Here is a 72089-nt window from a genome sequence, read left to right on the forward strand (position 1 = left end):
TTTACTATCACATCAAATTTTTGAGATATGATAGCAAAAATACTTTATTTTTGCCAAAAGTGAAAGATTTGGCGTTGCGTTTAGCCTACTGTACTAGGCTACCAACATATGCAGTACTACAGCGAAAGGTCAGTGTTAGGCAGGCCAAAACAGCTTAAATAAGGTTACTGAACAAGCATCGCCAAAGGCCTGCCTAAATCTTTGTGGTTTCATGTAAAACATTGAGGGGGTCAGTTATACTTTTAGACGACGACGACTGCATGGTTAATAATGTTGCTTAGAAAACAAATTTGTATCAAAATTGTAGTTTGTGGGTGTATTTCAGCTACTCATGCACCACGAGGCCTGGATATAGCGCAACGTCAAATTTTCCACTTTTGACAAAAGTAACAATTTGTTGTTATCATATCTCACAAACCTGACGTGATAGGCAAAATTTGAGGTCAGATTCGGATTCAGCACCCCAAAATTATTCTAAATCAGTTTTCAAAGTTCATGCCACGAAAATCGTGTAGACCAGTGTAAAAATTGAAGCATACATGTTATTTTGGGTTCCAGGTCTTTACAACTTAAACAGAAAAATAGACTTAAAAGCGCTCTGACTAGGCCTACAACTTGCATAAACTCACTTAGTAGTAGCAGTGAGGTAGTGCATTTTTTCAAGCCCCATCCAATGATCACCATCTACATTTCCAAATCCAACTTGATACTCTCTCCAACTTCTTGTAAAATTAGTTTCACCTTTTATTCTGAAAACGTTCAAAAACACATGAGGCATATTTGTAATTGTAAACTGTAATTGTAAACATATTCTAAATGTTACACCGACGAAAGACTACTTTCATGTAAGAAGTGACCTAATTCCCATTGTGGTTGGTCTGTGCAACCACTTCCAATATCAACAGTGTCGCATTTATATGATGGAGATGTTGTTGGGTCCTGCCCATGTTTCGTGGTCGTTGGTTTCGAAGAGAATACGACGGTTGCACACACGCAAACTGAAGTTGCAGGCCATTGGTAAAGTCGGCCAAAGGGTGCTTTTTGGATTCCCTATTGCTCTTCCTTGTTTAGATTAGGGAAGACAAGTAGGTGTAATATTGTAGCCTATAGCCTAATATTAAATACGATTCACATAAAAAAATTAAAAAAAAGACGGTTGTGAAACGCCTTGACATGAGATAGGCTACAAAGTAAATCAACCATAGGCAGGGGCGCCGGAAGCGGGGAGGCAGGGGGGTGGCCGCCCCCCTGCCCTCAATTTTTCTGCAGATGGAGGGGCAGGGGGGCAATGGTGCCCTTTTAAATTCATGTAAGCTACTGCACATTTTGCAATATAACAGTTTCTGCTATTCGCTTTTAGCCCAATTATAATCTTTCATTTTTGTCTCAAAATAATATATACGGCACAAAACTTTGCAACACAGTAACTTACAGGCCTTAAAACTCGTTTTTTTTTCGGCAGCCATCGTGGCCTACCGGGAGCTCCTTCTCGGCGGCCAAATCTGCGTGCTTGGAGGCCAAAATACAAAATAAAAATAACGATAGCACAAGTAAATAGAATTAAACTTAAAACAATGCAAAAATAATCACTTAGCGTTGTTGAAGTCTGGGCCTGAGCGACGTCCTACAATAGAATCGTTGCACCACGCAATAACTGCTTTATCGGGATTGTAATCCAGTAGCTTACTGCGAGACCATCTAACGACACTCGCACGAGTGTCTCCAATGTGGCTGATTTTAAAGAAGTTTGCCACTCCCCTAGAATTCTGTTTAGCAACGAAGAATAACGTTCGACATGTGTTGACGATGACGGCAAGGTAATAAAATAAGTATTTCAATGATGTGAAGGACATTACTAAAAGAAGCATAATTTTTGCAAAATATGATCAAAAAATGTTTTCCCCTCGGATGTCAACTAACCTAGTTCTCCTTCCTAACTAACCTAGTTCTCCTTTTTAATGTCTGACAACATCGAACCGACATAAAAACGACAATATTGCCAGCCGATGTAAATTAGCACTTCGGATTAAGACTTTGTTAAAATTAACGTCGGGAATTACAAACAAGACTTACAGCGCTGGTGATCGCAGATGGGTATATTCCATCAATAACAAATATTCCCGCACAATGCAACAGTGGCGATTATGACGCGCTGACCTAATTTTGCGTCACTCTTTGATAGCCTACTACATATTTTCGACAGTTAATCCACGATCATTCTATTGCAAAATTATATAATTGGCTAGAAGAGACCGGCGGCCAAACTTGGCCGATTGAGAAGGTAGCACCGACGGTCATTCAAGCACTACTTAGCGGCCATGGCCGCAGGCTGCTTTAAGGCTTGACAGTAGGTTACATCATTATAACATAGCATGATGCCCTTCTTTGTATACCGGACACTTGTAGGCTATCATTAGCGTACTCAATACATAGTGAGCTGCAGTAGCGTATTTAGGGGGGAGGATAAGGGGCGATGGCCTCCCCCTAATGATCAGGTTAAAAAATGCAAATTTAAAAAAAAGGTTGTATCGCAATAATTGCTTGGATGATTCATCCTAGCGCGGGGGGCGGGGGTATACTTTTTGCAATGTAATTTGTCAACAGTTTTTCTTCCTTTTCTTGACAATTGCATGGCACAAATTCACGAGAGATGCAATGAGCACTGCTCTCTAGCTTTTAAAGTCAGCACATTTCTGCCTTCATTGATTAATGAAGCTGAGGACTGCACATTCGACGAGATTTTCGACTTCTACCATGAAATGCTGGATGTTGAATCAAGCAATTGCTTTGCAGCTACTATTGAATTGCGAAGATGGAGAGCGAATTGGCTTGCAGTTTCTGTGGATAAACGACCTGCGACTCTTGTGGATGCGTGTCAAGCGGCTGAATAACTCGGCACTTATCCGATTATCCATAAATTACTTCGAATCTTTGCTACTCTTCCAGTTACAACTGCCTCCAATGAGCGATGTTTCAGTTCACTAAAGTACCTAAAAAATTATTACCGCACGACCATGACCGAGCCACGTTTGGATGGTCTAGCTCAGATGTATTTAAACAAGGATATTGTACTCGAGTATGATGCAGTCATTGATATATTTGCCAAGCGCAGCCATCGCATTAAACTGTAAATTGTCATTGCGCATCGCCGAGAATGTTCTAAAGGTATTCAAGGTCGGAAGGACTAACTTATTGTTTATATTCTGAAATGTTTGATATCTTTTGTTGGTTCATTGATTGGAACAGTAACTTACCTCTGCGGATACGCTCTTGATTTTGGACCCCCTCCCCCTTTATCTGACGGTTTCAGATAACCTCCCCCCCCGTTCTGACCCATCATATGACATTTTGGTACACCCCACGTCTATTTAAAGGGTCAAATAAGTGTAATTTTAACCCAAGTAGAAACAATTTGAACCAATTAACAGCCATTTTCATCAAATTTGAGCTTTTTGTGTAGGCTACTACCGTTGACTACCCCGTGTGTACTACCCCCAGACGAGACCTCCATTAGCCTCCAGCCGCAGAGTTAGCCGCTACGCGGCTGACTGACAAAATGTCTTGGCCTCCCCCTAACAAATTTTCTAAATACGCCACTGGTGAGCTGATAGATTAGCATTCCCAGTCAAAAATCGTTCCGGCGCCCCTGACCATAGGCTATTATTACAGTATAATTATTAGTATTATATGCGATCTACGTTAGCTAATTGTCTATTCAAAAAAACATTCTCTGTAGGCTATGCTTTCAAACTTTATATCAAGTAGTCTAAACTTTAAATGGCCGAGTAAATCCTATCTTTTACGAAATCAGCTGACTCCCAGAATTAGAATTTAGGCTTTTACTTTATATCTATGGAAAGTTAAAACGTTTGAATGCTTTCAGACTAGTCATATAATATTTCATTCAATTGAAAGCAGCCTTTTGTTAAAATGTAGCCTACCTTTTTTGCAGAGTCGTCCAGCCTCCGCCATTAGTGTCCATGTCACAATGAACACGCCACACACCTCGTTTTCGCGGGCGGATCTGATACACTCCGCTTCTCCTTTCACCTCGTAAATAAATTTCCGCGCAGTCATATGGAATGTCTGAATTAATAACAAAAACGCTATTTCTTGGCAAGCAAAACAAACATGAAAAGGCACTGAATTGGTATGGCTTACGATGGCCCTAATAAATTGGCATACGATCACGAAACAGTTACAAAAAATAAAAATAAAAATCCATTTACCGAGTCTTTCAAGGTGACTTGTTAATCGTGTTTAAGATAGGCTATCACATGATTTAAGGTTTACAATAAACAGTGATGTTGTTAGTCAATTTGAGTTTACCTGCAACTGAGGATAGGCTATCTAAAATGCATTTATTTAAAGGAGACAAATGATTTAGCCTACTATTTTACTCAACGACAGCCTTTCAGAAAAAAAATTGAAGAAATTCAATTTGAAGCGAAAACAAAATAATGAGATTTTACACAGGATTTTACAAAGCAAAAATTTTATTTTAAAAAGCTACTAGCCTACTTTTTAGGCTACAATATAGTCCCTTACATAGTAACTCAGTAGCCTGTTAGACTATTTTTTCCAAGATATGGACTTTGCATGATTTGCTTAGTTATATTTTTTAAACGTTTGCAAGTGTGGTTTTTTATTCTTCAGACATTTCAATAAACAAAACTTATCGACTTAACTTACCTGCTTTGGAATAAATTGTTGCTGTTCTCTGGAGTTTATATTTTTGTAAAGAACCGTTTGCTGCGCTTGAAAGTTCAAGTAAAACATCTGAGTTCAATTGCCGTGTTATAACAAGCATAGATTTATCAGCAGTTTGATTTTCGTCTTTCAAACTCTTTCCCATCACAGAACGATTTGAAAGTGTTATGGAGGTTTCCACTTTCACAGCTGTTAAATCGAATTTAGGACCCGTTTTGTTTAAAGATGTAATGTCACTGCCCCTCTTCATGACAACACTTCTCTGATAGTTTTCAAGTGTTTCTCTCAGTGATCCGGATCCTTCGTCCTCTTGCTGTGTCGTCGACGTGTTGATGATGTAAGAATCCGGTAACGTTATATCATGTATGCTTGAAAGGTGTGTAGTCATAACAACAGGAGTTGCTGTTGTTTCAAACTCTTTAAAATGCAAATAATCTCTTTTAAATTCGTCTGATTTGCTTGACAATTTTTTCCCTTTTTTCCTTTGTTCCAAGTAGCCTTTAAGTAATGCGTTTACCAACGGAGGGGTTTCTATTTGAGTAATTATTTTTCCACTTTCTGTCAAAACAACATAGGCTACGATTAGTCTATTTTACTTTTAGCCTACTATGAAAAAAAGCACAATAATAAAGCAGATATATTTTATCGAAGAAGCTCATATTTTCATTGACATATTGTGTATCAGTTTGGTTTTGAATCTTTGTTTTCAGACTGACAAAGCCTTGATAGGTTATTCATGGTAGTTTTGCATACTTGTAGAGGCTTTTTACGCAGGGCCGGTTACCGAGATTGACAGGGTGAAGTTTTTTCGATTTTTGAAGTGTTGTTGCCGGGAATTATTTCTATTATTAGGTGCCGCTGAATGAAGAGTAGTCCTTAGAATGGGTTTCTCAAGCGCACACCCTGAAAGTCGAACCAGCCCCCCTTGATCTTGAAGCTTCTTCGTTTACAAAGTCACGAGCTCACCAACTGAGCTATAGTGGCGGACCCTATAAACAATCTTTATTCTATAATGTTCTGGTCTTTCGTTCGTTAAACTTAAACGTAGGCTAATATTTCCTTCTATAGGGTACAAACGTCTGATTTGAATACTCGCATGGTGTTCCAATCAAATCAGCGCTTTGTCCTCTTCACTCCAATTCCGTTCTTGCGTTCTTTTCTCAGTCTAAATTGCTTGGCGCTTAACATCATTTTAGGTTGGTCTACACCAGCTCAGTGACCGAGTAATCGCAGTGGGCACTAGCGCTGGTAGATCTGAGATCGATTTCAGGTCAGGTCAAACCGAAGACTTTAAAAACGGTACCGATTGTGTTCTTTCTTGCATGAAGCAATGATAATAAGTCGGGTAGTAATGTGATGACATTGCAGACCTGACATCTTAAAGATTCCTAAAAATTTGAATTCGTGAACCCCCCCCCGGTACCTCTCATCAGGAAGCCGTCTCATCATTACGAAGTGCTCTATTCCGCGCTTACGATAGACGTGCCTGATGAATGTCAATTGCTTTTTTATAATAGTTCTAATGAGAACACCAGGGTACACACAGTCACAGAGCGTCTCCACACTTCTTCATTAGTGATCTTATCAATCCAGTAAACTTCCATAATTTCAGCACTGTTAATCTTCTTTTCTATCTTCGGACGTATAGTCCAGGATTCACAGCAGCCATAGTAGAACTAACTAAACGGACACCTGAAAAATTTTTATTCTAGTGTTTAGAGAGATTGAATTTGATTTCAGGATCTTGGCCATTTTAATGAAAGCTTGTTTGGATTGTGCAATTCTTGATGTGACATCGCCCAAGCATCGACCATTCGAAGCAACTATGAAGCCCAGATAGATGAAACTAGGCTACTTACTTGTGAGACGCATACAGGTGTAACATGTTACTTCCTTTGCTAAAATTGCATACAGAAGGTTTTCTCTGTGTTCTATCGACCTCTCAGCAAGTTTCCTAATTAAAAATGTCAAGTTTCTAGTTTCTTTGTCTTTTACGAATCCGCATTGCACATCTGAGCTTTCGAGACTAATGCATCTGCGTAGTCGATGGAATAAAAGAGTAAAAAAAATTATGACATGACTAATTAAACTGATTGTGGGATGTAGATCGCAATCAATTGCCCCTGGATTCTTTGGTAGTGCGATGACGACCGATTTTAAAAGGTCCTCCGGAATCTTTCCGCTGTCATAAATCTCATTCGCGATTTCAGTTGTTTGTTGTTGTTCAGAGCCTTGAGGGTTTCTGTATGTAGCTACAGCGGTAAGGTCCTAAAGCTTTCTTCAGGTGGACTTTCTTTATAGAATGACGTATTTCACTCTCTAGAATCGGTGGACCATCCATATTTTTCAATAAGCTGATTTGCTTTCACGAGCATCGTCGAACAAGTACCTGATATATTCGGCCCATCTTTCCAAAATTTCATCCTTCTCCAGCAAGATGTTGCCGTTCTTGGCTCTGACTCTGATGCATCCTATGCAAAAACGCACAGAGTTCTTTTACATCTTCACTTAGACGTGAGCAATGGATGGTCTACGCTCAATCTTGTTACGCTTGGTTCCACTATTGTTCTTTCAGTTTTTTCAACGAGTTTTCATTTCCTTAGTCAGTCAGTTGAATTTTTTTAGATCTTTCTTCAACTCTCTTTTCTCATCCATGAGTTTTAAAATTTTATCGAACTTCAGCAGTTGTAGAGCGACAACAAATAAAACCATAACATTATTACTATTAGGTGAGTTTACTACTGTAATGTAGTCAACTACAATATTTCACTTCGATTTTCTTTTGCCTGTCTTTGTCTTATTCTGTCTATTGTTAAATACAACACTATAGTAGGCCTACAATACATAGCCTACTTTTAATACTACAAGAATTGCTTAATACCAAGCAAAATCCAAACAAAGGAAATTAATTAAATGTTACTAATCAATTTTATAAACCTCTACAGCCAGTTTCACCCTAAAAGAGGATCATCAAGAACAGACTTTGACAACTAGAATTTTTGTAGTCTTTCGAAATTAGATTAGAATTATACTTAGAGTAATTTAAGCTTTTTCAAATTAGACTAGGATTAGAATTAGAGCTACCTAAGTTTTCATAAATTAGAGTAGAATTTAAACTAGATCAGAATTAGTTGGACGCAGTTGTCACATATCTTTTTTTGGTTGGATAAAAACGCCAATGTGGCAACTCAGGATCAAAGTGTCATTCCACCACCACAGCGCCAAAACCACTTATGTCATAATATACATTGTAACCAGAGATGTACGTATACGCCGCAAATTCTACGCCGCATACTTGCGGCATAGACTTTTTGTTTGCGCTAACGCTTGCGGCCACATTTTTTTGGATAGTTGTCGCTTGAGGCTACGCCGTAAAGTTTTCGCGGTTTTTTAGCGCATAGCGTCAACGCATACTTTTTAATGTCTTAGTTGTTGTTTGCATTTTTTTATCAAACTTTCCAAATTTTGAATAAGTTGAAAGAATGTTTTCAATGGGCAAAGACATATTGAAACCAAAACGCAGAAAAATGTCAGATGAACACTTTCAGATGCTTGTGTTTCTTTGTGGAAATTCAATATAAAACTTGTTTGTTTCGAGTGGTATATACCTTGTGAATGTTTGGCACCTAGCAAACAATATGAGTTTACGCTAGTGTATGCGCTGACGCTGACACCGCCAAGTTTTTTTACTAGTTACGTTGACGCATACGGCGTATGGTTTTTCGAACGTTTGCGTTTACGCTGACGGCGTCAATATTATTTGTATGCGCGTACATCACTGATTGTAACGTCAGTGAATTGATAAATTTAATCAAATTTTTCATGACTTTGCTGCTCAAGGGATGGAATGACACTTTGATCTTAATGGTTTTATTGCATTTTTTTGTATAATATTGATAAGAGTGCAGTATCCTTCCATTTGCCAAAAAAATACTGTTGGATAAACTAAAAATTTTAGCAAAACTGGAGATTGGATAAGAACTACAATTAGAGCAAACAAGTTTTTACCGAATTAGATTAGAATTACCGACATTTCGCTCTAATTTATCGAATTACACAACTATAATTATCTAGTTGTCCAAATTCGATCAGAAGGCCTTCATTCAAATAGAAGAAAGTAATAACTATATTTGATTAATTTGCAACACTATAGTTTATATTTTTGCAAACTCACGGTTCTTGTCTAAATAGCAATTTAAGTCAAGCAAAAATCTATTGTATGCCTAGTGCCCACTGTAGGCTATGTTAAAATAAAGCGTAACAAATGCAAATACCACCGTAAATTGATTGTCTGTGGTCAACGGTCAACAGTCGACCTTCTTTATCACCGTCTTTCACCATGACAGCTTCATCCTGTTAACAGATGAACTGCGTTTGAAAACAAATTATCTCAGAACGCATCGAATGGGCACCATATGAAGCCGCTTTCATTGTTGATACGTGTTTCTTCAAACAGGGGTTCCCAACCTTTTTGCGATCTCGTACCACTTGGACGCTCTGTACTGCCAAGCGTACCATTTCTTGCAGAACAACTAATTTGATCGAATCATATTTTATTCAGAAGAATAATATTGGCCTACTAAAATAACACTAAAGCACCACAACTAAATTTAATGAGATTTTTTGTTTTTTGTTCACTGTCCACCAATTGGTCAATGCGCGATGTAAATTTGCTAACAGCGCATCGAAAGTCATTTCCTGGTTTCAATTTTTTGACTTGATGCTCATCATCATTACTGAAAATCCCTGCTCGCATTCGCACGTGGAAGGGAAAATCAGTAGCTGTGGGAAGCTAGCGTTGAATCTGAAGAGGCCATACTTAGACAGAAGTTTATTGGAGAACATTCCTTGTAACTGTTATTGAACATTTTATTCCGATTTATGTTTAGCTTACAACTAGCATTAACCTATTCAACGCTATTTGTAGCTTAAAAGCTATAAAACAGTAGATGATATCTATCAAGAGCAATCATTTGACATAATTAACGCCCACTTTCCCCACATCATTGTACGGTTTTCAAAGCAACTGTGCTCCATGTTGACAATTGACATGACCTGTATTTTGAAGATCGTAATGATACGAAACAACAAGAATAGTTACGTAACAACAAGAATAGGCTTTGGGGAAAAAAATTAGTAAACAAAACCAGATAAACAAAATATAAACTTGTAAAATTCAAGTTTTTGTGAAAAAAACGGAAGCTATTAACCGCGTACCACCTGAAAAACTTTCGCGTACCACTAGTGGTACGCGCACCACAGGTTGGGAACCCCTGCTTCAAACCAATAGGGATCGCGATACTTCAAACAATCTGTTGGCCTACTGTGGTGTTAATATTATAATGGTGATAATTCTGTTTAATGGAGTACGGTACCCATAGAATCAGTAGAAATAACTGATAATTCCACCGGTTCTGTAAATACTGTAACGTTTCAAAAAAACTTCAGTATTATAGGCTATGATTTGTTTGCAGTTCGAATGGATATTGCAAAAGTTCTACTGTAAACAGTGTAAAGTAATCAATGATGTGAATTATTGCTTTAATTAAGCTAAACAGACGTTTTAAAATATTTGCAAAAATTAAGAACATAATTATGGTTACTTGTTGAGCAACAGCGAATAGTTTTGTGACATCAGACCTGGGAAACTTCATTTTGCTTGTGTTCAAAAGCTTCTGCAAGAATACAGTGTTACAACAAGCGTGCTTCAAAAATTATTATACGACATGTAGTCTTTATACATCTGGTCGCGTATAATTTTTCACACACAGTAGCGTATTCTACAAATTCATGAAAAATTAGTCATGACTTAAAAACAAACATGTGCTTTTTAGTTTTTATATCTTTTGAGAAAAGCAAATATCTTATCCCGTAACAAGTGACCGATTCTGAATGAAGAGACGACAAGAGTTCAACTCTCGGGGTGTACACTTAAGCAACTCACTCAAAGGACTGTTTTCCTTTCAACGGTACATGTAGTGGATAAAATAGTTCACATACAACAAGAATATAACTAGTGGAAACTTCACTCTGCCAGTCTTGGCAACAGAGCCTGCGTCAATGGTTCAAAGCTTGTACAAGTTTGCGAAACTTCGATTAAGCTTCCAGTTAGGCTTTCTCGCAACGAAGATAAAATTAAGAGAAAATATTCATACAACAATTTCAATGGAAACATTCAACAACTCGGGAACTGCAGTTTTAAATGTGCATGTGATGGGCTAGAATTAGTCCTACATTACGTTTCAGGTCCCATGTGCCATCAGGACTCGTGCCACCATTTCCCCACTTTCGGTTTCGTAATTTATTTGTGTCTGCCTTATTCTCTCTTTTACAAAGAGAGAATTGTTGAATGCCAGAGAAAAAAAGGCAAGTCACGTTTGTAACATTAAATTTAAGCGATTATTGATGCTTAACAATCACCTCGACTTTTGATGGCGAAGAACTAGCAGGTGTAAGCTCATCATTTTCTGTAATAGCCGCCGCTGTAAATATGCAAGAAGATTGAAGTTGATAAGCTGCATAACTTTCATAGCCACAGTCACACCATTTCCAATCAGCATAACTACATTGGAATAGAAAGTTCGAATGTAATTTCAATCATTGCAAGAATAAACCTGATGTCATCATCAAGAGCTGCTTCTTTTGTCATAGTTTCAAGAAACTTGAGCAAACGTTGCGACACCATCAATTTAAGTATTTTTATAACAGACTTTTCATAGTAGCTCTGCCTCTCTAACTTGTTACAATGACATTTAATGAATTTTATACATGCTTGCAAACAATACTATTTTGTTGAATAACGATAAACGAACGTAAGCCCAGAGTTCATTTTTCTTCTGCACAAAAGTAGTGGCCTACAATAACGCGCTATGCGAGTTATCTTTAGATAAGCGATATTATGTCAATCACTTATCTAAGCCATTGACTATGACCAAGATTTTTAATTGTCATGAAATGGTATCTACTGTATGACAAAAGTGGGGACGTGCTGCTTGACCATTGTTCACACCACGCCGCGTGGCACCACTGTTTGCTAGGGCTTCCACCAGAGGCTGCCAGAAGGTCTTGTGCAGCGCATACAAATGGCTTTCTTGATTTTAACCGCTGCTTTGGTGAATATCTCAGCGTGGTTGCGTGTAGCAGATGGCCGGGGTTTAGGGCTTTTCGGCTCAGGGAAAGAACAGCACGTTGGCGCCGTAGTGCAGCTGGCTCAATGTTTGCAAGGACAGGCAAACAGTCAGTTGGAGTTGGGCGGAGGCAACCTGTGACAGTTCGCAGACAGTTGTTGATTGGCACATCGACAAAGTCAGTATGGGCACTTCTGCACCAAGTAGCAGCACAGTATTCAGCAGGGGCGTAGACTAAGGCTAAACCACTTGTTCTCAGCACTGAGGGGCTAGCACCCCACCTTGTACCAGCAAGACGTTTCATGAGAGCAGTACGAGCTGTCACTTTTCCGCGTAAGTGTTCTAGGTGTTTGCGGTATGTAAGGGACCGATCAAGTCGAACTCCAAGGTATGTGGGACGTGGGTGTGGCTTCGAAAGGAAGTGTTCGGCCGTTATTTTGGATGTTACTTTTCCTGTTTAAGTTAGATGGCCTACTGATGATAATATAATAATATAAAAAGTGAAATTAATGCAAGTAAAGTGGAGACGCTTAGGCCTACTAGTTGAATCATTTCGTATTTCAAATGGGCTGAGGCAAGATAGTGTTCTCAGCCCACATCTGTTTTCAATATGTTGATGATTTATAAATTCAGTTAAATAAAGTCAATGCTGGATTTACAGTTGGTCATAATTTTCTGCATCATAGTATTTTTGCTAATAAAATTCACTGCTTTTCGCCGAGCCTAGATGATCTGAAAAACCTTATAAACGTGTATGAAAATTTTGCTGACAAGCATAAAGTGATGTTTAATGCTGCAAAATCTGCTCACGTGCTTTTCTTTCCTCGCAATTTTAAGTTACTATCTCCACCTAAACTCATGATTTCGAATAAACTTGTTGCTTTTAAAGATACTGTAATGTTAAATATCTGGGTGTTACTGCTGTTCAGATCAACTCGACATTGAAAGATAACAATCACATAAACAGACAAACAAGGCATCTTTATTGCGTTGGAAATAAGTTAAGAGCTAATTTTTCAAGTGCTCAATTTCTAGCAAAAAGTTGTTATTTCAGGCGCATTGTATTTATTTTTATGTATGCCAACTTTGGTGTATGCCTAATATCTCTCTTGCCTCCATCAATTATTTGCGTGTTGCATGGCTTACCTCGTTAGTCGTTATGCTAGTGCCCGCACCATTCCAATTAAGCATAATATTTTAATCTTTGATGCAGTACTTCGCAAATCTCACTACAATTGTTGTAGGCCTACTTTAATGGTGCCATTTGCAGCTTTCTCAATGACAATTCTCCGCAACAGCATTGTGTGTTAACTGCGTTATTGTGATTATTGTATATTGTTTTGTTTTTGCCTGTTTAGTAGTAAATATGGACCTATTGATCTGATGCAAATAAGTAAATAAATAATAGTATTCTTTCGCATGAGAGGTTGGTTTTAGGACTACATTTCATTGGGGTCAAATGTCCGGGCATTCTTCGAACAGCCACAATAATAGTATTAAAATTAGTATACATATGAAAAAGTTAGATGATAAGAACGTGTTTTTATGAACCGTTGTAGCCTATCCTTCGCAGATATGAGTTGCTCACAGCGCTTTACTAAGCAGATAATTGACAGTGGTAAGGTTTTGTGCTGAATTATAGTTTTACTTTTGGAACAATTTTAGCGTTTAAAATTTTTGTTTTTTATTGTACAAAGTCTATCATGTGAAAATGAACTACCACGAAATGATCGCTAAAGTTTACTGATACGCTATCGAAGATTTAAAACCATCCATACCTTGGTGTGGGTCGTTTGCTGATAGAAGATATTCACTGTCTACTATTCTTGCTAGAAGTTCGGCTTCTAAAGCAAATAACTTTTCAGAAAGAAGGTAATAGAGTTTCAGTACTTGCTGAGTTGCGTCCTTTTTTTTTGATCTTTTTATTGAACTAGATTCATCTGTTAAAACATCTTCAAAAGTTGATCCTTCATCCACAATGTTGGAGTCCAATGCCAAGGTAGGTGAAGCTTTGTAAAATGCACCAACATGGTTTACCAAGGTTGTGACTAAGCTATGTCTTTTATTGGCCAGAGCTTCTGGTGGGTAAAAATGTTGTCTTTGCTGGTTAAGAGCATCTTTAGATTCCTCGTTTTTATTCAGAAAAGTTGATAGCAAATGTTCTTGTTGTTGGTAGTGGTCGCTTAAAATTTCAGAAGCAAATTTTCTTGCTAAACTTTTTTGTTTAGTTCCTTGAAAATGTTCTTCTTTGGTTTTAATTGCATTTATCAATGCAGTCAGTCGTCGGTGCGTTAACATAAAATTTGGCTTGTTGTCATTCAAAAGTAACGTCTGTTCGGATTTCAATTCTTCTACCTGCTTAGATAGTTTGTCTAATTTCTTTGAAAGAATCTCTGATTGGATGTTTGTACACAATAAGTCATTGTTATTGTGTAATAAATCACCAACAATGTTTATTGGAGGAAACTGAACATTATAACTACAACTTCCATCAGATTTGCATTGTTTAATAAGATGTATCTTGTACACTGGAGCACCGACTTCAGAGGGATTTATAGGTGATGTAGTTGACTTCCTCCCAGAGATGGTGGACGTGAAAGTAGTATTTCGAATGTGGTTAAGTATCTCAAGCTCTTCAGAGTGTTTAAATACTGACACAAGAACAACACAACATAGAATTTGATGAGTCTTCAAACTGTGTTTCATTGTGCGTGTTGCACAACGTTTAAAATTTAAACGTTTGCCCTGCAATTAAATGAACTTGATTGATACTAACCGTCCTTGAGAAACAAATTTATTTTACGAATTGTAAAATAATACAAAAAACCAGTAATAAAATGATAAACTAATGTAATAAGACGTGTTGGTGCGTTTGAAATTTAACGTATACTCTACCATTAAATAAACCTGATTTATAGTAATCGTTCTGAAAAATAATTCTGAGCTTTTAATTCAATCAGCCCAATAAAAGAATATACATAATTGACCTTCATACTTTACTTTCAGATAATCAGCTATACTCAGCCTCATACATTGCAGACTAATGTTTAGGAGGACGGCTAATTTCTGGAAGTTCTTCGTTATAAACTTTAAATTATGTTTTTGTGATCATTAAAAAATAACGTTAAACAAACATAGGCCTACCCTTGTTTTATCATTTTAAAGTTTGTTCTACAGTATTTTAGGCGAGAGATGAAGGCGTCGGCTCGTCGAGTGCTCGTGGGACAAAAGCTTGTGCGGATAATAAAAGATGCGATCCAGTGGAAGGAAACCAAGAAAGTGATCTTTGTGTTCGCCTTCAGACCATGTAGCCGAGGCGTCAATTGCTTTTGCTTATTAAATGATGGATTATAATGAAATCTCGAAACGTTCAATGTTGTTCATGTTGATTTGAAATTATTTAACGTTCACACGAAGAAAGTTGTTGAAATAAAATCCTCCCAGGCAAAATTAAATCATAAGCACGCAAAAAAACATCACCTGATCATTACGTTCTCTACTATACAGTGCATCTAGCCTTTGCCCAGCATTCAAAAACGAGAGAAATCAAAAACGTATCGGGAAGTGCAACTTACGCCATTTTGCTTCTAAGAGTAGGGTGTATTTTGCAAACGTGTTGCTAGATTACTGAATATTTTTGGACAAAAGGCTATTTTCAATCTAGCTAAAACAATCAGCCAATGGTTTCCAGTCAAACCTCGACCAAAATTTGCAACAACTGTTCAAGTTATCCCAATTTCTAAAGTGATCTATTGTCAACTTATCAATCAGGTGTAAGCAAGGTTGCTGAAAAAATAACTAACCAAAGTATTGGTGTTGATAATTTTACAACAATTGTCTCTTTAGAAATAACAACTCAAAAGACTACATTAGTGTAATAAACATAACACTCATTAGCCTGCTTGAATCATCCAGTAATGCCATCTTTAGATAAGCTGATGATGTTGCACAACAGCAGCTTATTTGATTAATTTATCATTTTTCAGGTAGTAACCTAATTGCTTTGAACACTTTAAAATTTTCAACACTACTGCAATAATAAAATGATAAATTAAAGTTTTGATCCTTTTTGGAACCTGGTGTTTGCAAACTTTGGAATTTATTTAACAAACAATACAGTAAAACCGTAAAAAAGATTCCCAAAGTTGTTGGTCAACCTGGAGCAAGCCAAGTTTGCCAAGTAACGTCTAGAGAAAGAGGAGTGCTCGTGACCCAAGTTGGCATCATCGGTACCAGTGGAGTAGCATTGCTGCCAATTTGGGTATTTCCAAGAGTAAAGCAAAGCCCGGAACGGATGCTTTGCGGACTTTCAAGTGGACCTATGGCTTAAGTTCATAAATCAGGCTGGATGACATCCGAAAAGTTTATTCACGTTCTGGAGTTTTTTTGTCAAATTTACCTGGTGCTCCAAAGAAAACAAGGTATTGCTCATCATGGACAACCAATCAACCATGAGTGGCATTTAAGCTTCAAAGGAGTTGAATATCCAAAAATAATGGGATTGTCCTACTAACACTGTCACCCCACACGTCCAACAAACTTCAACCACTGGATAAAACAATATTTGGCCAGTTACAGTAAATCCTTTGTCAGTCAACGGATTGATGACTGGATGATTGTCCACCCAGGTCAAGAAATTTCAATATATGATCTTCCAAAAATAGCCTTGTAACCATGGGATCGAGCCGCGACACTAGTGAATATTAAATCTAGCTTTCTACCCACCGAACTTTGTCCTTTTGACCAAAACATATTTTCGGACGACGACTTCTAGTGTTATTTTGTCTCCTACCGTCCTGAACCTGAATTTGAAAATCGACCTTCAGAAGCAACCGACAATTTGATGCTTGATGAACGCAGGGATTGAACGTGTGGCAGTTAAAATAGAGGCTTTCACCGGGCCCTGTCAAGAAGAACAGGAGTTTGATATAAACCCAAGTAGTGAAGATCTCCCACCACCGTCGAGTAGTGAGGATCTCCCTCGACCGTCCAAGGCCTCTTGTTCAATTCAAGTTACGCCTGAATGCATAAGACCATATCTTAAATCAGGGGCACAAAAGCAAACTTCAAGAAAAGGAAGAAAAAGAGGGTGATCTTTTATTGCTACCTACACACCTGGGAAACATAAATTGGAAGAGCCGGAAAAACAAAAACAAGCAAAAAAGTTACCGACCCAAACAACAAACCAAAAAAGAGGCGGCCAAAACGAAAACTTTTGATCGAGAGTTCTTCTAGTGATGAATCGTTAACCTCTGAAATATGCATTTAAGTGATGACATGTCTAGTAAAAATGAGTGTGGATCACCTATTCCAAACGAAAAAACCACAAGTGGGGTCTTTTGTAGACTACTGGTAAAATATGATTCAAAGAGGAATAAACTTTTACGTCGCTAAAGTGGTCGATTTCGAAGTATCTGACAATGAAGGAGAGGAACAAGAGCCTGATATAAAACTTTATAGAAAGAACTCCAAAAGTCGTGATTCATTTGTTGAATCACAAGTCGAAGATATCCACGCTGTGGAAAGTACAAGGGTTGTCATGGTGTTGCCAAACCCTGTACGAATCGGAGGATCTAAACGGAAAATGGCCGCCCAAAGATTTCCTATTAACCTTTCATGCTATAACATGTGTTAATATTTCTAATGTTAACTGATGCTGTTGATAATTTGTTGGGTTTTCATTCTGTAATAACTCATAACTGTCAGATAAACTCAAAACGTCTACGTAAAATTGCTGTCCGAGATGACCCCAGGTATGTCCGAAATTACCCCGGTAGCCTACCAGGGTGACTTCGGACATTTGAAGACCGTAGAGATAATGCTTTTTATAAGCATTTCCGGTTTGTTGAAACAAATTATACTCCTACCCTTTTTTGGCAAAGCTTTACCGTTTATAACAAAATAACATTTACGAACTTGCTGTGTAATTAAAAACAATATGGGCTGTTTCCAAAAATCGTCCAAGCTATCCCCGCTCTCCTCTACACGAGAAGAAGGTTATTCGGTTGCTGTTATGCTCTGTTTCTATGTTGTTTGTGATTTAATTCTTCCATTCTTACTGGTTGAGACAAGATCGTCTTGCCGTAATTGCGTGACATACTTACCGAAAAAAGTTTTCCTCTTTAAAATAAAGATGAAATAGTTTCATGTAATTTTCTCTGGAGACTATAGTTCACAAAAAATACCATAACCTACCGATTACATGCTCATTTCTTCTATGAACTGTTGTCGTGCCTGCTGACCGATGCTTGAAATGCAAGACTTGATGCATTTTCTTCTTGTTTTATTTGTGGAAAAGCAAATAATGAAACACAATTGCGAAATTTGCCAGTCAATAGAAAGAATTTATCAGTCAACTGACATTCAGCAGCGCAAACTTTCAACTCTTTGTACGATACTTCACTAGTAACCTAGTAGCCTACTAGACTAGATAAATAGTTGTGGTTTATTGCATTCACTAGAGCAGCGGTTGTTAACCTTTACTAACCTGCCGAACCCTTACGCTAATCTGCAAGCTTTCGTTGAACCCCAAATTTTCGCTGAGTCACAAAAACAAAAATCTACCACATTTTATAGTAATGTTGTTGTTTTTCTGAGACCAATACTCAATAGTGAGATTCGAGGCTTTGTCTCGGAAACAGCAATTCTCATGTCATTTTCGCATGCAAGCCGGCTTCGTTTTTTTGCTTTAAACATCCATCAGAATAGAAAACGCATGCTCGCATAAATAAGTGGTTACAAATGGCATGAGAACTTCAATGACAACTTTTATAATAAGAGAATAACTTTTCATTTGTTGGCACCAAAACGACTGAAGATTTGTTGTGTTGAAGTTTCTTTTTTGCATCTCGCTTTCTGGAAGCTCGATAATGTCATCCACGTTACGTATGGACTGTTTATATCTGCTGTTGTAGTATCATAAGCAAATGGTTGACGTATCCATGCTGGATAGTGCGTTAGTTCAAGAAACTAGTTTTGAAATGAATTTTGCAACTTCTGCAAATGCTCAGTAAATATTGGCTTAAGCCTCTGAACTTCTGCAACTTCGCCATTAATTGCTGTATCGGAACTACTTGCTACCTTGTCCAGACGTGGAAAGTTAGCGAAATTGTCATTTTTCAATCGCCGCCACCACAACCGCAATTTCCTCTGAAAAGCACTCATTTACTGTTCAGCTTCTATTACATTTTTTACTACTTTCTTGCATTTGGTAGTTCAGCTGATTGAGGGCACCAAAGATGTAAGCCAAAGTAAGGATAAAACTTGTCCTCAATGTATTTTGAATGCCGATGGTTGTGACTTTTCAAGAACTCTAATAATTCTGTGCACAAAACAAAAACGCGATTCATCACTTTTCCTCTCAATAACCATCGTACTTCAGTGTGGTTCAAAAATATTTCGAAAAATATTCTCTGATAAACCATTTGTAGGCCGTGTGTTAATGTTTTGGAAGATGTTTGCGCCGAACCCCTGAAACAGCTTCGTCGAACCCTGGTTAAGAACCACTGCACTAGAGAATCAATAATTCGCCGGAGAGCAAATTTAAAAGGCAAATTGACAATATGAAAATGGAAGGTTAGCAAAGTCGATGTCTCATGTCTCTTAGTTGGAGAGTATCCTTGTCGGAGTAAAAAAGCACAAAAATGTCGAATGGTTGCTTGGGAGTGAAACCACAACGCTTTGTAGAGGCTGCACGTCTGAATAAAAAAAATATTGGAGCACGTGCCTCGCAATTTGTTATAACGACCTCTATGCTGGTTGCTGGTCGCACGTTGGTTAAGATAAAATAACAAAAAAATAAATAAGCTATGTATTCAAGTTAGTTACATTTGACACTGCGTTTATTCAACAAAAAATTACGTTTCCCTGAAAAGTCAACTTGCTAGCATGTAGCCTAGGCTAGTAGGCTATATTTAATTAACGTTCAAAAACCTTCAAAGTAGGAAATGGCGATTCGGCATGAACATAAAATTGCAGACATAAACGGCTTAAATGGGCGTTTACCGCTGAACAATTAACAAAGTTGTTTCCATTTGATGAACAGCAACATAATCAATTAGGTAGGCCTACGTTTGAAGAGCAATAATTTGTCGGCATAGTGGTTTATAATTAGAGTAGCCTATAATACAGTCAGGGTTGGAAGTAACGACTAGTTGTCACTATTCGATAGCGTTATTCGTTGCTTTCTGAATATCGAATGCTTATAAGTTATAAATTACCCATTCCTTTTAAAAATAAATATCAAATGCGCGTTATTCACTGCTTTTTTATGCAAGCAACGATGTCATTGTTCGTTTTTCACTAATCGATATTTAGGAGAACTGCTGAATCCTTTTTTGTTGTTCACTTACTTCGTCGTCAAAACAAATTTACGAAATTTAGTTTTCGGATTGCTATCCGACCTAGTTCCTTTCCGGTTTTCAAACTTTAAAGGATTAAGGAAAATTTTGCGGCAACACAGTTCAGAAAAACCATGCCAGTGAGAGTCGTTGACAGTGTTGCCAACCTTTCTGTTTTCCCGCAAGTTTGGGCTTGTTTTTTTCGAGTTTGTGTATATTTTTTTAGTTTGCGAGTTGCTTGTTTTTGGCCAGTTAAACTTTTTTTAACTTGTTTTTGACACTGAAATTGCTAGGTTTTTATTGTAGTCAACATTGTAACCTTAATTTCTTTTCAAGATAATTAACCTATTAGTAGCCTATTGCTTGGCATGGCGTAAACAAATGTCATTTTTGAAATAAGCGTGATGTATGGACTGCAAAGGTTGTATTGAAAATTTTGAACTGCTTAGCTGCGTGCTTTATGCTAATCGGTATTAATTGCAAATTATTTGGCTTGTTTTTGCTTATTTCTGCTGTTAGTAGGCTAGGCCTAATTATTATTATTTTTTTGATTATTTTTAGTAATTGCTATTCATTGCTTTTATGATAGCGGAAAGTTATTGCTTTTTTGGGCGCTATCGAATAAGTTAAGGAAATAGTCATTGCTTTTTGACGAACGACTTCCAACCTTGAATACAGTGCACTGCAATATTGGTTAGACAAAAATACTAAGCAAACCAACGCTTGAATATTATAGCCTAACACGCTTTTAAAAACAACTGCGACCAGGTGTTTTTTTTAGTTCAGAAATAAAAAAAATTGTAGCCTATCATAATTCATAACCTAGGCTACTGTAGGCTACTTACTAGGTTCTTCATATTTATCTTTCAACATAGCGTCAACGCATACTTTTTAATGTCTTAGTTGTTGTTTGCATTTTTTTTATCAAACTTTCCAAATTTTGAATAAGTTGAAACTTGAAAGAATATGTTTACAATGGGCAAAGACATATTGAAACCAAAACTCAGCAAAATGTCAGATGAACACTTTCAGAAGCTTGTGTTTCTTCGTGGAAATTCAAAATAAAACTTGTTTGTTTCAAGTAATGTAGGCCTATACCTTGTGAATGTTTGACACCTAGCAAACAATATGAGTTTACGCTAGTGTATGCGCTGACGCTGCCAACTTTTTTACTAGTTACGTTGACGCATACGGCGTATGGTTTTTCGAACGTTTGCGTTTACGCTGACGGCGTCAATATTTTTTGTATGCGCGTAGCCTACATCACTGGTGCATTTTGTGATGGCTGTATTAATTCCAAAATGCGTCCGAACACCATTGTCATTCTGAAATAACTACGCGGTAACCACTTCCCTAGGTAGCCACTCGGTTACTGCGCGATCCGCCTAATAGCCTAAAAAATCTGTATAAAACTCGGGGTAAATAATGCGATCACAGCAACAATACGCGGACCCTAATAAAAGCACTTCTTGTTGGCATATTTATTTTTATGCTGCTTGACAGCAGCGGCGTAGCCAGAAAAAAAATTGGGGAGTGGGCAAATATTTGATGGGTTCAAGGAAAATACAAAGTGTTTATTTAAGGACACTGCCACCTGATGTAGAAGCCTATAGACACAAAAATTTATTTTTTTATTTTATTTGCATCAGTCCATATTACAATCGAACATAAAAAGTAGAAACAAAGCAGATAGGCTACTTAGCTGCGCTCCGAAGAGCTGAGTCGTAATGTACCAAATACAAAGATTGATAATAACAGCTGTCTGTTCGCATTAGTTCATAAATCCATTGATTGGAAGACAAGTTACATTATTATTGCGGTACATTACTACTTTTCCTACAATGATTAGTAGGCAAAGTAGCCTAAGCTGCTAGCTTTTGCATAATTGTTTGTTCGATTCATACGCACGTTGTCCATATAAAAAGAATTATGGAAAAAATGTAAACCAAATTAGGTACCCCTACCACATTTCAGAACGCCCAGGCAGCACAAACATTAATACATATTCCGCTGAAAGCGCAGAAAAAAAAATCGACTGGTGAAACCATAAAGGTGAAACCTATCAACATTTTTGATAAAAACGATCCAAATATAGGCTACAGCAAAAGAAAAAGATGGCTTAAAATCATTCCCTGGCCTTGTCAATATAAAATCGACTTTCTGAGAGATTCAAAAAGTAATTTTAAACATAAAGCGAAAACAATTTATAACATGATCAGAAAATGACAACATCGCGATGAAAAGTCTATTCGTCGCCTCCCGCCAGCCATATTCGTAACAACTCGATTGATCTTCTCCTCACTGATCCTTTCGCGGTGGCAATGAAGCATACACCAATCTGAGAGGCGATCGGAGGTCATTGTTGAGAGAAGCCAGGTCTTGAACTTCTTCATTCATGAAAAAGACCTTTCAGCCTCAACTGTTGTTACTATCAAGGCCAGGATGGCTTGGATTGCACCATAGACTTTGATTTGCACTGTACACGCTTGGATAATTTGCACGCTTGGATAATTTTTTCTGCAACTAAATGTTATGACGTTTACGTACTCTTAAGCCAGGGTTGCCAGATTGGCCTTTTTACGGCCAAATTTCAGAAATTTGGCCTTTTTGAAAAGTGTTTGGCCGGACAATTTTGGTTTGGCCGCTTGGCCTTTTTTGGCCTTTTCTAGTTTCCCCATTGGCATTTGTTTGGCCTTTTTTTCTTTTGGTTTTCATAGTTCTTTTGGTTATCCCTAGCAACAGTGAAAAGTTTTGGTGTAGCGTTTTACATCATGCCCATTTCAAAGACCTTGCTAGCTATGCTTTAACTTGTCTCTGCATCCCTGGCAGTAATGCAGTAGTAGAGAGGATTTTTTCATTACTTACTGCAGTGAAAACAAAACCACGAAACAAAATGCAGAGTGAGCTTTTGGAAGCAATTTTGCGAATACGAACGGACATGCTGCTGAATGAAAAATGTTGCACAAAGTTTGATGAGTGCCATAATGATAAGGCGTTTTACATCTGATATTGTATATATTGAAACTAGCAGTAACGAAATGGCAAGAGGCGCTAGTATTCCTAGAATAAGGAGTGTTCATTGTGGAAGGATGTTGGACATAAATGCAATTGATATCTCTGATTTTGCAGTGTTGGGTGTTTAATGTACCGTAGCCTACAAGTAATTGTATTGGGTATAAATATTGTAGCCTACATATATAGGCTACTATTTCATATATATTGCATTAAGTGATATGCCAATATTATCTCCTTTTTCCTCTGCTCACTAGTCACCAGGCTCTCACTGGTGGACGTTAATGGCTTTTTAGTCTACAGGATGATGCTTAGCCTATTAATGTTATATACATATTTCAGTTGTATTGTAATTGTTTCCATACTTATCTGTTTGTATTTTATGGATTACATTTTTTCAGTATTTTACTAAGCAATTCTTCTTCAACAGATAACATGTAGAACAATATAAACTGGCAGAGGTGGGCAGAAAGTAGCGCCTCTCCCGCTACTTTGGAAAAAAAGTAGCGCCGCTACTGCAGACGTTACTCCAGCTAAACAGTAGCGCCGCTACTTCTACCAAAAAAGTAGCGGCGCTACAAAAGTAGCGCGCTATTGCCCACCTCTGGAAACTGGGTACGGTATATACTATCTAATTTGTTGTTGAAAGTAAGTGTAAAAACACCACTGATTTCAACAAAGCGAACAGAACCTCAGGTTTGGCCTTTTTTTCTATAATTTGGCCTTTTTTGGGGATGCATTTGGCCTTTTTTGTTTTATCAATCTGGCAACCCTGTCTTAAGCATGCAATTGTACACTACATAGGTGATTCAAAAGCTCACTGTTTAGGCAGTGGCTATTTTTCCACAATCAGGTGTTACCAGAGTTAGGATTAATGTTAGGAAGGGTTAAGGTAAGGGTTAGAGTTAGGAAAAAGATTAGGGTTTTGATCTTTCCAGGACTAAAAAAAATTTCCAAATTTATACAAGTTTTTGTTTTCAACAGCTTTAAAGTTTTCTCAAATTAGGGCAGAATTCCTTATCTGGCAACACTATTGAGGCTATTATTACACTATATAGTGTAAATATAGCCACAGCCTAAAGTTTAGCATCGAACTTTTGTTTCAAACAGTTGTTTTACTATTTTGAATTACACATAATCAAAAACATAATGAACATTAGATTTAATGGAAAGTGTGCTCTTGTCACTGGAGCTGGAAAAGGTAAGATATTTTGTAGGAACATTTGATGAGCCTAGCCTACAGATAAACTGGATTTGTTGTAGCTTATAAAATGAGTATTATTACTACTGAAAAAAGATTTCCAGTGCCTAGCATAAAAGCCAAGCGAAGCAAATTAAAACAAATTACCGTAATTTACTTCTTCCAAAGGCCTTGACAGCCTGTTTCGACATGTTGGTATTTTCAGAAAGTTTTATTCAAATAAAATAATCTTGTTTGAATAACATCAACAGACGGATAAGGTCTTCGAGAATATAGCAATTAAGACTATGTTTAAAAAAATGAATTACGGTAGCCTACAGATAAACTAGATTCGTTATAGCCTGTATTGCTTAAACATGTCCACCATTTGTTGCATTTAAATCTGAAATCCCTACCCAAAATTTTAGTGATGTTAAGTGAAACCATTCTTACAGCTGGACTGGTCGATTCTTTCGTTTAGGCGAAAGAATCGACAGAATGAATGAGCACTTATGGCAGTGAATTAGATAGGCTACCGTACAAAGTCTGACTGCTGCAGTTTGTTGAAAACTGCTATAATCTTACAATATTCTCTGGCATGATCGCTGACAATGTACTAATAAACTTTTCTAAGTTTAACCCGAGTTGTAGGATTATATCCACAGCTGTACGAGTACGTACGTTTGAAGCAGTTTTTTTGTCAAAAGAAGCAAAGAGATTCCTTGCATTGCGATTTCACAGAGCCAACCTACATTTTGGAAATCATTTGATAACAACAATAGGGCCACTGAGAGAAGAATTGGAAATGTAAAAGACCCTGCAACAAATAAAATGAATGAAAACCTTACACACCTGAATCGCTATGATATTATATACATTTGCCTTTGTTTTATGCATAATGCCCCATTCAACTGAGTTAGCACACACATATTTCTATAAATAATGCCCATTTGCAATAAACCCGTTTTTCTAGAGAAAGTTGATGTAGCACAACAATCAGATAATCGTATTAAAGTATGTGGTAAATAAGATAACTGCTTAACTGATTTTGTCTGTATCATATAATATCTAGTATAGCAATAGGTAAGAAAATTACTGAAATGAGAAGTGAGATTAATACTGATTGTTATGACTGTATGGTTTATTTTAGACTAGGTTAATACAACACAAGAACTGTAACCTAAGTATATATCCTACAGAATGTCAATATAGTAAAGCTTTGGTTGAGAGTTTACATTTTTAAAGCATTGACAAGCAAAACTAAGTAACCTTAGCGGGTTTAACGTAATGGAGGCAATTACATACACATAACAAAATATGTAACATAATGACTCTAACGTTTTTGACACGTACGTGTGTCCTCATCAGGAATTGAATCTGCAATATGGTTACTTTGTTTAGCTGTGAGCAAGTCTTTTAGGCGCAGACAGTTAGGCGACGGTCAAATAGGCGCGCACACTGTGGCGTCTGCGTATTTAGGTGCAGAGCACTATGGCGCTAGTTCATTTAGGTGCTATTCCTAGTAAAGTCTGCAGATTGTATCAGCTTGGCAGGTAGGGCAATGCTTATCACACAAAATGTTGTATTGAACAGAACAATATGTAATGGCTTCCGTGAGTGAAGCTGCTTAAACCGGCAATGCTTTTCACACAAAATGTTATATTGAACAGAAAAATATATTGTATTTTAATGCGCGTGTTTGGCATTTATTTGTTGTTAGTCCAAGTTTGCGTCGGCAAAAGCTTTATCAATAAATTATTATTCAAGTTTCCGAACATGACTGAGTTCACTTTTAGTGAGTCAAATAATAACTACACTAAACATCAGTATAAAATATACCGTGGTCTATATTCAAGCGGGTAGTAGGCTTGAGTGAAGAGTACCTTAGTTTTCCATCAAAACCTCGACTAGGTTTAATAACGAGCAAAGTTGCACCATTATGCTTGCAATTTGTAGCCAGGGTTCATACGTCCTATATAAATGTATTCAACTATTCATGTAGTAGAGCGTTGTCTCATACGTAATCGCCACAATCATGACCAATCCATCATGAGTAGAAGTAATTGCGAAAGGTAACAGATTAAGTAAGGTTCCTTCTGGCTGCAACCTGTGTTCAGGATGCATAGAAAATGTCCTGTGGAGATGTGCTAATATCAAGAGTAGTAGAGCGTTGTCTCGCACCTCGTCTCCACATGCGCATTAACAAAACAACATATTTTTCTGTTCAATATAACATTTTGTGTGAAAAGCATTGCCCTACTTGCCGAGCTGATACAATCTGCAGACTTTACTAGGAATAGCACCTAAATGAACGGGCGCCACAGTGCTCCCCACCTAAATATCCCGACGCCACAGTGTGTGCGCCTATTTAATCGGCGCCTAAAAGACATGGACCCGTTTAGCTTGTCAATATAGTAATACAGTCGAAATCGTTTAAGCGCATAGTCAATTTGTCAAGCTTTTTTATGCGCTTAAACGATATATGCGCTTAACCGTTTACATTGTTTGACAGTATCCTATACGTCAATACCGAACGTTTATCTAACGCAAAAGCGTGAAAACAGACCGCTGGACTTTTTCGATGAACGAAGGCATTGAGCCTTAATACGTAACCTGGAGTGTTAGGAGATTTACAGAATATTCTAGAATAGTACTGTACAACCGAATTCCAAATAACGGTACTACTTTGTTTGGCTGTTGGTCAGCGAAGTGTGACGCAGCAACAACTGTTCACGCGCGTTCCTCGTGGCTTTCGGGTAGCTGCCGTGATCACCCAACCGTAACGAATTCGCTTCAGCAAGCAAGAAAGAAAATTCACTAATCATGCGATTTAGATTTTCCTTAGTCTTGTGGTTCTACAGTTCGTACTGCGACGTAATGATACTTGTTTATGATGTAACAATCCATAAATGAAATGTGGTCTTGTGATTCATACAGCACTGTACTCAAATCATAGAAGAGAAGGCCTTTTTTCGTGCGGTTTTACTTTATTGTTTAAATCATGTAGGCGCTAACTGTCTGTCTTGAGGTGTTATCTTGAGCAACTTTGCTTTGCCAAAGGAAATATGCGGTTAAGTGATAAAAGTCTACAAATCTATCAAGAATTCCTAGTCGCTTAGCCGATTTATGCGATTAATCATTATGCGACTAACCGTTGAATTTTCTTCACAAGTGAATGGGAATGGTTTGGGATTATGCAATGCTATGCTCTAAAGCGATTTATGCTCTTAACCAGCGTTTCTCAAAGTGGGCGAAATCGCCCCCCTGGGGGCGATTTTGAGCGCCAGGGGGGGCAAAAAAATCAAAGGGGGGGCGATCGAAGGGCGAAAACACTCGAAGGGGGCGAATTTATCAAACCACCAATAACAGTCCAACGCGCTAACAACATTCCAACGCGCAAACCATTTACTGCAAATAGATGATTCCACCTTGACCGACTATGTATCGCTGCTGCTTGGATATGTGCGTTTTGTTCATAATATGAGAACAAGAAATAATTTTTTTGCTCAGTCTTCCTGCAGATATTCGGGCATTCAAGCATCTTTAATGCACAGTGAAAAACTTCTACGAAGAGAAGGGGGTTCCACTAAAGAATATTCTACAATGCGTAACTGATGGTGTTCGGGCAATGGTTGGAAAGCATCGAGGGTTCATTGCACTGATGAAAAGAGCAATTCCTGGACTTATTGCAATACATTGTGTAATTCACCGTGAGCATTTGGTTGCCCGTATTAGCTCAGTCCTGAACTGCATGAATCACTGAATATTGTGATGAAATGCGTCAAAAATATAAAAGCGCAGGTCAAAATGTCTTAACTCAGTTTCCCAATTTGAGCGAGAATATTATTACAGAAACACGGAAAAATACTGCTCATATTTACATATGCTTCATAAAGACATGAAACTTCGCTTTCTAGATCTCGTGGACCTCCATGTTGCAAACGGAGTGGTGCAACCATTTTCTACCGAACCTACAGCCATACTGTAGAAGTGGAACTTCAAGAACAGTTCATTGATATGCAAACAGATAATGTTTGCAGCAGTGGCCGAGTGGTTAGCTCGTTTGGGCTCGCAGTCGAGAGCCTGCATGTTCGACTCCAGCCACCCGCACTTGCTGTTGTTTCTCTGGGCAAGAAACTTTACGATAATTGCCTCTACCCAGTGATCGATTTCGAGTAATGGGTATTGGGTAGTACCAAATTTAAGTCACAAGTAGAGTAGACAACCGGAAACAGTCATTGTCGTCGGCTGCAGCGTGGGTCAGGTGTACGTCGGAAGGCGTACACCGATGCATAGGGCTCAAGTCCGCTTTCCCGCAATGCAGGGTAAAGATATGAAAAACAAACAAACAATGAGTCAAGAGTGAAATTCAGAAATGATCGATACGATTTGTTTTGGTGCCAGGTTGCTGACAAATATGAGCTTCTCTGGAAAGAAGCTAGAATGTGGATTTTGTCGTTTCCTACTTCATATATGGTTGAAAAGGGGTTTTCGGCTGTGACATTGATGCTTTCAAAGCAAAGAAATCGCTTGCTAGTTCATAAACGGGATGATCTTCGGCTCTATCTTACGAAGATGTCGCCAAACATTTCAAAACTTTGTAAAAGTCGCCAAGCTCATCCATCTCATTTAACAGTATCGTGTATGCATGTTACTGTCAATTTCGTTGATTAAATTCCCAAAACTAAATTTGTCTATCACTCTATTATCAATGTTTATTTTACTTGACAGAATTAGGGGGGCGAAATTTTATTTCAATAACGAAAAGGGGGCGATGTACTAAAAAAGTTTGAGAAACACTGCTCTTAACCGATATGCGACTAGCCGATTTCGACTGTAGTAGTAGTCCAGTTTTAATGATGTCCCCGTTACCGAGGGTGGCCGGATTCACCTCCAAGTGCCGCAATCGCCTTCACACCCTGCCTCCACATTGATCTGTCTAACGCAACTAATGCGTCCTCTCTTGTCAAGCCCACCTTGCTGCTTTCCTCTTCATCTTGTCTTTTCCACGTTTTCTTGGGTCTTCCTTGTTTTCTACGACCCTCCACTTGCAACTCCAGCGCTCTCCTATAGACTTTATTTTTTATTTTTAATGAAAACTTTTTTCATTCCCTGAACTTTGCCCAACTGAGCCTTGCTTTTGACCAACTAAGCCTAACCCCTTCCCGCAGACATCACATGCTGTGACGGCGGACGTGTTTGCTGTGAATTTCGAGGCTTGGGTTAGTGAAAAGGTGTGTAAATTTAAAAAAAATTGGAGAGGTTGAATTTCTGGACTGTGTGAATTGACACAAAATGGCCATGCAGCTCTCTTCATTTTAACACATTTTACATAAACCCACTTACTACACCCCTTGCAATGCATCAAATTTTTCATCATTCTCTTTCCTCATATTGCGCATGAGTCCATTTTGCTCTTTACAATTACATAGCCTATACCTTCCACTCTACTCACCATCACTTTCGTTTTTTCTTGATGTACCTTCGTACCCTTTGTCTCAAATGCTTTTTTCCATTTTGCAAACTTTTTCCCACCATACTATCACTGGTCAAGACCAGACCATCAGCGTACAAAATTTTGCTCAGCAAGCCCTTCGTTACCCTTTCAGTCACATCATCAACCAAAATAGCAAATAATAGGTGACAGCACCAAGGATCAATCAATCGTTTTCTTTTTCGTCATTAACGCGTCCGGGACAAAAAAGATACTAACTACAAAAATCGATATAGACCTACCAGCACGTTAATGAACGGGAAAAGGTGGCAAAACCTTGGAAGGTTTAAAACGTGTCGGAATGAAAAATTATGTAGTAGGCTATGTATCAGTAGTTAGCATGGCCACAAAACCCAAAAAACAAGTACCGGTAGCAAAAAATAAAACAAAAACAGAGAGAAGCACACATGTAGTAATGAATGACAGCCTAATGAAAAGTGTTGTGGATTGAATTTGCCAGTTCCAATATTGATGTGGATGAGCAGTCATAATAATAATAATAATAGGATGGACAAAGAAAAGCGGGCATAAAAGAAACCCATCCTCAGGCAAAAGCCCGTTTCAATGTGGCCAAGGAGAGCAGGTGTTGAGCTCTTTCTATGGTTAGACTGCACATCACACAGTAGCCTAAGACGATTGAGGTTTGATATCCAGTTTAAGTTATTGTTTCTTGTCCTGGTGGGTGATGGAATGGATGAGCTGGTAGATGATGATGTCCTGATGGTGTTGATGAAGCTCTCATCCCCCTTTGCGACGTGTCGTGTTGATTATGGAGGATTGCGTTTGCTGTTAATATCTACAAACATAAAAGTACAGCACAAGCAATCGATATTATTGTTAGGTAAGCCTAATCTTTTGTAAATAATTTCGAATTTCCACTAAAATCTTCACAAGAATGCAAGAAAGCCTTTCTATGTTGTCTTTCGTGCGTGTCCGTTTTGCTTAAATGTTGTTTAAGTTTGTGAATAAAAAGTGACTTTGAATCGGTCTTTCTAATTGAAGAAGGAAATTCGTTCCATGTTTTCACACCGATTCCTTGGTGTACCCCCACTTTCACAAAAAATCATCTGAGTACTGACTTAAACTATATTTTTCTTTTCTTCTCAACTTTATACATCGACATCACCACCCTTACTAGCACCTCCAGTATACATTTGCTTTTCATTGCCCACTCCATTACTTTCCTTGGAATTTTGTCAAACGCTTTCTCTAAATCAACGAAGCACTGGTACAGATTTTTCACCTTTTTTGTATGCTTCTTGCTTTCTTCTCAAAATGAACAAAGCGTCTGTTGTTCCCCTTTCCGGCATGAACCAAAGTTGCGTCTCATTCAATTCCACCACTTTTCTCCACGGCTTCTCCAATACTCGTTTTACACTTTTCATTCCATAATACTGTATTACAATATCGGTACCCGGTCATTTGGTCGACAGTCATTTGGTCGACAGACATTTGGTCAACAGGACATTTGGTCGACAGGACGTTAGGTCGACAGAACGATTCATTTTAGGGTTAGTTAACTAACCTTAACCCTAACTCTAACCCTAAAATGAATCGTTCTGTCGACCTAACGTCCCGTCAACCAAATGTCTGTCGACCGAATGTCTGTCGACCAAATGTCCTGTCGACCAAATGTCTAGTCGACCAAATGTCTGTCGACATCATCAAGCATCATCATTTCAACCTCCAGCTCTCCATTTGCTTTTGTCGTCTCTGCAATCACATCTGATGGACCTGCCGTTTTATGCTGTTTCATTTTCTCCATTGCTTTCACCTTTTCTTTTCAAGTAACCTTTTCCACAGACCCCTTCACTGAATTAGCCTTTGTGATATTATCCCATACATTTTCCTCATCCATAATGTTTTCCATATGTTCAATGTTCATATAGGACTAAAGTGCAACTTTTCATCTCTAGCCTACTCTTTATGCATTTTCCACTTACAATATCCTTTCCATCATTTTTCATTTGTTTTATATGCTTGAACACATTGTTTTGACTTTTCCCTTATTTGTTAAGTTTTTCCTCCGCACTGTTTTTCATTACTCTTGCCACCACCCTTTTTGCATTCTTTTTCAAACCCTTGTATCTCTTTTCATTCTCTTCTGACTTGTGTTTGCGCAACTGTTTGTATGCCTCCCTCTTCAATGTCGTCCCACTCCTCTGCCAAATTGTCATAGAACCTCATCTTTTCTGATACTTCCTTTTGAAGCCACACCCACATACCTTGGCGTTCGACTTGATCAGTCTTTTACATACCGCAAACACCTAGAACACTTACGCGGAAAAGTGACAGCTTGCTCTGCTCTCTTGAAACGTCTTGCTGGTACAAGGTGGGGTGCTAGCCCCTCAGTGCTGAGAACAAGTGGTTTAGCCTTAGTCTACACCCCTGCTGAATACTGTGCTGCTACTTCGTGTAGAAGTGCCCATACTGACCTTGTCAATGTGCCAATCAACAACTGCTTGCCTGTCCTTGCAAACATTGAGCCAGCTGCACTACGGCGCCAACGTGCTGTTCTTTCCCTGAGCCGTAAAGCTGGAAACCCCGGCCATCTGGTACATGCAACCACGCTGTGATATCCACCAAAGCAGCGGCTAAAATCAAGAAAGCCATTTTTACGCGCTGTACAAGGCCTTCTGGGAGCCTCTGGTGGAAGCCCTAACAAACAGTGGTGCCATGCGGCATGGTGTTGTCGTCGCGTGAGCGTCTGGGCCAAGGGTCTATGCTTTTACCGGGTCTGCTACTATTCGGTGAGTCCGATTCGGTGAGAGCCTTTTTCGGTGAGAGCCTTTTTCTGTGAGAGCCTTATTCGGTGATTTTTTTTAATTTTTTTTTGAAAATTATCGGGTACCGTAGCCTAATTAAAACCCCTAACCCCAAAACCCCCTAACCTCAAAACCCCAAAAACCCAAACCCCAAAACTCCCAAAAAACCCAAAACTCTCAAAAACCCCCTAAAACCCAAACCCCCAAAACCCCCCAAAAAAAACCCAAAAACCCAAACCCCAAAACACACCCAAAAAACCCCAAACCCCTAACCCCTATAACGGCAATGATAATTAGGCTACGGCGCGCAATAATTTAAAAAAAAAACTCACCGAATAGGGCTCTCACCGAAAAAGACTCTCACCGAATCGGGCCATTCCGCCTTTTACCACCCTAGATTCATGATGTTTCCGTACTACACTGGAAGGCTACTAGAAAGCAGCCAGTCTTTGGTTTCATCATCCATGACACGCAGACCTTCCACTCCGTTAGGTGGCTTGAAGATGGAACAGTCATTGATGATGTGTTCTGCGGTCTGTTCCTTGGTACCACATTCACAAGAGGAGGAAAAGGCCATTCCCCATTGGTGCATGGTTGAGCGGAAAAGCCCGACGCCCGTACGAAGACGGTTGAGGCGCACCCAGGGCTGCGATTTTTTCTTTCTTGTCGAACGACCAAAAATTCTACGCTTGTTTGTCGAGTAGTAATATGACGTCACAAGAGTCAGATTATAAGCGTTTGGCCGCGAGTTACCGCACAAGTTGTGTGGTATCAGAATCACTTACTTTAAGTTTTTAATCGCACGCTGGTTGAGTGATTCCATCTATGACGGCAAAAACATTGCCGTCGCCAAATCAACACACCTTGGATTGCTGCGACAATTGCCGTATGCTTTAATGTTTAATCAAACGAAATTTTATGCGCTTCTTCTTCGCGTGTCACACGGCGGTAGCCCAGAGCATCACGCAAGCTATTTTATGCGCTGACAATGCTCTTGTGAACTGTAAAAAGTTTGCAACCTAATAAATACCGGCTTATTGTTACGCAAAAGTTATTCTTTCATCGAATGCTTATTGTTTACCGGTGTCGTTGCGAATATAAATCATCGTGAAAGAAGATACAGTTAAAAAGTGGAATTTACCTGCTATAGATTATATCAAACAGGAGGAAGTTAGTGTGGTATTTTGCAAAATTTGTAAAGAATTTTATGACAGAAACAAATCGGAATTAGAAAAGCTACGGGGTGAAGTTAAAAAAGTAGTACAAAATTGGATAAACGATTCTTCGGCAGAAAAGAAAAATAATGCTTCTGATCATAATTTATGGCATTGCGCGTGCATGAACGGGCAGTTTTGCGTCTTCAAGTATTTCAGTGACGATGCGACAGCTTCATCCTCCCATACAGCGTCTTATGATTCCGATTCTGACAGCTAGTTCTTTATCAAACAGACTCGTGTTTGCTCGCAGTATCTCAATTGTGCCGAAATTATGTTAGTGTAAACGTAAATCGAGGCAATCATCCCGCAGTGAGATATTAATTTGTTACCGGTACCTGGTTGAACAACTAACGTTATTTTATGATAATTCAAAGTCGCTAGATGTCGAATTAATGTAAAACAAACGTAACTTTCTTCTTGGGCATTGTTACGCAGGCAGCAAAATTCGTTATTTTTGCATTGACTTTACGTCTGTAGACGTTGAATCAATGTAAAAATGATGATTTTTGCTGTCTGGGTACGCAATGTAACCCGCCAGAAAATTTAAATAGATTTGTGCTGACTCGAACGTTGAATCAACCCAAAATTAACTTACTTTTTCCCCTGAGTTATTTGACGTGATTTAACGTAACAGCGTGCGTATCGCTACTTTTGGTATTATTACAACACTACAAATCAAACAGTGCGGTCGTGACTTGTGATAGACTACTCTAGTGTATTTTTCGCTTCTCGTTTTTTCGATTCAACGTCTGCAGACATTGAATCAATGTAAAAACGACGGGTTTTGCCAGCTGGGTTGTGTGCTTTTGTGAATGCAAATGCAAAATCGCCCATTACGTAATTACAGAAACCTATTTAGTGGATGGAAGTCAAGTTGCAACCGTGGTTATCTGTCTACTATTCTTTATTCACATTGCAAAACGTTTCTGCAATCTTGGAACAACAAGTGCATAAGTCAGACATAAATCCAAACTTGCAAACACGTTGACATTTAAAGTAGCCTACTTCGGTTATTTTATCTACAAGAAACCCGTTGTGTCGAATAGCACAAAACGTGTGTGGCGAAATGTTTGATGCCAGGCGTTGGAACTTCGATCAAAGCATTCTCCCGCAGTGTTCAAAATGGCGGCGCTGACGCCTTGGGAGTTTCTCGTGTGAAGCGTCGCTTTTAGACCTTGCTTTAAAGTACCTGGCGCAAGAAAGTTTACGTAAGCCAGCACTCTTATGATTGCATCACGTGATGTCCCCCCACCCCCGATTGTTCCTCGACCTGACGATGTTTAGTCCTCTCTCAGTTTTTTTTTCCTTTTTATTTTCTTTTTTTTTCCTTTTTTTTTTTTTGTAAGGCACGGCGCTTGTCGAATAGTGATGGCGCGTGTCGAGTGACCTCGTCACCGAAAAAAGCAAAAATCGCAGCCCTGGGCGCACCCATGCCTGTCTTGGTAGTGTTAGACCGATTGGGCGTGCGTCGGGGAGGAACGAATAGAGTCTGGTGGCGGTTGACTTCTATTCAGAAATTCATTTATGGTCCGCCCAAGCAGTCACAGAGATGTCTTGTACATCAGCTTCTTTGATAAGAAGTTGAGCGGCTGGCATGAATAGGCGTCTTGATTTCAGTCGACGAAGGCTCGTTTGGCAGAGCAGAGATCTTAGTGGAGAAGGTGGTTAGGCTCCAGTGCCCGTTGACCGAGGGACAGAGTGGCTTCTTCCAGGGTTGTCGGTATTTTACTCAAGCCAAAAAAACGGGTGGGTTGTTTTAAAAAAACCATAAAAAACCCAGAGCATCATATTTGTCCAATTTTGATCAGAAAATTGAAAAAATGAACTAAAGTACTACAAGGTACTTAAAACAAACTTCAAATTAGGACTTAAGGATGTGATTGTGAAGGAAATTTCCAAGGATAAATTGAAAACACAGTGGATATTTCTGTACACAAAAATCAAGTACGGTAATGCCATTTTGTACTACACTAAAACTCATTTATGCAAGAAGGCCTCATAGTTAAACAGCCCTAGTGCATTATTTTATTGAGTTATGCCAGTATGTACTATAAGTGAGAGGCACTTCATTGGTAAAAAGTAGTATTTGAGGTGAAATGAGCATGAATCTAAGTTTTTTGAATCTTTTTTTAATAAAACCCAAAAAAACCCGGGTTTTTTTGAAAAAACCCATGATGCGGGTTGGGCTTTTTAAAAAAACCCGGGTTTTTCTCAACCCTGGCTTCTTTGCGACGAAGCTCAGCGGGTTGGATGCCAGCGAGAATGGGGAGATTGTCTAATGGTGTGGGACGCAGGCATCCGGTCACTGTGCGCATGGCGCTCTTTATGGCAGTGTCGATGTTATGGCAGTGAGCACTGCGGCACCAAACAGGTGCACAGTACTCTGCTGAAAAGTAGACAAGGGCTAAGGCTGCTATACGCAAAGTGTCAGCCCTCGCCCCCCCCAGCTAGAGCCTGCCAGGCGCTTGAGTAGCGCAGCGCGGGATGTGAGTTTCTTGCGCAGTGACACCAAATGGTGGCGGTATGTGAGCGATCTGTCCAGTGTCACCCCAAGATATCTTGGTTCGGGGCAGAAGGACAGAGATTTTCCGTTGTTGTGGACGTGTAGCTCAGGAACAGCTTCCCGATTATGGAGGTGGAAAGCTGAACTGCCAGAGTTTTGGTTTCGCTGAGTTTCAGTCGCCAGTTCTGGAGATAGGCTGAGAGAGTTTTCATGTCCTGGCTCAAGGTGTCTTCTAGATTTTCCCACGACGTTGTGGAGTGGAGAATTGTCAGGTCGTCTGCATAAGCATATTTTGCGAAGACCGTAGTTGGCAGGTCGTGGGTGTAGATGTTGAAATAAAATGGAGCCAGGAATGATCCATGTGGGACGCTGTTTTTTAGGCGTCTCAGTCTGCTTCGCCGTGAGCTATCGGTGGTGAGGGTGAAGCTTCAATTCCTGACAAGTTCCATAATCATATGAACCATAAATGTCAGTCAGGAAGCAGGCAAAGCAGCTTACAAGTAAGGCCGCGATGCCATACGGTGTCATAGGCAGCTGTAAGATCTAGAAAGACAGCGCCGGCTTTCTTTTTTGCCTCAAAGCAATCCTCGATGTCTTGGGTTAAGTGTGTGGCCTGATCTACGGTGGATTTTTCGCGCCGAAACCAAGCTTTCCCTTTTGGAAGGAGCGGGTCGATGATTGGGTTGACGCGTGCGTAGATCAGTCTTGATATCGGACGATAACTCCTTGGGTCCTCTGGTGGCTTGTGAGGCTTAGGGATCGCAACTATTAAAGCTCTTCTCCAGATTTTTGGGATTGTGAAGTGGTGCAAGCAGAAAGAGAGGAAACTACGTAACCAGGACTTTAGGGCATGGAGCACAAGCTCAGGGCAGATCTTATTCGGCACGGGAGACTTGTGTGGTTTCACTAGGTGGAGGGCGGTGGCAAATTCTTCTGAGGTGAAGTCTCCAGAGATTGCTTCTTCTTGTGGTGTTTCCACTCGCCAAAGGGCAGATACTTCCTTGGCAACAAGGCAGGATGCCTTGCCGTCCTTTGTCTTGTTGACCCTGTTCTGCACTAGCTGGGAAGCGATGGCATTAGCAGAAACGGGGCACTGACGAGGGGAGTTTGCTGAGCGCCCAGTGAGGTTGTTGATAATGCTACATGCTTTGCGGCTTGAGTGTGAGAAGTCGATGGTTTGGACAGCTTCGTTCCATTGCTCAAGCTTGCTGTCCAGCCACTCAAGTAGTCTGGTTGCGGCGGTGTTAGAAGCAGCACCACTTGTGGCGCCTAGGTATGAGCGATAGAGAGCTTCACACTCAGAGTCCCAGCATGGTGTATAACTGGTTCGATGGCCACGTGGTATTGTGGCCATAGGCGCCGACTTTTCAAAAAACCTTGGGGGGCGAGAAAGGTGATGACGTTATAACCATCTTGCTATTCTACTCAATTAAAATAGTCTTTGATTAAGCTTACTGTCATGTTTATATTGACACCTAGGTCGCAAACCGTATTTATTAGAACCGCTGCTTGAAACGATTAGTTTTACGCATGCAGTAAGCTTAGTCGTAAAAATTTTGATATTGATAGCTTATAATTGGAACAATTGGAAAACAAGCCGATTAATTTCCTTTTCGTGCAAGTGAATAACAACGATCAAGACAGTGAAGTTATCGAAATAAAATGCAAAAAATCATGATCTCAAGCAGAGTGAAAACCGGCTATCAGTTCTTATTACCGGTACGTAACATTTCATGATCGTTGAAGTCGATGTCAAACCTTAGCGGCCGCATAAAACAACAATGATGTCAGGTTGGCTAGATGATAATAGCGGTAAAAGACGTCGTTAATGCAGGCAATATACCAAGACCATTAAACACCTTTTCTTTTATCGGTTTTCGATTTAATTCTCACACATTGCGAACAAAACTATGCGTTCTGTTGAATCATATTGATCTCACAGCGGGAAGACATCGTTGAAAATAGCGCGTCTAATTTAGCTGGTTTTATGTTATAAAGCTATGTTATAAAGATGTGTTGTATCGCCAAATTTATGGTACGCCGATGGGCTCCTGCATCTCTCCAGTTGTTGCTAACATTTTCATGGAATTCGTTGAACGCAAAGCCATCAGCACTTTTCACACTCCTCCACAATTATGGATTAGATATGTTGACGACACGTTTTGCATCATCAAAAAAACTGCAGTTAATGATTTTCACAAGCACCTTAACAGCATTTCATCATCCATTCAATTTACCATAGAACATGAAGCCACTGGCACAATTTCATTTTTGGATGTTAAAGTGGTTCGCCATAGCAACAATAAGAAACTAACCACTACCATACACAAAAAACCAACACATACAGACAGATACCTGCAGTTCAACTCACATCACCCCAAGCATCACAAACTCACAGTGGCCAAAACATTGTACAACAGACTGGACACTCACATAACGGATGATTCGGAACGTTCACACCACAAGAAAAACATTCACAACACTTTAATGCTCAACGGATTTCCACAAAAACTTGCTTGCATACAGCGACCGAAACCTTCGCTTCCTCCTTATAAATCTTTTACTTGTCTTCCTTACATAAGGGGGGTAACCGACAAAATTCAACGTATCCTCTATGGCATAGGAATCAAGGTTGCGATGAAACCCTATCTGACAATAGGTAAATACCTTCCCTCCGCTAAAGACCCCATGAAAGAAGGTGAAGTTTCTGGATTGATCTACCAAGTTCCGTGTCATGACTGTGATTTAATCTACATTGGACAGACAAAACGTGATCTTAAATCTAGAATCAACGAGCACCAAAGAGCTATTAAATTTCAACGTCCAGAGCATTCCGCTCTTTGCAAACACTCTATAAATTCAGACCATAAAATTACTTGGACCAACGCCACCATTCTTAAAACTGAAAAGGATTATACAAAAAGATTGTTCACAGAAAAATGGTACATAAACCAGAAGGCACAACATGCTCTTAACCAAAAAGATGGTCAGAATTTCCCCTCTGTGTACAAAAAATTACTTTAACTTTAGCTTCACCTTTTCCATTCTCAGTGCGTTTTCTCTACCATTGTTATTGCTAATCCCATTGTTTTCTGTCTTGTCTGATGTCTTTTCAACGTTTCTTGACAGTGGCCCAATAGATAGATAAATTTACGCTGTTGGAAAGTAGCCTACTGGTTTTAGGCATTCACTGCATTTAGTTTAACCTCTAGGTATCGTTGCGTGTTTTAATTCTGATTCTTGCTGCTTTACTTTACTCATTTTATCAATATGTTTTTGTGTTGTGCCATCGTTGCTGAACAGGTTGTGTTAACCTGTTTTAGCCACCTTGATAAAGTCAGTCGTGCTGACTGACGAAACGTCGGAAATACAAAAGCTAGTTATCATCTTTAACATCACGAGGTAACCTAGCATATAGTCACCAGAAGAACGCAAACTAATTTTATTACCAAATGCCTGGTGAACAGTCTCTCTCTGTTTTTAGCTGGTTTTCTTAATATTGCAGTGAATAGTTACGTGACTATTCCAGCAGAGTAAGTTACTCTACCATCTACTTTGAAATTTTCATACCGTATGAGAAAGCCATGCGATCAACTGCTGTTTTGCGGGCCAGAGCAAAGTAGGCTATTTTTCGCTTTCAGCATTCTTTACGTCTGTTTAAATGATCTAAATCTCTTTCGCGAAGTGTTTTATCTTTGAAACACCACTTGTAATAACCATTTTTGTTGCCCCTCAACCATAAATTTATGGGGGGCGCTGCCCCCCGGAAGTCGGCGCGTATGATTGTGGCCTTAGCCGCAGTTATTATGACACTGCAGAAGTCCTGGTATGCCTCGTCTGCGTTGCATGTTTCAGGTGGTGGTAACTTTGCAGCAGACTCGTTGGTCAGGAGGCTGTATTGATTCCAATCGGCTTTTTTGAAGTTCCATCGCTTCACTAGTGAACTCGGGACAGGAGCCACAAGTTTTGAGGCGATGATGAGGGACGGCCGGTGTTGGGACCGCTGGAACTTCTCAAGCACAGGTCTGTCTGGAAGAGAACTGTCGACACTCGCGAAGGCCAAGTCAGGGTTTGTCTCTGTTCCCCAGCGGCCGGAGTGGAAACTGGCTGGTTCCTTTGGGTTGAATAGGAGGGCAAGATGGTTTGTAGAGGCCCAGTCAGCCAGCAATTCTCCGTCGCTGCTTGTGTTGTTGTAGCCCCAGTCGATGTGCTGGCAGTTGAAATTGCCAGCGTAGAGACTGGGGGAGGGGAACGTTGGAAGGGATGGTGGCAACATTCGCGAGGATGGGAGCTTGTAGATGTTTACGATGTTGTAGTCATCATCATCAACCAATTTTGATTGTACAGGCCATGAATTAATCCTCATGTCGAGTGTGTGGCCTGTCTGTCTGTCGAGAACGAAGTCTTCCCCTCCACACCTCGCGATTTATTGGGTTGGCAGAGTCTATGTTCAGGGCTACAAGGTCACGTTTTATAAGTTCTTCCCAAGAAAGTTTTGGTCTACCTTAACCCCGCTGTGCTGCGATGTTGACACATCTGACCTCTGAGATCCAGCTTGAGCTGCGCTCAACGTGACCAAGCCATCTCAGTCTGCCTAATTGGAGGACTTCACTGATGTTTTTAAATTTGAGCTTTGATAGCAGAGTCTCAAAATGGATGTTGTCTTCAGGTGTGACTAGGCAGGTCCATCTTACCATCGCTCTGTCATTACGTTGCAGGCGCTTGACGGTGCTTGCTAAAGTAGCCCACATTTCAGAGCCATAGAGCATGACACTCCTTACACAACTGGAGTAAATTTGTCCTCTGGTTGCAGCAGGAAGTGGCTTGCTTGTGAGGATAGGGAGGAGTTCTCTAAACTTTTTCCAGGCTGACTTGCACCGAGTTATAGCCGCATGCTCACAGCCCCCTCCAAAAGACATGGTATCACCAAGGTAGCAAAAGTCAGCTACCACGTCAAGTGCACCACCTTCAACCTCAACCTCGCTTACCGGCCTGCCATCTATTCGTCTTGCTGTGGCCTGACAGCGTGGGCATGAGTAGTGTGGGTCCGGTCTGAGTGACCCTTTAATTCCACTACACTTTTTGTGGACCCGGTGTGAGCCATTGGTGCAGAAGATAGAGTTGCTACCGGCTCCACTTAGGCATACCGAACAAGGGTGCTTTCCTGATCTTTTTAGGGAGTTCTAGTTGATGCCAGAGATCATTGTTTTGATCTTACCCATGTTCACTCTTAGGCCCTTTGCTTCCATTCCCTTCTTCCAGGCGGCGATTCTGTCAACTAGTGACTCCAATGAGGTGTCGATAATGACAAGGTCATCAGCGTACAACAGCTCCCAAGGGCAGCCTGTGCGCAGTTCGAGTGACAGGGCCTCCAAGACAATGATGAAGAGCAGTGGGCTCAATACAGAACCCTGATGCACACCTACGTAGTCTGAGATACAAATGCGCACCCACTCAATCTCAGCATCAATTGGAGATTGTTTTACAAAAGTCCACTTCAGGCTCTCATGCACAAACGTGGCAATGCCGTGCTTCCTGCTTAAGGTAGACCCAGCTAGCGTGTAGTTGGGAATAGCTAGCCTATCTGCAGAGGTGCAGTGGGTCTCTTGGGGTAGGATGACGAGTGCCCGGTTGGCAGAGGTGGGCAGTAGCTCGCTACTTTTGTAGCGGCGCTACTTTTTTGGTAAAAGTAGCGGTGCTACTTTTTAGCTGGAGTAGCGGCTGCAGTAGCGGCGCTGTTTTTTTTCCAAAGTAGCGGGAGAGGCGCTACTTTTTTCAGTCGCACTCCGCTACCCGCTACTTTTTAATTTAAATTGAAAAAAATGCTTGTTTTTTTTTGCAATACTGGCGTGGTCAAGCAGCTATATAATCGGCTTGGTTGCAAAGTTTCGGTCTTTTCTAGCTGACATCAACTTCTTCGGCGAATATCTCTGTGTGATGAAGCCTTTCTGCCAGGCTTTAGACATTCTTCAGGGCGAGTCCAAGGCATATTACGGAGTCTTGCTTCCAACCATCACAATTTGCGAGAAGAAGTTGACCGAGATCAGTGATCTTGTGACCTGTGAGGAGTTGAAAAAGAAAGTCCTTGAAGGGGTGAAGAAACGATTCAACAAGTGCTTTAACAACATGAAATGCGTTATGGCATCATGTCTTCATCCCTCCTTCAAGACGTCGTGACTACAATTTCTGCACTACGTTTCCACGGATGATGCTGACGCACTGCGAGAAAAAGTCAAGACAGATGTAATTCGACTGTTGCGGGAGACATCAAACCAGGTTGATACCGAGAAGAGCGACACCAACACCAGTCATGACTCTGAGGATGTATTTTTTGGAGTCTTTGCGCTATCCCGTGGAACGTCGGTGCAGAAAGAAGCAGCAATTGTGGACGCCTTTTTTTCGGACAAGAGCAAGTCCTTGAGCTTTTCGAATACGAGTTAAAACATACCTGTTCATTAAATACAACACACCCATTCCTTCCAGTGCTGCTGTGGAGAGATTTTTCTCTGTTGGAAAAGATGTGCTTAAGCGAAAGCGGGCAGGACTTAGTGACTCTCATTTTGAAATGCTCGTGTTTTTGAAAGATGCGTAACAATAAATTTCCTTTGGAATGTGTTTTCTATAACGATGTTAAAATGACAGCGTAAACGAATGATAACATTCGTTTTCAAGGTTGTTTTTGCGTCACTAGGGACTTGAGTGTTTCCTAGTGTCATTTCAGACAAAAGTAGCGGAAGAAGTAGCGGTAGCGCGCGCTACTTTGGCCCGAGTAGCGGGTAGCGCGCTATTTTTGTAAATTGGTAGCGGGTAGCGGTAGCGCACGCTACTTTGGCCCAAGTAGCGGTAGCGGGTAGCGCGCTACTTTAAAAGTAGCGGGTGCCCACCTCTGCCGGTTGGTATGGGCAAGCTGCTCCACAACTTTGATCTTGCTTGTTGTGTAGCCTTCTATGTTGAGCTGCAGAATGGTAGGGCGTCTGAACTTGTCCATTGGCCCTTGCAGCTGTGCTATCCGGGTGGAGGCTCTTGGTTGACAAGTTTCGTTTGGCATCTGCTTGGGTGCAGATGTTACTCACAGGATGGGGCACGAGGAGCCACTTGTCGTCCATCCCAAAGTGGTGTGAACAATGGTCAAGCAGCACGTCCCCACTTCGCCAAGTATTCAGATCCCCGCCCGAGAACCAGCTGGGCCATGGCCTCTCTAGACTTGCCTCATCAAAGCGTAACCGTTTGCTCACTGGTGTTGGACGCTATGGTGCAGAGCCAGACATGTTGCGCTGGGGCTTGGCAGAGCGGAATGGCCCGTTTCGGTGAGTCCGATTCGGTGAGTCCGATCCCTTAACGGGGATTTTTTCAATTTTTTTTTTAAATTATCGGGTACCATAGCCTAATTATCATTGCCATTTTAGAGTTAGGGGTTAGAGGTTAGGAACTCACCGAATCAGACTCACCGAATCGGACTCATCGAATAGTAGCAGACCCTGGCAGAGAGTGCTGCTTGTGAGTGTGGTGAAATGCAGAAGACAGCCCACATTATCAAGGATTGCCGGCTATACAGACCACCTCATGGTATGGAAGACCTAGTTTCTATCAACAACGACACCAGGCAGTGGCTATCCAACGGATGCCCTGACATATAGCGACAACACGAGAGAAGAAGATCTTTTCTAAATACTCTCCTCCACTTTGAGGTGTCACACAAGCACAGATTACTCTCTTGCAACAATGCAACATCCTCTTCAAACGCAAGTACCATTGTTATCTTTAACCAAGAAACCTACACCAGCAGTCCCTGCATTATTTTCTGGCCACCCTATTGCCACCCAACTAATATCTCTTCACGTCGACACCTAAAAACCGCGATTATTGCCCCGCCATCTTCTTCTAGGCAACATACATCCATCCTCCTAGTTCTTCACATATTTCGGTTCTTTTCCCACACAAACTTCATATATTCCAACATCTAATTCACACTCCACAACTTTTACTTTATAAAACATGTTTTTGGAACCAGGTGATTTTTCACACCCCTTGCCCAACTAAGCGCTGCTGAAGGCCAGGGGCTATCTTTTGTTTTTGCTGCATCATGCAAAATTTGAAACATGAGTACTTCAGCCGGATGCCCTTCCTGACACTAACCACAGTTATAGTCGGTGGGCCTAGCCTTTACCTAAAATGCATTTCCTGCAAAGTAGCAAGGTGTCTATTGTCTAACAAGTTTTAGCCAGTCGAGGCTTTTGCCCGTAAGGTGGAATGTGGACCCACTTGTTAGCTTGGTATGTGATCAAGACATAGACTCCTTAAGTAAAGGACTGGAACCTCCCATGCTCGGGGTTAGTAACTTGAGTCCGAATGATTAACTTGAGTCCTGGACAAAAGTGACTTCTAGAAAAGCTAGAGACATAATCTTAGAATCCATAGTAGGGTTTTTAAGGATGGCGAGTTCAATGGTATTATTTTCAACACTATTTGATGTTATTTTCAAGGTCAAAATATTATATTTTAAGGTTAAGTTACAGAATTTTGGTAATTTTTTAGTCTAACTCGTAAAGCAAAACTGTTTGAAAGAAGTCTGTGACGAAACATGATATTGTGCACCTACTGCATCTATTCCCAGCTAGCAAAATCCGCACTTTTTCCATTGATTTGGAGTCTGCAGACGTTGAATGAATAGAAAAATGACAGCTTTTGCTACCTGGGTTGTGTAAGATATTTTCTCTACACTGCCTAAGTTGTTTGAAGTTCACGTGTTTACGAATGGCGATATATTGATAAATGCCCTTTTAGGCGGCATAGCAGCTTTTTCCTGACGATTTATCAACTGCAATTGATTAACGGGAAATGTGGGGCAAGAGTTCTGTTCATTCCACTTGGAAAAAGGCTTACTTAATGACAAAATTTTATTGTGCATGATCTACGTATTTTCGACGTATCGTAACACGTTATTTTCATTTACTATAGCTGAATTGTAACAGCATTTAAATCCTGTGGAATCACTCGGAATTGTGGTTTGAGAGATTGTTGTTAACTGTCTTTTTTGTACATATATAATGCCTGTAATTTGCATGACAATACTGAAATACATTGCCGGTTTCATTTTGCTGAGCTGACATCCTTTGTAGATGCAACTTTAGCTAGTAATAATGCTGCTTGTACTACTTTAGCCAACATTCTATTGGAAACTTATGTCCTTAGCCAACATTCTATTGGAAACTTATGTCCTCAATGTAAGTGACAAAGAAAAGTCTTGAGTGTCATGTTGTTATGTATTGTCACTTTGTGTATTATATTGTAATCATAGACTCCTTTAAATAATAGTTATAGTGGTGAGAAATACTTATGTTGTGTATGTAATAACATGTTTCGTCACGACTTCTTTAAAAATGTTTTGCTTCACGAGTTAAACGCAAAAAGTACCAAAATTTAGTAATTTGATCTTAAAATATAATATTTTGACCTTGAAAATGACCTCAAACGGTGTTGAAAGTAACACTATTGAAGTCGCCATCCTCAAAAACCCCAATATGGATTCTAAGATTGTGTTTCTAGCTTCTCTAGAAGTCATTTCAGCCCAGAACGCAAGTTAATCATTCGGACTCAAGTTACAATTCTCGAGATCGTAACATTCCAGTCCTTTATTTAAAGAGTTTATGGATCAAGACCTCAGTTCCCGAGACCCACGTTTTAAAAATCCATGATGACTACCCAAAGTACAAAGGTCCTACTTGTACCACACACTAAACCACACTGTTAATGTTACTATATGTGGGTTTTCAGTCTAAATTAATATATTTTGTCAAACACACGTTGCTTTACTTGATTATAATTTGCTGAGATGTCTAAAAGAGACAATTAGTTTTGCCTTTACTGTATGTTGTTTTGATCTATTTTGTAGGCATTGGACGAGATATTGCAAAGAAGCTGGTAGAATGTGGGGCTAAAACCTTTGCTTTAAGTAGAACTTTATCAGATCTAGAATCTTTGAAAAAAGAGGTACCGGTATATAATATATATTAATGTGAAAGTTAATTATGGTTTAGTTGAATCATATCTATTTAGCTTTTATTTTAGTTGCAATTCTATTTTTAACTTGTTTTTCTCAACTTTAAGTTGTTTCGTTTCCATACTGAAAGTGTTTTTTTTTCAGTGCCCAACTATTAAAACAGTTCAGTGTGACGTCAGTGATTTTACCACACTTGAACCCCACATTAAGTCATGTGGTCCGATTGATCTGCTTGTCAACAATGCTGGGGTTGCTCTTCTGGAACCATTTTTGGAAATGAAGATAGAAAGTTTTGATAAGTAAGCATATAGTTTGTATGCTTTTATGCCAGATTTTTTCAGAGTTATTTTGAGTCGATCGCTGTTTCATGAGCTTGTCAAAGTTATCAAGCTCATCTGCTCAGTTGCCGAATGTCGATCTTGGTTTGTAATGATTTCAAAATACTGCATCAAAAATGAATAAAAGTACGCACTGGATTAGACTTTATCACAGTGATTATAATAATGTTACCAGAACTTGTAACTAATCGCCTAGACAGCAAAATTTGTCATTTTAACGTCTGCAGATGTTGAATCAATGTAAAAATGACGGATTTTGCTGTCTGGGTCAGTACATTTCTGTAATTTTTGCTAAATAAGATGACGATTAAGTAATGTAATAAGATGACGATTTGTTTTACATTCAAAAGAAGTTTTAACAGTTTTTCGAATGCATAACTGTGTTTTTTTGGTTTGTATACCTTACAATTTAAAACTTGACATGTCATGCTTCTTTAGCTATATGTTTTGTTGATTCCACTGTTTTTAGTTATCCATCATAATTTAATCAACAGATCAATGGATGTTAATCTGAAATCTGCCGTTGTCATCTCTCAGGTAATTGATCTGTGATATACAGTACCTATACTATATATATTATATATCTATTTGGTTTCATTCTGGTGTAGCAAATAAAGTTACTCTGACTTATGCTCATTGCTCATCAAATCAGTAGCTCCCAATACTTTGGCATGTCATTGAGGATTGAATGGAACGCACCAAGACCCAGGCCTCGAAATTCACGGCGGACACGGCGGTCATGTCCGCCGTCACAGCATGTGATGTCCGCGGGAAGTACCATCTAGATCGGTCATATTTGTCCGCCGAGAAATAGCGGTAGAAATCGTCATTGCATAGCACGAACAATTGTTGCGAATATATAATTTCCCGCGCATTCTAGCGCGCATCTAGAAAATGTTAATACTGTATCCTCTAGCTTTCATTCAAGCAGGAAAACTTTCGATTTTTACGTTGCTTCAACGATTGGTGACATTGAATCAGCGTAACAAAGGTGAATTATTCGCTAAGAACCGATGGGAGTACCGGTACTTTCACACTAATCACGCGCAACTTAGTTCAAGTTTTACGTCACAATGTCTGGCCTTGATCTCCTAGTTATATTGATAAGGCAAGGTTGGTTACAAAATTAGATTATACGAGTAGGCTATTACAGCAAGATGCAGCAAAATTTGTTTAGTTTTGGTATTACAGTAAGAAAGAAAAGGCCCAGGGGAAATTCACTTTCGCTCATATGACTCGCAAAAATAAACCCAAAGAAAAAAGCCTAGTGAAACTTTGCACAACAGAAAATAGTAGCGTTAGTGTAGAAGTTTTTCAACTCGTGTCCAGAGCATTGTGACGCAATAAGCCACACGACCTCGTTCGGTGGAAGTTAATTAGTTATGTGGCGTATTAAGCAGCTATGCCGCGCTTTGACTCTTCAAGCGCACGTCGTTGGTCTGATGAAAGCCTTTCAAAGTGACTTCGCTGAAATTTTAAAAAGACTTCTCAACCGTAGCTATAGTTCTCAAATGGCAAAGAATTATCAAGATAAAGTGATTAAGCGTGACGATCAACGCTAAAACTGGTGTGTCCGCCGTGTTACTTAATTTGTCCGCCGAGATAGCTGCTCAGACCGGACACGTTTGTCCGCCGTCAACAAAAACGAATTTCGAAGCCTGTAATAGACCCGATCATTTCCGGATGTCACAATCAATATCCTTAGCTCGGGCGGCGGGTTACATGTTCTAGAATGGGTGTACTTTTTTATTACATAATTCTGTTGTGGTGTTTCGACGACCTACTTATCGATAGTAACCTTTAGTTACGCAAATCTGTTATTGTAAAATATGCTTCTAGAAAGTTTTGTGTAGGGCTACGTGTCATTTTGTAAAGTAAATTCAGAAGAGTAAATTCTTGTGATGTAATGTAATATTACTCTAGTCTGTGGAAGCTTTTGGTCCTGAAGCAAACCTGTTATGCATAGGCGTGTAATTTGATAATTATTATTAGAATTATGTTGAGAGTTGTGTATTATGAGGTTTAGAAGTTGTAATGAAAAGTATATTGAAAACGATTGTAGAGTTCTAGCCGATATTGAATAGATTTTAAGAGAGGAAGTTATTGCCAATTGTAAATTAGATAATATGAAACCAAGGAACTTTCAGAAATAATTAATTAAACTACCATTCAACGTTTTATAGGCAGAGAAAACTTTTTCTCGAACCGTAGAAAATTTCATTATCAGATCACCGCTTCAATGCGTGATGGAAATCTACAGATAAATCTGCATCAGGCATTGCAGAGTGCAAAATACAGTGTTGCAGAAGGCGTTTTCGAATATTAAATTCTCATCAGTGCAACTACGTTTATGAACGCAATAACAACGGTTAAATTTAAACTCAATACAATACATTACAAACATTATAAGACTATAAGGACATATTCTCAGTGTTCAATTGAATATTAATAAATCCAGAGACATCAGAAAATCACTTCCCGCATGCAATTCCAGACCGACATTACTCGCTTAAGGTTTTTTTTGTTAAAACTAACTTAATGTTCAAAGCAAAAACGCCATCACAATGAACATCTACCGAAATATACTAATTTACAGACAGTACTTAGATAAGCACTGAAAATTAATAGACGGTATTGTTATTAATATCAATTCAATATGATTTCAGTGATTATAATACAATGTAATACAGTAGCGTATCCAATTAATTAGCGACGACCTTTTAAAGTACACGTTAATACAATACTTAGCTGTTGCAAGTAGTAGTGTATCTTTATTTTGAAATTGACGAAGACGTTTGCTGTTCAGAATGTGATGTTTTTATGTGCTGGAAGTGGTGAACCATTCGTCAGTTTAAGAATTTTCATTTATTATCTCATAAGTAACTATTGGACCACTTATTTGACTGTTTAGCATTGGATATCCCAATAAACTGATCAATTTTTCCAAAGTCTCTTTACGTATAAGAACTAGAAAGAATTGTGACATCGGATTAAGAAGTTTAATTTGTGGACTGTTTTCTCCGTATGTGCCAATCGTAATTATTACTGGTCTACAATACCGTATCTCCGTATCTGATCACAATTAACTGATCAGCTTCTTTTTTTCAATTTCCTTGCCTGAACCAGGTATCGCCTGTCTCTGATGAATAATTACACTGGTCAACAGCAAGTTTCAATCAGAAACCTGAATAGACGAATTTTGAAGGGTTTTTGACGCTGATACTGAAAACGTCCTTTTTTTTTCTTCAGCACACTAGGTTTTTGAGATATTTGAATTTTTGTTGTTTAAATTTGACCTATAGCGATGCAAATGTGACGCAATTTGACATAATAGTGACAATTTAAACTTAATCTTGCACAAAGTAGATTTTACAATGCATTGTGATTACCAGTTACATATTAAAAACGTAAGGCACCTGCAGCTAATAAGGCCCGCTAATTTTCAAACCTCAATATTTTTGTAAATACAGCATAATTTTGAACGAAACTTAGAATGAGGATACTTTGGGTCTATCTAAACAACATATCTATGAAACAAGTTTCTAAGTAAAAGGGGTTGTAAAATATTAAAAAAATAAAAAAAATCTCTAGCGGGCCTTATTAGATGCACGTGTTGTGAATAAGGCCCGATTTGAATTAGCACCAAAAGTGATGGAAAAGGTGTATTTTCACAATAACAACACCACAAAACAAATTCTAATCGACAACACAGGCACATAATTAATAATTAAATACACAGAGACAACTATTCCCTCTCCCGCCCCATGCTCCATTTTTTAAAAAGCGACATGGTGTTTTTAGATATGGTAGGGATGATAAAGTATTTTGATTCTGAAATTATGATATTTCCATTACAATAAAAAATTGGATTAATGGTGTAACAAGAATTGTTTAGGTCACTCAAGTCTTTAACCCTCACTTTCTTAACCAGGGGTGCACAACGTTACCCTAGAGGCCCATGGGCCTCATTACCAAAATTAGCCTAGTTTGATCATCATTATCAGTCTTGCTTTAATTAGAAAAAAAGTTCAAATTTATTGGTTTTACTGCATCTGCATGCACATATCTTTCGCATAAAATGCAAAAAAAACGGAAGTCAAAGCGGTTTGTTTACTGCAGAACAGTCTAAAATATGTGAAAATTAATAAAACCACTCAATTTCAGTCCCCCCAAACTTCAACTTTCCGTAACTCAAAAAGTTCTCAACTTTAGGCTGTGAAACTTTACCAGTTAGTCTCAATTTACCATAGCAGCAATCAGAGCTTCCAATTTTGTTTAAAAGATTTGTAACAACGGAGATTCAGGGGGTGGGCCTTATTACTGGCCGGGCCTTATTAGCTGCAGATGCCTTATTTTTATATAACTAAATGCGTAAAAATACCTAAAATATTACAATGCAACTATTTTCAAAACCTGATGTGCTACAAAAAAACGAGCGCAGTTTAGAAATCAGTGCCGAAAGTTCATCTTGTAAAAGTTTACTTTTCTCTCTCTGATCAAAAAATTTAGTTAAAATTTGTTTCCTGTTATTAGACCAAGTATTCCTATTATACGTTGTATGAGTGATTGTTTCTGCCTTGCCGTTACATTGCTTCAGATGGGTTTGTCTTTGTTTGCCAGGTGTTGCTTTCCAAAAAATTTACCAATTAACAAAAGGTATTCCACTTTTTACCTTATTGCATGGCCAAGAAATTTATATCGTCTGGTTTTGATATTATTTAACAGAGATCTGGTTGGAATCACTTGTTGTAAAACTTTTGTAAATCAGCTTCATAGGTTACTTAAAAAATCCGCTGTTGGTGCATCCAGTCCTCAGTGTTTTGCTGAGACACAGCCGTTTGCTTTAGAGCAGTGTCCAACCGACGTCCTTTCGAGCTTTGTTGCCACTCGGTCAAACGAGTGGGTCTGCTACTATTCGGTGAGTCCGATTCGGTGAGTTCCTAACCTAGTCTAACCCCTAACCCTAAAACGGCAATGATAATTAGGCTACGGTACCCGATAATAAAAAAAAAATTGAAAAAATCACCGAATAGGGATCGGACTCATCGAATCGGACTCACCGAAACGGGCCATTCTGCAAACGGGTAGTATTGAAATAAAATTTTATTCAAATAATATCTTTACATACAAATTATTAAGATATTTCTATTATAATTTTTTATTAAAGTAAAACTAAAGATTGGTAATTTTGCAGCACCCTATTGATAGAGCTTAGGCAATAGGCAAGCATATAATTGGGATGGTAAAAGTATCTTTGGCCCCGGTGGCTGATTCAAAGAAAAAAGCTCAGTAGCAAACCATTTTCGCATTGCAGTCAAAATGAATCGGTTTTTTTTTATACTAACTGCATGAAAAGTTGCGTTTGAAATGAAGGAAACTTACTGATTGCCATATTGCTGAGGGTAAACCAGTAACTTCATGCGAGTGGTAATGTGACCAGTACTTAAAGTTATTTTAAAAGTTGTCAATGTTGGTTAAGATCATCGCTAAAGATATGGTTGAAAGAAAAAGTGGTGGAAGTATCGTAAACATTTCCAGCCAAGTTTCCGCTAGGAGTGCTGCAGATCACACGGCGTATTGTGTGTCAAAGGCTGGTTTGGATCAGTTGACCAGATCTATGGCTTTGGAACTGGGATCGCACAATGTAAGGATAAGTAAAGATGCATATTAAACAGTAGCATGTCTAAGAATAAGTAATAAAGAATACTATTGCTACCGTGGGGTATTGTACAATGCGTTTGTATTAATTGGCTACGCTCTGACAAACATTCACCTTGTAAACTTGTCTTTTGGCCTTCATACTATTTGTTTTACATCAGACATGAGCTGCAGCCGACGACAACGACTTTCATTGTTTTACTTTGTAAAACAAAACCTTTGTGGGGCTATTGTGCCAAGAGTGATATTCAGAATCATCGGATAGCCTACTCAAGAATGCGTAAAAATTGAAGTTGTTTTCCAAGAAAAGATTTTGCTAGACGTTAAATCTTGAAGAAAACTAGTTGTTTTTCTTTGAAGTAGAAGAGGGTTGACTCTTTCTTCATCCAGATTCGAGTGAATGCAGTGAACCCTACAGTTGTCAACACTGCAATGGGAAAGATAGGTTGGAGCGACCCTGTTAAAGCTGGCAAGATGAAAGCAAAGATACCTCTCGGGAGATTTGCTGGTAACTTTGTTATGTTCACTACTTTTCATACATGCATATGTCGATAGCATAGACTAGCAATCCACTTCATTAAACTGCGGTTGTGCAGTGATGATTTTTCGCCGTTTCAGCCTTAACTTCCTTGACCAATAAGCTCAGTCATTTAACGCAGGGCTTCCCAAACTTTTTTGCTCGCGACCCCTTTTAATCTCTTAAAATTTTCCGCGACTCTTCACGGTTTGCAGTTGACACGTAACATACTGGAAACAAAACAAAGAACCAAAGACATTTATTCAGATGGATGTGAGTATGCGATGGATGTAACCGTTTTCTACCACAGAGCAAGTCCAGCCGTGGCCCAATTGGCTAATGCTGGTCCCAAAGCGATTTCGATGTTGCTTATTTTTGATGGTGTCTGTTTATCAACGTTAAAAACGCTGACTCGCACAAATTGTCGTCGTAGACTCCAGCTTGTGTCCGAGCATTGGTTTTATTTTTCAGTCGGATGTTGCTTTGGAGGCCTAGTCTGCAGTGGAAAAGACGTGGGAATGCGTCACATTGTATGGCGAGTTGGGAACGTGATTGCATTAGCTTTTTTTCTTACATTTTACTTTTTCTGGACCTTTTGTATCCTACTTTTTTTTTAAAAATTCTTCCAGATTGACTTATCACTAGCAAGTTGTTCCCACTATTCTAGATCAATGTTTGCTGGGTTGAGAGAGACTTTAACTGATCTTTGTACTGTAATTGCGTCATTGGTGAGACGATCTTCTCAACGAGTACCCAGCATTTGCCTCAGTTTCCTCTGCTAGAAATTTTCAAGACAAATACGTCGTCGTCAAAACAAACGACAGGGGTGCGGTTAGGCCTACTGCTGAATCAGGTCATGATAGATATTTCGCTCTAACGTTAAGCCAAAATGTGTGAAGGTTTTTTGCATAAAATTTATAAATTTCCACAAAATTTATACTTTAAATCAGAAGATAGATCAGTAATTTCTTTCTGACAGAGATGCTCGGTAGGTTAGCTACTTTGTTTTTGCTTTACAAATAGTTTTTACCGTTTTGGATTCAATATGATTTGTAAATTTGGTAGCCTATTGTCCAATTCTGGAAAAAAAGAACTTCTGAAGCTGCCAACAAATTCGACAAACGTTTACTAACCAAAGGCTTAATAACATTTGATTTCACATCATTTTGTTAACCAAAAACCTTTCATTAAATGAGAACATCTCAAATGAATCATTTTCAACTTCTTGTTTCCAGACGTTTAATGTGTTGATGAACGCTTTAATTTTAGATTTCAATGTAAAGCAAATGTAAAAACATAGATGTTTTCTCTATGGAGGGACAAATTAAGTTTTTTTAAGAAAATCTGATAAATAGTTTAATTTCAAGAAATAGATGTCATTGCGAAAATGGTGGGCAAAGTCTGCATTTTTTTCGTTAGAAAAATCGCGACTTCAATTTTCAACACTAATAACTATTTTAGCTTCAACGTTTGAAAGCCATCTTTCTTCACATTGCAATAGAAGAGTTTTAAATTCCGATTCCATTTTACCACACCAATTTGCGAAAATACGCGTACTGGGTGCGTTACTCTCAACGTGTTTGGTTACAGTTAATAACTTGCACAGAAGTGTTAATATGCAGTACTTTGAGTAAAATCGGCACTCTTTCTGCGACCCCTGAAGTTCGTTAAGCGACCCCCAGTTTGGGAAGCCCTGTTAACGGCAACCACGTTTCATGGCGGGTGCGAGTTTTCCAACGATATTTAATCTCTGCAGTAATTTTAATTAACTTTTTTTCGCCATTTATATTTGAAGAACTGGAAATCACAGGTAGGGCTTCTGCAAACGGAGCTTTTGTTGCCCTTGTTCTGCAATTTGGTTTCGTTACTCGTGAAAACCAAAAGAGTAAAATCTTTTAACACCCATTGCGTTATTTATTGAAGAGCCTTGGCATCCAAAACTTTGCCTCCAGTAAAGCAATGAAGGGTGTCTTGAATGAGGTCGTGAATTTAATTACCAAGGTAACTTTGCAAAAGCAGAGGGCTTTATGAGAAGCTAGAGCTCTCGCAGTTGTTTTTTCAACCTGCCTTAAGGAGATGCAGCCTGATTGCAAATAATGTATTAACCTAGTGTATTTTTCACACGAATGAATGATGGTTGTCCAAAACATACATGCTAATTAGAAGCTTTACATTCAAACGAAATTGTACATCTGGAAAATTCGAGGTAACAAGGAAATCCAGTGAGCTTCAGTGACTTACGTTGGATGCTGCACTCGCAGATTGGTAACTTTGGTAACTCGCAGATTGGTAACTTTGGTAACTCGCAGATTGGTAACTGTTTGCTTCCAATGCATTGGAAGCAAACAGCTTAAATAATTTTTAGATGCAGATGAAAACGTGGAAACCAATCAAACATTTTTACAAGAGAACTTTTCTGCATAAAAGTTCAACCTCACAGCCAAATCAGGCTTCTAAGAACTGGAGCCAAGATATTCAAAAACCAGCATTGAGAGTTGAAGACTTTTAAAAGCAACGTCGCGCAATTTCTGGAGTTAAACCTTGCATTACAAATCGAGTTTCTTAAAAATAATTTTCAAGTAGGCTACTTTACTAATATGTAGCTTACCGTAATCAACAAAAACAAAGTTTATTTTCACAGTTGTTCAAAACCACGGGGGTGCAGAACATGTAATCATAGTTAAAGGAAGGCGTGCCAAGAAAAAAAGTTACCATTGCTCTGCAATATGTGAAACTGCCGGGATTAAGCTCCTGAAGGTTTTCTCAGCCCAAAGAATAGATTTCCACAACCCTGGCAGCAAAATCCGTCATTTTTACATTGATTGAAAGTCTAATCAATGCAAAAATGTTTTTGCTGTCTAGGAATCAAGTTGAAACTGTATTGTCTTCAGACAACACTAAGAAACCTTATCACCTGTGCAGCATCTTTACTGACACAAGCCACAATTTGTTTGCAGAGGTTGATGAGGTGGTGTCTGTCGTGATGTTCCTTCTCAGTGACCAGGCCCGCATGGTCAATGCAGCGTGTCTCCCTGTAGATGGTGGATGCCTGGGATGTTTGTGATCCCATGCAGAAGCTCTGCAAATCCCTTCTCTTTTTTATGATTATGTTGTCATCTATCACACTTCTGGAAAGCGTCCATGCTTAGAGTGTACTCAGACGATGTGAGCTGCTAACATTTTGTGGCTTAAAGTACAAAAGAAAGTCGCGGTGGATGAAGTTTCAAAAAAATTGTTATTTTTCTTGGAAGACACTCGGTGCTTCAGAACATATTTGTGAAATTGAATTAACCGTCATTTTGTAGAAATTTAATCTCTTAATCATTGTGCAATTGCGTTTTTATACCTCCTCAATAAAATTTATGTGCTTATTGAGAGAAGCCAAACAGATGAATGACATGCTGCATTGGTTCACCTTTGAGCAGTAGCGTTGTCTGGGGGGGTCTAGGGGTATTACATGCAATATAACTGCACACAGTTTCGGCCTTCCAGCCTCCTCAGTGCAGTAGGTACACTGGGTAAGGCCACGGAGATATAAACCCCCGTGTCACGTTTTCCCATTTATGGAACCCAAGCTCCAAAAAATGGTAGCCTACTACCGCCAACCTTACCAAAGTGCTTAAACTGCAACTTCGTTAGCCTACCATGTTATAATAATGATATATTAGATGTAAGCACCGAGGTGCTTTTTCATCTTTCTGATGTGCATAGACCTAATGCAGTTGCTTTCAAATCAGGTTAACACAGGGGCGTATCCTCAAGGGAAGCATTGCTTCCCCTGTCAAAATTGAAAAAAAAATGATATTTTTCAGTAAAACGATTTCGTAATTTCTTTACCTGAACTCGAATTAAAACAGCTTCTAAGTCATGTCCCCGTATGATTTCAGCTCGGTTTTAATTTTAAAAAAGTTGGAAGCTCACGGAAGCAGAGATTCGTGTCGCATTCCTTGCTCTCGTTTTTGCTATAGGAAGAAACAAAGGAAAAAACAGCGTAAAGTTTATGCGATTTACGTTTCTTTTTACTAATCTGTAGAAGCAATTTTAGAATCGCTTAGGGAGCGTTCAAATATTACGTAACGCTATTTTTCCGAATTTTTGACCCCCCTCCCCCATGTGACGCCAACGTAACGTTTTTGTCAACCCCCCTCTCCCCCATGTGACGCTTTTCCATTACAAAGCCCGTTTTGCCAGTTTATATCAAAATTATGACGTGGAAACAAGTGCTGATAAAATATCTTGGTTTGTATGCACCTAAAGCTTACGTTTGAGACATGAAATTTCAGCTATATTTTTTTTTGGAATTAAGACGTTATGTAGCCTACCTACTGAAAACGTTTAGTAGCCCACCGTCCAAAATATTTCGATTCAAATCTTTCATGGTTTGGTTATGTATTGAAACAAACATCATAAAAGCGCAAATGAAACCACAAGGAAAGCTAAGCATCTTCGAATGGGGTCATCAATGCTTCATGTTTCTATATATTGGAAGCTTTGTGATGTAAGAATGCTGCCTTTCAATTTCGCAATGCGAGATTTTAAGCACTTAGAACAGTGGTTCCCAACCTGGGGTTCGCGGACTCCTTGGGGGTCCGTGAGAAAGCATTTGGGGGTCCGTGATTACCTTGATGAAAACGAAAAGGAATCTTTTTACTTTCATTTCTCTCTTTAAATGCAAATGTGTCAAACTCAAGCCCGCAAGAATAAACTGTACGGGTAGCGAAATTTTTTTTCCTACGAGATTTTTGTCTCATTTATTTTAGTCACTTTAAAAGTAAGATTTTCCGAAAGTGTTTGAGAGATTGGTTGATTCAGATTGCGAAATAACTATTTGTTGTTGTTGCATTCCACACGGTTTTAATACAAACTTTTACCAAAATATGTAAATGAGACAAAAATCTCGTAGGAAAAAATATTTCGCGTACGGGTATGCATTAAAATAAATCTATGCTGCTGCCTACAGTGTGTACATTGACGTTAAACTACATCTACCACAATACATCTAAGCTACTACCGGTACCGTACATCTTACCTTTGCTAGGCAGGATTCTCAGCTCTTGTTACAATAAAAACTAAACATCGAAATCGCCTGGACGTTGAAGATGACACGCGTGTTGCATTGTCAAAAACTCTACCACAGTTCAGTCGTTTAGTTCAGGAAAGGCAACAACAGCCCTCTCATTAAATTTGCTTACGTTGAAAAAGTTTCGGCATGACACTTTGGGTCACCTTAATATTCAAATACTGCTGACATATTGCAAAAGGGGATGGGAGCTTCATCAATACCATCAGAACATCATCATCTACCAGCTCATCCATTCCATCACCCACCAGGACAAGAAACAATAACTTAAACTGGCTATCAAACCTCAATCGTCTTAGGCTACTGTGTGATGTGCGGTCTGACCATAGAAAGAGCTCAACACCTGCTCTCCTGGGTCACATCGAAACGGGCTTTTGCCTGAGGATGGGTTTCTTTTATGTCCGCTTTTCTTTGTCCATCCTACTATTATTATTATTATGACTGCTCATCCACATCAATATTGGAACTGGCAAATTCAATCCACAACACTTTTCATTAGGCTGTCATTCATTTCTACATGTGTGTTTCTCTCTGTTTTTGTTTTATTTTTTACTATATGTTTTTTGGGTTTTGTGGCCGTGCTAACTACTGATACATAGCCTACTACCGGTAGCCTAGGCTACATAATTTTTCACCTTATATTTGCCGCAGGAGTCATAGCGGCAATGCAATATGACACAGTAGTTGAGTAGCATAATTATTACAATAGTCAATAGTATGTTAATTGAGTTTCAGGCAAAATTTAGGTAGGAGTCCACAGAATTAATAATTTGTCTAAAGGGGTCCGTGTCTCCGTGACAACAAAAAGGTTGGGAACCACTGACTTAGAACCTGTATGGAATTACAGTACCGTAGTTGATACTTGGTAGAGATTTTGTTGGTGCTGAATAGGTGCTGTTGGATATGATTTCAGCTTAATTTAGTATCCAAAGGACGATACCAGCCAGCACAAATAAACTACCGTACTCGTAAGCGTTACGTAACGTTTTGCTTGAACCCCCTCCCCCCCGATGTGACGCTAACGTAACGCTTTTCATAAACCCCCCTCCCCTTCGATAGCGTTACGTAATATTTGAACGGTCCCTTACTCCTGGGGTTTGTGTAGCTGAGTTTTTGGTGTTTTCTAATTTTAGCAGCAATTTTTGCCCGTTCGTGTGTAAGAGCTACTTTTAAAAATATAATAGCTGTTTATCTACTAATAAATTTCATACAAATATTACCCTAAAAGAGTTTCCAGAAAGCACTATAATCCATTATTTAAGTGCCCATGCCCAGTGTTGGTCACGATAACTCATTTTTCAGTTAAGCGGTAATCGATAAACGAAAAATGCCTAAAGCGATAACGATAAATCAAAAAAAAGTTAAGCGATAACGATAAAATTATCGCCGAAAATGTCCGATAACGATAATGTTTTTTTCTTGATTAGCGCTGCCCCATCCCATGCAGCACAAACTGTTTTCATCAACATGACGAAAAATCGAACATAATATAGGCTACCGTACTGTAAAGGGACAAAACTTTTGTAAGTTATGCATGAATAGAGTCGCAACAGCGGCAGTGGGTATCGAATCTTCAACCTCTTGATTTAGAATCAAACTACTAAGGTAACCGCCGTGCTTATAATTATACCTTCAGATACCAGTTGGATGCTTTTATCAATTGAGTTACACTGCCGCTTACGTGCAGCAGGCAAAATAATTAAATCAACTGAAAATACCATAAAAAATTCCAAACTTTATATTTTGCTTTCTGCTTAAAGGGCTGTTTACAGCAAAGTCAGCAATAATTGAAAAAATTCCAAAAAACGCAAAATCAAACGAAATTTATATCGGAACAACAATATCGAATTTTTCAATGTTAAAATTAGCCATTTAATGCCAAAAACTCTCTGATAAACTCCCTGAGCTTCCGATCCTCGCATTCCACTGAGTGAGTTTGCAGCGCTTCCCCAGTTCTCTGGCTGAGTTTTAAATGATTTTTCATTCAAATTTACTAGGCTATTATTTGTTACGTTTTTGTCTCTGTGGCCTCTCCTTATAAACCGGTTTCTTATGTTGATCAGTTGTTTGTTAACTCTGATTTGCAAAATTACCATTCAGCATTCATAATATTGTTGCCCCACAAAAACTTATGGCGTTTATTATGTGACCGACTCTTTTATGACTTGTTCATTAGGTTAACATTTTGGTGTTCTCTCACTTTGGGCAGGTGCCCCCCTCCCTACCTTTTTCGCTCTGGCGAGAGCACTGAACTATAGACCTACTGTATTGTTCTTGCTTCTTTTCACGACGGTCATACATAGCCTATCTACTTCATACTTACTGCATGGCTAATTTTCTTTAACTTTAAGCAGAAACAACTTTTAACTTGCTACGCCCCTAATCTAAGCCTATGCAATAAAATCCCACTCTCCAGAGCAGAGGTTTTTAACCTTTTTGATAGAACGGAACCCAATGAAACATTCCAAAAGTTCAAGGAACCCCTGTCCAATAATTTAATTGCCTTATGCGAAAAACATCAGTTGATTAATAAAATTAAAATACTCATGTTCAGATTTATTTCTGTACAATAAAATTACAACTGTAAAAAACCTAATACTGGCAAAACAAAATGATCTCTAACACGTTCACGACGATTTGACCCACCGGTGTACAAACGATCAAGGGGCTGAAAGAACTCCTTGAAGCGAAGAAAACATGTCGACAAAATTTGGCGGGAAAACAGAAAGTTAAAGGTAATCGCACCACAAGAAAACAACGAAAATTCGGGATCGCAGCGAACGTGTTAAAGTGTAGCAAACTTAATAATCGTGGCAAACCTAATCAATATTTGATTATATTTAAACAATATGCATATAATAATAAAATAGACTCTCGGATTTGAATGTAAACTTGCGGAACTTTAGGGTTCCGCGGAACCCTGGTTGAAAACCACTGCTCCAGAGTCTTGATCTTGAAAAGTGTGGTAAAATGCACGATGCTGCAATCGGTAGGCACTTTAACGTATTACACTGCCCGAGAAGGTAACCGCAACCATGCGTGACCATCGAAAAACGTACACGCAAATCAGCTGACTTCAGTCATGTGACTCAACACGTGATTATCTGGTCGTCTTTATCGAAAGATTTTGATACAAAGAACTTTAACTGAATGCATCCCCACAACCTGCGTGGCCGAATGGGTTAGGACAAAGGAGTAGTAATTTTGATTGCGTGGGTTCGATTCCCACCTTCTGCTAATACTATTTTTTTCTTCTGCAACTGAACTGAGTGCAAGAAGAATCTTAATGACTGCAATCAATGGAGTTAATAAGGAAAATTGTGACTGAAATGTCAGTGATGTCATATAGGTCACGCATGATTGCGTTATGGAATTCGGACAGTGTAGGGGAAGGTCGGGGCCTATGAGCATATTGGGTCCTATGATCCACCCCTTTATTTTTTTAAATAAAATGTTTTGCCACTCCGTTTCATTCGAGATCTTTTCTTCATGCTTTAATGCACTTTTCACCATTTCCAGGACAATCTCCTGTGAGAATTCAAAGCGAAAGAAGAGTTTCTTTGATTTTATGTTGAAAAAGTAAATTTTGAGGGGTTCGAAAATTTTACTATAACTTCCTAGTTTTTCAACAGATATTCAAATGGTTTAATTTGGTGACAAGTAGTGACCTTTTTAAAAGAATAATGAAAGAAGTGCAGTATTAAAATTAATAGTTTAGAGTCAATATATGGGAACTCGTCGGCAGCAGTGGCCGAGTCGGCTGTCGGCAGCAGTGGCCGAGTGGTTAGCGCGTCAGGCTCGCAGTCGAGAGCCTGCATGTTCGACTCCAGTCACCCGCACTTGCTGTTGTTTCTCTGGGCAAGAAACTTTACGATAATTGCCTCTACCCAGTGATCGATTTCAAGTAATGGGTCGTACCAAATTTAAGTCATAAGCAGAGTAGACAACCGGAAACAGACATTGCCGTCGGCTGCAGCGTGGGTCAGGTGTACGTTGGAAGGCGTACACCGATGCATAGCGCTCAAGTCCGCTTTCCCGTAATGCAGGATAAAGATAAACAAACAAACAAAACTTTTTAATATGGAGAGTTGGAACCTATGAGCCACCTTGTGTGCTGATCCTATGAGGCCGGCTCATAGGATCCTACTTGGTGGAAATTCAGATCACAATTAGTTTATTATTAGAAAGTTGTTTATTTATTTTTTATATTGAAGCTAGTTAAGATTATAATAAATTGTTTATGTGTATTTTTAAATTTTTGTTGAACAGTTTAAGATACATTTGTAGGCTATATCTGTAGCTTACATAAGCAATTTCAAAAATTAGTTCACAAAACTGACCATAATGCCTCGAACAAATTCTAAAAGAACTCATCGTGGTAAATCGCTGTTCCATTTTCCTCCGTAGTCCACCCATCACTACTGGGTCAACAAAAAGAGTGAAGGGAATGTAATGTGATGTGACAGTGATGTAAGCTACGCGCATACAAAAAATATTGACGCCGTCAGCGTAAACGCAAACGTTTGAAAAACCATACGCCGTATGCGTCAACCTAACTTGTAAAAAAAGTTGTCAGCGTCAGCGCATACACTAGCGTAAACTCATTTTGTTTGCTAGGTGCCAAACATTCACACGGTATAAACCACTCGAAACAAACAAGTTTTATTTTGAATTTCCACGAGGAAACACAAGCATCTGAAAGTTTTCATCTGACATTTTACTGCGTTTTGGTTTCAGTATGTCTTTGCCCATTGAAAACATTCTTTCAACTTATTCAAAATTTGGAAAGTTTGATAAAAAAGAATGCAAACAACAGCTAAGACATTAAAAAGTATGCGTTGACGCTATGCGCTAAAAAACCGCGAAAACTTTACGGCGTAGCCTCAAGCAACAACTATCCAAAAAAATGTTGCCGCAAGCGTTAGCGTAAACAAAAGTCCACGCCGCAAGTCTACGGTGTAGAATTTGCGGCGTATACGTACATCTCTGGATAAAGACGTTTTCTTCTTTTGCTCATTGAACTTTCTTTACTTATTCGCAACGTAAGTTTTATCATTTTTCCATTAATTTTTATATAGACCACAATACTTTAAAATAAAATATGGATAGAATCATATAGAAGCTTATTCCTATCAACTGTAAAACGAATACAAAATGAGCAAGCGCACAAATTACAAGGTTGCAAATGCAGCAAAATCATAGTAGACTTTAGCCATGCTACTGCGCAATGTTTTCACTTTTCGCAATCTAACAGCCACATTCTAGTGATGGCAGCAAAGTTATTTTTTACAACAGTTAATAAACATAGTGTTCTGCTCCCCCTCTCCCTGTATTTAAAATATATAATTCAGGATACAAGGCCGGTTTATGTGGCCAAAAGTGAAATCGAGTGCGGCATGGCATCAGTAACAATAGTACAGTAGGTAGTAGCCTATATTGTCACAGCAATTAATAAAAAATCTAAATCTGAAAAAATGCACTGCGGAGCTCTGCAAAACCAGTCTAACTTACACAACGATAGGATTATAGTTTCGCGTAAGTAGAATTCAAAGATTTTCTGACTTGTTTTTGTGGGGGGTTAAGCGTGGATCGTGTGAAATCGATTTCAAATGGGGTCGATGGGGTCATGAAACTATTATAAAGACTAAGTTAATTTAGTCGGTTTGCAATAAAAAAAAAACTTGTAGTTTCAAGACATTTGCAATAGATAATTTCCTTAACGTGGAATTATTCTATGTTTTGAACGTTGCCATTCTGTTTGCTTTTATTTTTCGTGTACTTTTGCATTATCAAAAAAAAAACATCCTGTTTGAAAGTGCCGCCCCCAGACGTGCCGCCCGAGGCGGTCCCCCCCCTAGCTACGCCACTGAGCTACAGTTGAAAACGTGATTCCTATGCTGTGGATTGTAAGGCAGCGGAGAACCATTCGATGTAAATTCACCAAAAATGCTTTCCTCGTCTGGTGTTGGGATTTTCCAGAGATCAGACGTTTCCCTGTTTATAAGTTTGGAGAACTTGCGGCCACCTATTTTGTAGGTCCCGTTTTTCACTAGTTTTGATGCGATCTTATTGGTAGTAAGGGGGCATTGGCGGGAAGGGCGTGCTGAACGGCCCGTAAGGTTGTTGACATTACTCCATGCTATCCAGCTGGAGTGTGTAAAGTCGACGGTGTTTTTCCATCGTTAGTGTTGACAATGTTTTTCCATCGCTCTAGCCTCCGTGAGTCCAATCGATCAAGCTGTCTTGTTGCGGCTGAGATAGAGGCCGCACCTGGTGAGGCACGAACATAAGAGCGGTATAAAATTTCGCACTCTGAATCCCAGCACGGCGTGTAGTTCTTTCGGCGGCAGCAAGAGATAGCTTGTTTAGCTGCGGATTTGATAGCACGGCAGAAGTCATCGTAAGCCTCAACACGTTGGCGGTAGAAGGTGATGGTAGTTAAGCTGCGTTTTGATTGGTTATGAGCAGACCCGGATTTAGGGGGCAGAGGGTTCAGTTGTCCCGGGCCCCCTTTTGAAGGGCCCCCGGATGTGGAAAATTTGATTTTGTGTTATTACTATTGTTTTCTCTCAGCCTTTGAAGTGGGGGGCCAGGGGGCATCTGGTTTGAAGTTTGAAGTTTCTGCAAAATGTTTGAAGTTTCTGCAAAATGCCTCCTTTTTCTTTCAAGGTTAATTTTTAGTCACAAGGTGGTGACTGAGCTTGGCATAAAGGCATTAGCGGTGTGGGTGACTTTCAGGTTACCTTGTAAAGTTTTTCGCACCGAGGGCGCGAAAAACTTTTATGCACGGGCCCTCCCGATCAAAAACTGCCCCGGTCCCTCATCAGTTACACTCGCCCTTGGACGTAGTAATAGGTTTTGCACGGGGCACCCAATCTAAAAGTGCCCCTGGCCCCCCATCAGCTAAACCCGGCCCTGGTTATGAGACTGTAGCGATTTCAATTGGCCTTTCTGAAGTTCCATCGCTTTATTGGGGCACTTGGGATAGGAGAGACAAGCTTAGGAGCAGTGATAAGCGAAGGTCGATGTTGGGAACGTGGGAACTTCTCTAGCACACGTCTGTCAGAAAAAAGCTGTCAGTGTCCATGCTGGCAAAGGCCAGCTCAGGGTTTGTGCCCGTTCCCCAGCGTCCGGACCAGAAGCTAGCTGAATCTTTTGGGTTGTAAAGGAGGGCGAGGTTGTTGTTTGCAACCCAAGCACTCAAGCAGCCAGGCTATCTCAGTCGCTGTTGATGTACTTGTAACCCCAGTCGGTGTGCTGACAGTCAAAGTCACCAGCATAGGTACTGGATGAGGGGAATGCTGGTATAGATGATGGGTTCAGGCGTGAGGATGGTGGCTTGTATATACATTGATGATGTCGTAATTTTCAATGCTCACACCAACCCATTCTATTGCCTCATTGACAAAGGAGTTTGCAAGTGTCCAGTTCAAGCTCTCATGGACAAACTAGGCAAAGCCATGTTTCCTACTTTGGGTAGACCCAGTTAGTGAGTAGTGTGGAATTACTAGCTTGTTTGCAGAAGTGCAGTTGTTCCCCTAGAGGAGGATGACAAGAGCTTGGTTCTTATGAGCGAGCTGCTCGATCACATCAATCTTGCTGGATGTGATGCCCTCAGCTTTCAGCTGTAAGATGGTGGGATGACGGTACTTGTCGACAGTGGGACTGCCGCGCTCTGAAAAGAGCTGAGCGTTCCGGGTCAAGGTTCGGTTTTGGCAGTCTCCGTTTCGCATTTTTATGATGCCACTACTTACGGGGAGGACCGCGTGAAGGTGACTGTTCTTCCTCCCAATCTGTCAATCATACAGGTGTATACACCAACATCATCAGCAGAACTAAAAGTCCTGGAAAATGTTTATCGCCAGCTAGATAGGCTACAGCCTAACAACAATGTAAAAAACTTGAAATTACCATCGTTATGGGTGATATGAATGCCAAAGTAGGCGAAGGACGATATACTGTAGAGATGTCATTGGGCCGTATGGCCTTGGTGTCATGAATGAGCCTGGTGAAACCTGGGCAAACTGGTGTAATGCGAACGAACAGACTGTAATGAACACATAGTTCAGTAATCACCCGAGAAAACTTTGGAGAATCCCCGCAGGCAATAGCAAGAACCAAATTGACTAGTCAGGGGTGTGCAACGTGCGGCCCGCGAAGAAAAATTGTGCGGCCCGCGCAACGTGTTTATAATTTAATTTAGTCTAGTACGTGCGAACAATTCATTGTAGAGTGGATTATTGTACATTTCGCACCTTCTATTAACCATTTTAGAAATCTCCCACCGGCCACCGCTAGGCGCTAATCCGATTATATTTAATTATTTGGAACGTCAGTAGATCACAGGCACAGAATTGCACAGAGAATAGCTCAAACTTTGAAACTGTATTCTGGCGGTAATTTTGTGAAGCAGTGTTTTATCGATGTCGTAGAAGAAATGTGCCCTAAAATGAAGATTAAGTTCGAGAAAATAAGTCTGTCACGGTAGATGATAGCGATGCGTATCGATGACCTTGCTTGTGATCAGTGGTGCCGAAGTAGGGGGGGATGGGGGGGATATATCCCCCCCAATATTTTGGCAGCATCCCCCCCAATAATTCAAAAAAAATTAGTTGCTATGAAGTTGTACTTCGATTTAGTTGTTTGTAAGCATCTCGAATTGCTGTTGTTTTTCTTTTATTGATGTTTAATCACAGTTCTAATTGTCTTGGATTTGACGTTAGACAATGAAGGACCTTCATTGAAGGTATTCCGGAAAAATTTGCTGCTAATTTTATTTGCAAGCACCACGGCAAAGAAGAGTCCCTGAAAGATTGGGTGGAGGCTCGATGGCAGCTACTGCAGACACTCAACTGCATTAAAGTGCAACTGCACGATCGAATTAACATTGGCTAGAATCCATTGCCATGACATCCGGTACCTTTTGAAAAACTCACTTCCTTACAATTGAGGCCCACAGTCGAGAAACCGACCCTTTTCCCACGCTCTCTAGCGCTTCTCTCTCACGCTACCTGGAAGTGGCAAACTCGTAAACGCCACCTAGCGATATAACGTCAGTTGGAGTCGAGCTTAGTGGAGACCAAAGTAGCCGAGATAGGCTTGGTTGCCAGTGAATGCGCAAATTTACAAGGCATCCATTCCATATTGAAGACGCATCTTTCAGCCAGCATTATACAAATTTAGTTGTTCATGCCTGTGTGCCAGGAGTGGTTTGCGAAGCCCATCGCCGAAGGCTAGTTTCGTAGATTACAACAAGCAAACTTGGTTATATCGAAAACATTTTGTATTGTACGTTAGGACATGTTACAGTCGACTATCATGCGATAACGCTTTAGCATTCATTGGAACTGTCTTCGGCAGTGTTGGCATCTAGGTTTTTTAAAAATAATCTAGATGAAGCTAAAAAAAGACCAGAATAAACCAAATTGAAGCAGAAATAAACTAAAAAAATAAACCAACATACAATACTGATGACAAATCGCATTACGACACACAAATCAAAAACAAACCACACCAAAAAAACACACCAAATCGAAAAAAAATAAACCAAACGATTGCAACTACACCAGATTTGGCTTTAAAAAGACTAAAATGGTAACACTGGTCTTCGGAACCCAGCATAATCTCCATCATCGCTGAGGCACTTTCTGCGGATGAAAGAGATAATGCAGGATGGCAGAACGACCCTGTTCGACTTGCCCAGAACTTCTCCATCCAACAGCCACTCCAGCACTTGCCTATAAGCGACCAGCCTGAATTTCCTGAGAGATGTAACAGCTTCGTTTAAATATGAATGGAACAAACACGCAACCAGCTCTTGAAAGGCTGTTGAACAGTAAACAAGCTCAAGTAAACTCACTCATTTGACAACTTTCCATCGCGTCCTCTGGGCTTGCCATCTTTTTCCCAATTCTTCCTATCAACCCTGAAGAAGGTTTGTAGGACTGCTGGATTTACCATTACAGTACATGGGATTCGTCCAACACAGTGATGCAAGAGGTGCTCTCCGCCATGCCGTTAAGCACCCTTACACACTGCTCGATTTCGTAGTTCGAATGTCACATAGCATTGGTTAAGACGTACCGTACTACCTCGCGTGGGCCTATGACAGCTTTGGTCTGTCCCTTAACAAACAATTTCAATGGATAAGTCAACAGACCTGGCTTATTTTTTTCAAACTTGAGATTGCAAAGAGCCTATACGACCTGCTTTCACATAAAAAGCACGTGCAACAAGATCGAAGTAGCGAAAAAAAACTCCTTCCTCTAGGACAGTGGTCGGCAACTTGCGGCTCTTTAGCTTCTCTGAAGCGGCTCCCTCCAGATTTGACATGATTTGGTATAGCCTATGCGTTCGACTGTGATAATGAAAAAAAAAAAAAAAAAAAAAAACAATAACAACGTTGTTTACTAGTTGTGCAAGATGATGCAGCAATGAGCCAACTCTGATCGAGTGACACTCTATCAGAAAATAATAGACTTTTTTTTACAAGTTTTTTTATTCAAGTTTTGACTTTATCAGGTCAGTTTACAGCTTTTGGCGTGAACACTGAACAGCATATCGTACCCTTTATTATGAGTATCCATGCACAAATAAAAAAGTTTTTAACATGAACTTTGCATGAACATAAACATGAACTTTGCATTCAATGCAAATGATGTTGGCATATCTGCATGCTAGCCTATGTGGGAAAAAATCCTAAAATAAATGGCTTCAAAACGCACTGTCAGAACAGCGATAGAGCATTAATTTTGCTGCACATTTTCCCATTTTGGAGAGTATTAAAGTAGGCAGTACTGGAACTTATGCAAAGATCGGAGCAGAGTAAGGAAGCTTTCAATAAATGGATAACTGCCCCATGCCACACCAATGCTGCTAGTTTTGTGGCAGCTCAATAGATTGTTAAGCGAGGAAAGCCGTAAACAGATAGAGATGACGGCATAAAAAAGAATTATTCGGTACCAAAGAAACTGTGGTCTGATCTACTTGAAACACATATTACGTTTTGTGGCTCTCAGCTGGTCATTTCTGCCAAAATATGTAACAGAATCGCTCTTTTGTTAAAAAAGGTTGCCGACCACTGCTCAAGAACAAACACAACTAAAGGACTTGCAAAAGCGATTGTCGCTTCTGTCTGACTCCAACTGACGTCATAATCCGCGTGTTGCGCAATGCAATCCGCCATTACAGGAACGTGGCCAAAAATACAAGCGCGTGGAAAACCATAGTTTTGATAATTTTTATTGAGATAAATATAGCCTTAAAAAGTGAGGGCGAGGTTGGTATTTATAGATTGAAACATGCTCTTTCAGATAAAGTGCGGTCAAAGTCATCGTGCAGTTGCACTTTAAGTTATAAAATACTTTACAATCAGTTCATGGACAGAGTTGTGTCTGAACTGACCGAGAGGTTTGAAAGTAGCCTGAATTCTGATTTGGCAAAGTATAAAGAACTTGCACGAATTTTCAAGACCGGCTTAGTTCCTGAAATGGTCAAAAATTATCCAGAGCTGAATAGACAATCGATGAGTTATCAAATTGATTCATTCAGCAAGGCAACAGCACCAAAATCTCTGTACGATGCCAAAAGAGCTTACCAGGCATTGTCCGAGTTGAAAAAAACCTCTCTATTCTCAAATACTCCAGCTGATTAAGAACCTCTTTTTGCCCGGTAAGCTTTGCTGCTTGTGAGAGGTCGTTTTCCAATCTTCGTAGATTGAAAACCTGACTGAGAAATACTTTGGGACAGGAAAGGTTAAATGCTAGCATTGTTTGCAACATTGACCAAAATATTCTTAATGACATCAGCATAAATGACAGTGCTAATGTATTTTCAATGAGCACTACCGTAAAACGCAATTTGGTTGTAACAAGTTCTTGTGATGTGTTTGAAAGTTAGCATTTTTGTCATAAATTTGCAAATGTTCTTCTGTAGCTTCGATTGTTTTCAGTCTCCTGACTAGTGACTTTGTCGTATAGCGCACTAAGTGTAGTGATTCTAGTGAAGGAGAGGGTAAAAAGAAAAGTAGCCTATAACTTCTGTTGTTTTTTTTGGAAAAACTAAGTATTCATTGGAAGGTCATAGCTTCGAATCCAGCTGGAGGTACCAATTTTTCTTTGCTTGTTTCTTAATCTTGCAGCAGTCATTCACAAGATCACAGGTAGCGCTTTTATCTCCACTATTTCTTGTCTGTGTATTATGCTGTTAGCAGCTAATTTACCGAGGTCCGGTGATTGTTTAATAAACCTAATAGGCCTACCACAACCACTAAAATTGTGTATAAAAGTATGCAACCCCCCCAATGTTTAAAATTGTCTAAAATTTGATAAAATTTTGATTTATCCCCCCCAATCCTCAACTAACTTCGGCACCACTGCTTGTGATATTTGTGACACTCTCAGGGATAAGGTAAAGAACTTTGTTCCATGGAGTTTTGCGATCAATGAAAGTGCGGACCAGAAGGACACAACACAGTTGGCCATATTTGCAGAACGAGTGGACAAAAACATGAACGAAACGGAAGAGCTTCTGTCACTACAGTCAATGAAGGACACGACAACTGGGGCTGACATCTTTACTGAAGTAACTGATGCTTTTGACAAGTTCGAACTGGACTTGTCCAGCTTATGCGGAATCGCAACTGACGGTGCTCGATCCATGTCCTGAACTGGCATTGGATTCAAAAGTCTCTTGAAGTCTGCCTTGAGGGGAGAGAAAAATCGATGATGACATAGCAATTTTTCATTTTATCATGCACCAGCAAAACCTGTGCACAAAATCTTTGAAGTTCAAATACATCTTGATCCGGGTTATTAAGGCAGTAAATTTCATTCCAGCACGAGGGCTCAACCATCGTCAGTTTCAAAAGTTTCTGGATGATCTCAATAAGGCACACAGGCTAAAGATCTACTGTAGGCTACTTTTCCGAGGTGCGTTGATTAAGCAAGGGCTGCATGTTGCGACGATATTACGAACTGCGGAAAGAAGTCGTGAATTTTGACTTAAAGGACACCCAATAACTGAAATGGAAGACAAAAATTGGATATGCGATCTAGCTTTCTTGGTTGATATAACTACGCACCTGAATGATCTCAATACAAGATTGCAGCAAAAAAATCAGTATGCGAATAAAATGAATGGTCACATTAAAGGCTTTATGAACAAATTACAACTTTAGAAAGCCTAAATACAGACAGGAAATCTTTTCCACTTTCCAACATTGAAAGACAATGGATGCATCTTGAGAAGAAAACTGAATTTGCAGACCAACTTGAAAAATTATTATATAGGCTATGATTTTTTGGCTCGTTTTAAGGACTTCAAATCTGATGAACATTTGTTTGATATAATTATTCTCTTCGCCATTTAACACAGACGACATTAACAAAGCACCAGCTGATATCCAACTTGAACTGATTGATCTTTAAGAGAAAATGAGTTTGAAAGCAAAGTATTTAGAAATGAATCTTGGCGATTTTTACCGAAAACATCTCAACCAAGATGACTTTCCGCATTTGAAAAAGTTCATGACTTCAAAAACGGCTCAACGTGTTTGTGCGAAGAATTTTTTTCTAAAATGGGCGTCGCAAAATCTCAACATTGATTGGTTCTGACAGACGAACACTTGGAAAATGGACTTCGAATTGCGAGCACTTCCATTAAAGTAAATTGAAAAAAAGCCTGCTGCAATTTTTCACTGAACTCGTTTAAAGACGGTGTGACAATAAATTTGAATAGCAGTTTTCTTCAGAAATGCATTTATGCGTGTTAACTTATTATTTTTGGAAGGAGATAACCCCTAATAATGCCATAAGAATAACATGAATAACAAAAAAAAATACTTTTGTTCCTGCAACTACTAAAAAATATATGTTAAATAAACATGAGGCCCGCGGTTTCATCCAGATATTTATATCTGGCCCTCCTGTAATAAAGGTTGCACACCCCTGGACTAGATCACTATAAACAAACGTTTCAGAAGCGCTATCTCGAACTGTCGAGCACACCCTGGTGCAGATTGTAACAGCGAAACAGCAAAAGAACTCTGTGCACTATTACACAGGCTGCATCAAAGCCGAGAATGGTAACACCTTGCTGGAGAAGGATGAAATTCTGGAGAGATGGGCAGAATATATCAGGGACTTGTTCG

The 72089-nt window shown here is 39.4% G+C and overlaps 1 protein-coding gene across 1 annotated transcript; it reads left to right on the forward strand.

The window, feature by feature from the left end:
• The first annotated feature begins 24177 nt into the window (after positions 1 to 24177).
• LOC145767020 (L-xylulose reductase-like) lies at positions 24178 to 56250 on the forward strand. The gene is made up of 7 exons (XM_082578749.1): positions 24178 to 24389; positions 46240 to 46337; positions 46492 to 46646; positions 47180 to 47222; positions 52165 to 52329; positions 52734 to 52851; positions 55818 to 56250. Exons 1-7 carry the CDS (start codon positions 24338 to 24340, stop codon positions 55922 to 55924), a joined length of 738 nt encoding a protein of 245 aa, XP_082434875.1. The 5' UTR covers positions 24178 to 24337; the 3' UTR covers positions 55925 to 56250.
• The last annotated feature ends 15839 nt before the right edge of the window (positions 56251 to 72089 follow it).

The sequence above is a fragment of the Aplidium turbinatum genome, chromosome 3 (assembly GCF_918807975.1).
Source record: "Aplidium turbinatum chromosome 3, kaAplTurb1.1, whole genome shotgun sequence".
NCBI lineage: Eukaryota > Metazoa > Chordata > Ascidiacea > Aplousobranchia > Polyclinidae > Aplidium > Aplidium turbinatum.

What these genes read in the sequence shown, in the direction of transcription:
- LOC145767020 (XM_082578749.1), top strand. Translation starts at nt 24,338, where the DNA reads ATGAACATTAGATTTAATGGAAAGTGTGCTCTTGTCACTGGAGCTGGA. An exon ending in TGGAACTGGGATCGCACAAT is followed by an intron (nt 52,330 to 52,733) that starts GTAAGGATAAGT and finishes TTCTTCATCCAG; the next exon opens with ATTCGAGTGAATGCAGTGAA. An exon ending in ACCTCTCGGGAGATTTGCTG is followed by an intron (nt 52,852 to 55,817) that starts GTAACTTTGTTA and finishes ATTTGTTTGCAG; the next exon opens with AGGTTGATGAGGTGGTGTCT.